The sequence below is a fragment of the Sphaerodactylus townsendi genome, linkage group LG01 (assembly GCF_021028975.2).
Source record: "Sphaerodactylus townsendi isolate TG3544 linkage group LG01, MPM_Stown_v2.3, whole genome shotgun sequence".
NCBI lineage: Eukaryota > Metazoa > Chordata > Lepidosauria > Squamata > Sphaerodactylidae > Sphaerodactylus > Sphaerodactylus townsendi.
In genome coordinates, this window is record NC_059425.1 from 14,468,964 (window position 1) to 14,539,536 (window position 70,573).

General features: G+C 49.1%; 3 protein-coding genes across 3 annotated transcripts in view; 1 reads left to right on the plus strand and 2 right to left on the minus strand.

Moving 5' to 3' along the window:
* Positions 1-6,197: 6,197 nt before the first annotated feature.
* On the minus strand, positions 6,198-28,907 carry YIF1A (Yip1 interacting factor homolog A, membrane trafficking protein). Its single transcript, XM_048519436.1, has 8 exons — positions 28,771-28,907; positions 23,904-24,148; positions 20,193-20,297; positions 15,737-15,815; positions 13,942-13,999; positions 11,373-11,528; positions 10,614-10,707; positions 6,198-7,076 (listed from the first exon to the last, which is right to left on the minus strand). Exons 2-8 carry the CDS (start codon positions 24,003-24,005, stop codon positions 6,927-6,929), a joined length of 744 nt encoding a protein of 247 aa, XP_048375393.1. The 5' UTR covers positions 24,006-24,148; positions 28,771-28,907; the 3' UTR covers positions 6,198-6,926.
* Positions 28,908-45,772: 16,865 nt separating this feature from the next.
* Positions 45,773-55,522, plus strand: TMEM151A (transmembrane protein 151A). The gene is made up of 2 exons (XM_048511566.1): positions 45,773-46,070; positions 52,781-55,522. The coding sequence occupies exons 1-2, from the start codon at positions 45,978-45,980 to the stop codon at positions 54,137-54,139; spliced, it is 1,452 nt and encodes a 483-aa protein (XP_048367523.1). The 5' UTR covers positions 45,773-45,977; the 3' UTR covers positions 54,140-55,522.
* Positions 55,523-69,800: 14,278 nt separating this feature from the next.
* LOC125436670 overlaps positions 69,801-70,573 on the minus strand; it is an 18,778-nt gene continuing 18,005 nt past the window's right edge. The window contains exon 7 of the mRNA XM_048503883.1: positions 69,801-70,573. This exon is cut by the window's right edge and continues 311 nt beyond it. The gene's annotated coding sequence lies outside the window, so the exon portion shown is untranslated.

The window sequence follows — 70,573 nt, forward strand, 5'->3', positions numbered from 1 at the left end:
CGTGAGGTTGTTGTGTATGACCAGCACAAGAACAGTGCGGCAAGAGTATGTAGATCAATGCAAGGGTGGGTGAGGGAATGGGCACAGGCCACAGGCACCTGCAGCCATACTTTTATGCAGGGCTTCACTTGTAAAGAAGAAAACAAATCTGAAGCCTGCTAGAATCTATACTTCATTCATTCAGACTTCAGTTCTCGAAGCTTAAACAGTTTGTTCTTCTGGCTTCATCTTCCCCACACACACATGTTCCCCTCCTTGCCACGAGCAGTTTTCTCCCTTGCCTGTTGCTTTCTGACTCGCCCCACCCCACCCCCGGTTAGCGATGCTGCTAATGCACCATAATTGCCTGGGCAGCCAAGCGGGCTCCCTCAGATATGGCGCACGCTTCCAGGCACCGAGAATCGGCTGTTGCGCTTAATCAAACATGAACCATGGTGGAATTTCTGCTTCAAAGCACCAGAGATGCAGATGCGGGGGGGGGGGGGGGTAGCAGAGGTGGGTCGTGGGAAAGAGCCGAAAGGGGACATTCATCGGAATTTTTGCACTAACAAATTGGCTGCCCCCTGGAAATAGCGGGAGCAGGAAAATGTGGGCCCCCGAAAGCCACGGACTTGGGTAGGGACTGCAGAAAAATATAACCTGATAAATTCACAAAAAATTGGGGGTTGGGAAGAGAACTCTGCCAAACCAGTCTGACGACTGGAAATGCTCCAGAAGAGGCGGATGGAATTTTGAGAGGCATTTAAAAGAAGGAGAAGTATATGCACATAAGAACATATGAGATCAGGTGGAGCCACAGTTCCGCAATGGGAAGTGGAATGAGAAAAATTGGAGGAGTTCCTGGGGGTAGTGGTGGAAAGAAGAATTTGGATTTATATCCCCCCTTTCTCTCCTGTGAGGAGACTCAAAGGGGTTTACAATCTCCTTTCCCTTCCCCCCCCCCCCCATCAACAAACACCCTGAGTGGTAGGTGGGGCTGAGAGAGCTCCGAAGAACTGTGACTCTCCCAAGGTCACCCAGCTGGCGTGTGTTGGAGTACATAGGCTAATCTGAATTCCCCAGATAAGCCTCCACAGCTCAAGCGGCAGAGCGGGGAATCAATAGAATTCCAAAGGGGCAAAGCCCAAACTGGGAAACAGACATTCCCCCTCCTCTCCCCACAATCCCAACTCAAGCTCTGATTACACTCCATTCTAGACTACCTTTCCAGCTTCTTGAACAAACTCCGTTTCATAGGAGCCCAGCTAGACCAGACCACTGAGGGTCCATCTAGCCCAGCATCCTGTCTCAAACATTCACCAACCAGTTCCTTTAGAGCACAGGTGTCAAACTCGCGGCCCTCCAGATGTTATGGACTACAGTTCCCATCATCCCCTGCCAGCATCATGCTGGCAGCGGATGATGGGAACTGTAGTCCATATCTGGAGGGCCACGAGTTTGACACCTGTGCTCTAGAGGACCAACAGGGCACAGAGACCGAGATCTTCCCCTGATGTTGCCTCCTGATTTTCAGAGATTTGGTTCCTCCACACCTGGTGTCCCTTTATTCACCATGTTTAGAAGTCCTTGATGGCTCTTCTACGCATCTGTCTAACCCCTTATAAAACCATCCATATCTACGGACATCACTATTTGCACTGGAAGCAAATCCCCCGATTTAATTGCTTGTGGACTATCAGAAATATTCCCTCTTCTCTGTCCTCTGTCCATGGTCCATCAACTTCAATAGACCCAAAGAGCTTCAATATTAGCCATGCAATATTGTTTGCCGGTGATGGAGTGCCTTGTTTTTGAAAGGACAGCGACGCTTCAGCCACTTCTCCCTTCCTAGAGTGGCCAATCGCTGCCACAGGAGATAATAGCCCCTCCAATCCAGTCAGGCTCATTGAACAAGGGGACTGGTAATTCCATTCTCTTTTTAATTGGCATGCAGGCAACAGCAGGGAAGCCCCAGAGGGAAAGCACGGAAAGTAGCATAGGACAGGGAGTATCGGAGCCACACTGTGCTTGCCACATGCTTTAAATTGAGGTTTGGCGCGGTTACCAAATGAGTGAGAGCAATTTAAGCCCTTCAATCAATTGGAGAGGTATTTCTGATGATGCAGGCAGGTTCGTTTTTAAAGATTTAACAAGGGCTTCCCCAGAACGGCAGGTGACAGGTAGCCTCTAAGAACATAAGAACAAGCCAGCTGGATCAGACCAGAGTCCATCTAGTCCAGCACTCTGCCACTCGCAGTGGCCCACCAGGTGCCTTTGGGAGCTCACATGCAGGAGGTGAAAGAAAGGGCCTTCTGATGTTGCTGCTCCCGAGCACCTGGTCTGCTAAGGCATTTGCAATCTCAGATCAAGGAGGAGGATCAAGATTGGTAGCCATAGATCGACTTCTCCTCCATAAATCTGTCCAAGCCCCTTTTAAAGCTATCCAGGTTAGTGGCCATCACCACCTCCTGTGGCAGCATATTCCAAACACCCATCACACATTGAGTGAAGAAGGGGCATGCCATTGTCTCTGGCCCATGATAGGGGTACCAGTTGGAGAGAAACAAAGTGTGCTTTCCCCCCCTCTCCCTTCAAAACCATCTTGTGCGTATAAAGTATTAACAACCCCAGCAAGGGCCTTTCAAGGCAAGTGGGAAGCAGAGGTGGTTTGCCATGGCCTTCCTCTGCAGAGCCTGCCTTGGTGGTCTCCCTTCCAAGTACCAGCCCTGCTTAGCTTCCAACACATGACTACAGCAAGGGCCTTTCAAGGCAAGAAGAAGAAGAGTTTGGATTTATATTCCCCCCTTTCTCTCCTGCAGGAGTCTCAAAGGGGCTTACAATCTCCTTGCCCTTCCCCCCTCACAACAAACACCCTGTGAGGTGGGTGGAGCTGAGAGAGCTCCGAGAAGCTGTGACTAGCCCAAGGTCACCCAGCTGGCGTGTGTGGGAGTGTACAGGCTAATCTGAATTCCCCAGATAAGCCTCCACAGCTCAGGCAGCAGAGCAGGGAATCAAACCCGGTTGCTCCAGATTAGACACACGAGCTCTTAACCTCCTACGCCACTGCTGCAAGTGAGAAACTGAGATGGTTTTCCCATTGTCTTCCTCTGCGGAGCCTCCCTTGGTGGCCTCCTTTCCAAAAACTGATCCTTCTTAGCTTTCCAACAGATAATGCGCCTTGAAAGCAAAGCGCTTTCAAGGCAAGTAAGAAGCAGAGATGGTTTGCCGTGACCTTCCTCTGCAGAGCCTGCCTTGGTGGTCTCTCCTCCAAGCACCAGCCTTGCTTAGCTGCCAAGGTCAGGCCGTACTGTGCCACCTTCCCTCCCCAGGAACTAATCTACTGGTAAGCAAAATATCTGCAGCTGGACAACCTGATGGACCACTCATGATTAATGGGCCAAGCTTTTCCAACCAAGCAGCTGTCCTAATTTTAATCCCACAACTTTCTCCCCTATCCCTTCCGCGGCTAGGCGGCAAAACCCAATCATTTGCTCCCCCTCTCAACGACAGGCCATCTGCAGTGGAGCACACTGGTTGAAAACTGGCACCTGAGTGTGACCTGGGTGCCCTCCAACCCAGGTAACCCTGGTACCCAACCATCAAGCCAGATGCCATCACAGTCCTGACAAGCCAGTGTCTTTCCCACCACCTGCCCCAGCCTTGTGTGGTTAAGATCTGGCTGATTCTAATCTGGAGAACCAGGTTTGATTCCCCACTCCTCCCACCTGAGTGGCAGAGGCTTGTCTGGTGAACCAGATGTGTTTCCACACTCCTACATTCCTGCTGAGTGACCTTGGGCCAGTCACAGTTCTCTGTGAACTCTCAGCCCCACCTCACAAGGTGTCTGTCGTGGGGAGAGGAGGGAAAGGAGCTTGTAAGCCACTCTGAGTCTAAGGCTCTCGTGGCCGGATTCAACTGGTTGTGGTGGGTTTTCCGGGCTGTGTGGCCGTGTAACACACTTCCCTCTGTGATACACCTCTGAAGATGCCAGCCACAGGTGCAGGCGAAATGTTAAGAACTAGATCCACCAGACCATGGCCACACAGCCCGGAAAACCCACCAGAACCACCCTGAGTCTCCTTACAGGAGAGAAAGGTGGGGTATAAATCCAAATTCCTCCTCCCTCCTCCTCCTTCTAGGAGGCTGAAGCCAGGACATCCCATAAACAAAGCAGATCCTCTACCATGGGATTGTGCCACCCTCTAAAGATGGCTCACACAGTCAGGCCCTCTAGCTCGGTATTGTCTACTCCTAGAAGAAGATGAGTTTGGATTTATATCCCCCCTTTCTCTCCTGCAGGAGACTCAAAGAGGCTTACAATCTCCTTGCCCTTCCCCGCTCACAACAAACACCCTATGAGGTAGGTGGGGCTGAGAGAGCTCTGAGAAGCTGTGACTAGCCCAAGGTCACCCAGCTGGCGTGTGTGGGAGTGTACAGGCTAATCTGAATTCCCCAGATCAGCCTCCACAGCTCAGGCGGCAGAGCGGGGAATCAAACCCGGTTCCTCCAGATTAGATACACGAGCTCTTAACCTCCTACGCCACTGCTGCTCCTAAGTAAACGTCCCTCCAAGGGGGAAAAGGGGGGGCTAGATCTCCTTTTGACTTAGTAGCCAGGAGTTGAACCCTGGGCTAGCAGCTGCCTCGACCCCTTCGCTGGCAAGGAACAGAAGGCGGCAGATGCCACAGAACAAAGGTCATTGCGGAACGCACCCACTGGCGGCAACGAGCGGCGTTAATTGTATGAATGCTCTCTCGCAAGACAGCCACTTAATGCCAGATGTGTCAACGCTTCCAATTATACAACTGCTGCCCCCCCCCCCCGAACACTGCATCCCTAATTGCCCGTGCGTTTTAGGGTTTCCACTATTCATATTTAAATCTGCGCAAAGTGACAGCTGTGAGGGGGAATGGGCCGAGGGCCTCAGCGGGTGTGGCGGCGCAGCGCCCGCCTCAAGTTCGCTTTGCCGTTAAAAACAACAAGCGCCACGTTTTTCACTCCAATAATCCCCCTTCAATCAACCCAGTTCACAGCAGGGAAACGGCTCTGCTTGCCTTCAGAGGGGGTGACTGCCGCTCGGCGTCCAAAGAAAGTAGTGCTCGGAGGCACTTGCTTTGGAGGAGGAAGCGCATATGCGCATGAAGCTGCCTTATACTGGAACAGACTATCGGTCCACCAAGGTCTGTATTGTCTACTCAAGACTGGCAACCGCTCTGAAGGGTTTCCGGCAGAGGTCTTCCATGTCGCCGCCCACCTGATATTTTAAAGTGGAGATCCCGGGGCTTGAACCCAGCACCTTCTGCTTCTAAAGCAGATGCTCTTCCATTGAGCCACAGACAAGGCTGCTCTGTGCCTGTTAAAACAAGACGTCCGGAGTCGCACGTCTTTTGAGAGCAGCCTCGCTAGAGAAAAACCCCAGAGAAGGAAAAGATTTCTCGGAAAGAACACAAACGCACACAAGTCGTCAAGCCTGTTTTCCAGGGCTGGCACAATTTTTATCGCTCGCTTCTCAGAACCAACACTCCCCACCCAACAGGCCAGTGATGGCGAACCTTTTCGAGACCGAGTGCCCAAATTTGCAACCCAAAACCCACTTATTTATCACAAAGTGCCAACATGGCAATTTAACCTGAATACTGAGGTTTTAGTTTAGAAAAAACAGTAGGCTCCGAGGCGTGCGTTACTCAGGAGCAGGCTTGGTGGTAGTCGGTGGCTTTGCTTTGAAGCAACCGTGCAACTCTTCCAATGGGTGAATCACGACCCTAGGAGGGTTTTCTCAGAAGCAAGCCCCATTGACAGCAACCGGGCTTACTCCCAGGTAAAGGATTGTGCTTTAGTTCTTCGCATGAAAATCAGTGGGGTTTAACAGCGCTTAACAGGGTTACCTACACTGCTTCCCCAAAACTGGGTCTTAGGTTTAATGCCAATAATCGAGCCCAGCAGCCCAGGACAGCCTAGATGTGGGGGGGGGGGGGCACTCTGTTTGCACGTGCCCACAGAGAGGGGCTCTGAGTGCCACCTCTGGCACCCGTGCCATAGGTTCGCCACCACTGCAATAGGCAGACAGGAGGAAATGACATCACAGGCTGCTTCCTGAAGGATGTTGACAGCGTGAAATTCTCGGCCCCACGAGCCCCTGAAAAGAGTTTCTAGCTATTGATTGTTTTCCCCATGCTGCCTTGAAATACGGGTGTAGCTTTAAGAAAAAATACAATCAAAACTCTCAATATATTTATAAAGGATAACAAAGGAGGATGGAAGGAGCGCGACAGGCCGCGGCTCTGGAAGTACCGTCCGAGGGTGTACCACCGCGAGGCAAAATGCCACTGAACACTAGTTGCTCTGGGGATGTAGGCCGACACTGCCTTCTAGCTGAGACAGAACACAGGATGTCCAAGTGGAGGAACCGGCGGCTCCAAGGGGGAAAAAGAAAGGGCACTTTGTTCCAGAAGGCAAAAATGCATGAAAACAGCAACTCCCCTCTCAAGCGGTTTGCATAGGAACCGGCTTGCGTGACCGAGATCGAGGGCCGCTCTCCCACCTGCCCCATTCTAGGCCTCGAAAGGAAGAATTAGAAAACTGACCCAGCGGAACGGGCTGCTGGAGGATCCCTCCACCTCGCAGGGCAGCGAGAAGGCAGAATTCTGGACCAGTATTTTCTCTCCGCTTTTGGACGAATCGAGATGGCAGTGGAGCACTGACGGGACGCAGACCTTTCTCAGTTCAGCATCATCCCCGGGAGGGACAGAGCACAGACGCCTGCGCTCGCCCCCCGGTTTGCCCTTAGATGTTGATCCCAGGGCTTCAGGAGTGGTGGGGTGACGGAGCTCAGATCTTCATAGTGTTTCTGGAAACCGGGAAGACAGCAAGAGGCTCTTTGCGGAGAGGATCCTCCGCGCATCCTGCTGTGGTCCGAGCCACTCTCCGCTGCCTCTCCCTCGCCCCACTCAATGCACCAGCTGCACCGTCAGCCAGTATAGCATGAGAGGCTGGAAGGCTGCAGCCGCCAGCGTGATGTACATCTGGGCTCTCCCGCTGGGCCGGCTGAGCCCCTCCTGCACCACCGACGGGAGGATCTTCATCCGTAAGGAGCGGACCTGCGAGAGGGAGGGAGACGCACAAGTCAACGGCTGTGGAGGAACTTGGGCCAGAATAGCAGTTCCGTGATTCGATCCCCTTTGTGCCCAAGCCTAGCAAATCCGTTCTACGCATTCATCGCTACACCACGCTGGAGGCAGGGTATACATCCTGAACTTCCTGCCCTGTGGAATCTTGGGAAGTTGAAGGCCCAAAGCCTTAGAACATAAGAACATAAGAACAAGCCAGCTGGATCAGACCAAAGTCCATCTAGTCCAGCTCTCTGCTACTCGCAGTGGCCCACCAGGTGCCTTTGGGAGCTCACATGTAGGATGTGAACGCAATGGCCTTCTGCGGCTGTTGCTCCCAATCACCTGGTCTGTTAAGGCATTTGCAATCTCAGATCAAAGGGAGGATCGAAGATTGGTAGCCATAAATCGACTTCTCCTCCATACCATAAAATCTGTCCAAGCCCCTTTTAAAGCTATCCAGGTTAGTGGCCATCACCACCTCCTGTGGCAGCATATTCCAAACACCAATCACACGTTGCGTGAAGAAGTGTTTCCTTTTATTAGTCCTTATTCTTCCCCACAGCATTTTCAATGAATGCCCCCTGGTTCTAGTATTGTGAGAAAGAGAGAACAATTTCTCTCTGTCAACATTTTCTACCCCATGCATAATTTTACAGACTTCAATCATATCCCCCCTCAGCCGCCTCCTCTCCAAACTAAAGAGTCCCAAACGCTGCAGCCTCTCCTCATAGGGAAGGTGCTCCAGTCCCTCAATCATCCTTGTTGCCCTTCTCTGCACTTTTTCTATCTCCTCAATATCCTTTTTGAGATGTGGCGACCAGAACTGGACACAGTACTCCCAAGTGCGGTCGCACCACTGCTTTATATAAGGGCATGACAATCTTTGCAGTTTTATTATCAACTCCTTTCCTAATGATCCCCAGCATAGTGTTTGCCTTTTTTACAGCTGCCATGCATTGAGTTGACATTCCCATGGAACTATCAACTAAGACGCCTAAATCCCTTTCCTGGTCTGTGACTGATAGCACTGACCCCTGTAGCGTGTATGTGAAGTTTGGATTTTTTGCCCCTATGTGCATCACTTTACATTTTGCTACATTGAACTGCATTTGCCATTTCTGGGCCCACTCACCTAATTTATCAAGGTCCGCTTGGAGCTCTTCACAATCCTTTGTGGTTCTCACCACCCTACATAATTTGGTATCATCTGCAAACTTGGCCACCACGCTACCCACCCCTACTTCCAGGTCATTTATGAATAGGTTAAAGAGCACTGGTCCCAAAACGGATCCTTGGGGGACACCACTCCCTACATCTCTCCATTGTGAGAACTTCCCATTTACACCCACTCTTTGTTTCCTGTTTCTCAACCAGTTTTTAATCCATAGGAGGACTTCCCCTCTTATTCCTTCATTGCTGAGTTTTTTCTCAACAGTCTCTGGTGAGGAACTTTGTCAAAAGCAACTTTTAACGGAAATCCAAGTTAGACAATGTCCACTGGTTCCCCCTTATCCACATGTCTGTTTACACCCTCAAAAAGAACTTCCTGAAGTAAGTTTGTAAGACAGGATTTGCTCTACCAAAGAAAGCCATGCTTGACTCTTTCTCAGCAGGTCTTGCTTTTCTACATGTTTTTATAATTTTATCTTTTAATGATAGATTCTACTTACCTGAATTTACCAGGAACAGATGTCAAACCTGACTGGCCTGTAATTTCTCGGGTCCCCTAGATCCTTTCTTAAAGATTGGTGTGACATTGGCCATCTTCCAGTCTTCAGGGATGGAGCCTGATTTCGGGGATAAGTTGCATATTAAAGTGAGAAGATCAGCAATTTCATGCTTGAGCTCTTTAAGAACTCTTGGTGTGAATGCAATCTGGGCCAGGGGGGATTAGGTAACATTTAGTTTATCAATGGCTGCGCAGAACTTCTTCCTTGTCTACCACTATCTTACCGCTAGTTCCTCGGGATTAGCTCTCCTAAGAAGCTTGGTTCAGGAGTGCAGGAATGTTCCTCACCTCCTCTTGGGTGAAAGACAGATGCAAAGAATTCATTCAACTTCTCTGCAATCTCCCTGCCATCATTTTAGCACACCCTTTGTTCCTTTGGTATTCATCCTAACGGGCCTACCGCTTCCCTTGCTGGCTTCCTGCTTTTGATGTACTTGAAGAAGCCTGTTTGTTGCTGAAAGTCTTGATGTTACGCAGAGCCATGCGTTCCTCATAATCGCTTTTTTTGGCCTCCCTTACAGCTAACTTGCTTCTCTTTTGCTACACCATTTTGACGTTTCCCTCTCATATTCTTCATCAGCCAAACTGGACTTCCATTTTCTAAAAGACATTTTTCTTTTTTTCTGATAATTTCCTCAACCTCTCTATGTTAACCATGGTGGCTTTCTTTTTGGACTAGGTGCTGCCTTTTTCTAACCTGTGGGAGCACACATTCCAGCTGAGTTTTTATTACTGTGTTTTTAAATAACCTCCAAGCATCCTGGACAGTTTTGACTCTCTTGATTTTCCCTTTCAGCTTCCTGCACACTATCCCCCTCATCTTTGAGAAATTTCCCTTTCTGAAGGCAAATGTAACTACACTAGTAGTTGCCACTTGTTCGCATGCTGAGATACTGAATCTGACAGCATTGTGGTCGCTGTTCCCTATCGGCTCAACAACACTGACTTCCTGCACCAGGTCCTGGGTCCCACATAGAATTAGATCTAGGATCACCTCTCCCCTGGTTGGTTCCACAACCATCTGCTCTAAGCCACAGTCATTTAGCATATCCAGGAATGCTCTCTCCTTACTATGACCTGAACATGCATTTTTCCAGTTTATATGGGGATAGTTAAAATCACCCATTACCACTACATTTTTGTTTTTGTTGGCCTTTCTAATTTCTTTTTCCATCTCAGAATCCTCTTGTGCACTTTGGTCAGGGGGACGATAATATATTCCTAATATTAAACTGTCCTTCACCCCTGGTATTGATATCCAAATTACCCTTTGCCTTTCCAAAGCATATGGCACTTACCATGAAATACATAAGAGCACAGCCTTCCTCCAAAAACATAAGGAAGAAATGAATGGCTAATCTCATGATTAAGAACTCCTAGGAGCTTGATCTTGTTGGTTCATGAAGAAGGAGGAGGAGGAGGAGGAGTTTGGATTTATACCCCACCTTTCTCTCCTGTAAGGAGACTCAAGGTGGCTGACAAGCTCCTTTCCCTTCCTCTCCCCACAACAGACACCTTGTGAGGCAGGTGGGGCTGAGAAAATTTGGAGAGAACCGTGACTAACCCAAGGTCACCTAGCAGGAATGTAGGAGTGCGGAAACGCATCTGGTTCACCAGATAAGCCTCTGCCACTCAGGTGGAGGCGTGGCGAATCAAACCCGGTTCTCCAGATTAGAATCCACCTGCTCTCAACTACTACACCACGCTGGAGGCAGGGTATACATCCTGAACTTCCTGCCCTCTGGAATCTTGGGAAGTTGAAGGCCCAAAGCCTTTCCAAAGCATATGGCACTTACCATGAAATACATAAGAGCACACGAGGCCCATGCCAAGGCGATGTAATAGCCATTGCTTCCAAAGATTAGGCCCCCAACCACAACAAGGATCATCCTGGGGGGAGAGAGAGAAAATTGCAGGTCTTAAGCAGACTCCTTTTTTAAAAAACAAGAATTGTTATACCCCACATTCCTCCCTAACAGGAACCCCCAAAGCAACTTACAATATCTTCCTCCCTCCTTTGTGGCAGCCCTGTGAGGTAAAATAGGCTGAGAAAAGCTAATAGGCTTAAGATCATTCACTGAGCTTCCATGGTAAGAGTGGGGATTCAAACGCAGGTCTCTCAAATCTTCTGACACTCTAACTGAGGGGTGGCCAACCTATGGTGTTCCAGATGTTCTTGGACTACAATTCCCATCAGTCCCTGCCAGCATGGCTGTACGGAACCATGTTATAGTAGGAAGGCAAAACATCAGGAGAAAATGCTACTGGAACACGGCCATACAGCCCGGAAGCCCCACAACACCCTAGTGATTCTGGCCGTGAAAGCCTTTGAAAATACATTGATAAATCCCCTGTCCAACCAACCTGGGACCTTCTGCCTGTCAAACGGAAGCTTTACCATGGAGCTGCAGCCCCTCCCCTCTTTCAAATGCCTGAGCTCTTGACACATTTTCAGCCCCAAGCCCATAGAGCAAAGGGGATTGGATCCTCTGGCCTGTACTGTGGCCCAGGAGGCTCTGAACCCGTGCCGCACAGCGGAAGAGGAGACAACTCACCCGACATATTTGTAGCCGCAGTAAGCAAGCAAGTCGAATGTGCCGAGGTCGCTCTGAACTGTGATGAGGTACAAGCCCAGGAGGAGGGCCAGGACTTCGATAACCACCCACACGAAGGCCGTGCTGGCGCATATGCCCAGGACCTCTGGGGAGAACCTGAGAAGAAGCAATGCAAGAGAGTCCACAAATGACACAGGAGCTTTTTTTCATCTAGCGAAGAAGAAGAAGAAGAAGAAGAAGAAGAAGAAGAAGAAGGAGGCGGAGGAGGAGGAGGAGGAGGAGCAGGAGGAGCAGGAGCAGGAGTTTGGATTTATATCCCCCCTTTCTCTCCCGTAGGAGACTCAAAGGGGCTTACAATCTCCTTGCCCTTCCCCCCTCACAACAAACACCCTGTGAGGTGGGTGGGGCTGAGAGAGCTCCGAGAAGCTGGGACTAGCCCAAGGTCACCCAGCTGGCGTGTGTGGGAGTGTACAGGCTAATCTAATCTGAATTCCCCAGATAAGCCTCCACAGCTCAGGCAGCAGAGTGGAGAATCAAACCCGGTTCCTCCAGATTAGATACACGAGCTCTTAACCTCCTACGCCACTGCTGCATACAGAGGGTGCTGTATGGAACCATGTTATAGTAGGAAGCAGAGGTTGGTGTCCCAAACAATTTACAATCCTCATTTGCACTAGGGGAGGATTTATTATTTTGAAATATTTATTTAAAACACGTATTAGCTGCATTTCTTCCTGATGGACCTCAAGACACCTTGTGTGTGTGTGTGTGTGTGTGTGTGAACTGCTCTCCGTTGCAGCTGACTTTCGGCAACCCAAATAGACTTTTGGCAACAAAGGTAGTTTGCCATTGCTTGCCTCTGTATTGCAGCCCTGGACTTCCTTTGTGGTCTCCCATCCAATTACTAACCAGGGCTAACCCTGCTTAGCTTCTCAGCTCTGACAAGATCAGGGTAGCCTGGAGCTATCCAGGTGAGGGCAAATGGGGCTTTACTGGATACAAAGGCTAGTCCCCTGCCCTGTTCTGCTCGCAGGCCTATTAAAGGGAAAGAGAGGGCGGTATTTGTTATGCACTTTAGCTTAGCTTTGGCAGGGATACAAACAGGGGTTTTGTCCGGGAGCTCTGCTAGAAAGGTGGGTTGGAGGAAAGATTCCAAGGGAGGGGGGGACCACTCAGATGTGCCAACAGGCCCCTCTAGATCAGGGATCTCCAAGCTGCGGCTCTCCAGATGTTCATGGACTACAATTCCCATCAGCCCCTGCCACCATGGCTAATTGGCCATGCTGGCAGGGGCTGATGGGATTTATTTATTTATTGGTTAGGTTTATATACCGCCCTCCCCCAGAGGGCTCAGGGTGGTGAACAACATATAGAATAGAGCACATATGTCAAACTAAAATCCGTTAAATATCAATTAATATAGGCTCTAATAAAATAAACCCCACCCCATTAAAATGCAGTATTATTAAGATCAACATAAAAGATGGCGCCTACTATCAATTCCCTTAAAAACCAGAGGGAAGGGGTGGCAGGATCCACTTGATATTATAAGGAGAGAGGACCCATCAGGATTTGTAGTCCATGAACATCTGGAGAGCCACAGGTTGCAGACCCCTGCTCTAGATGAACACTGGAAGGACCAGAAGACCCGTGGACAGCAGCGGCGTACCGTACCGCCCAGGGGAACATACGGGGTCAAATATCCCCAGGCTGTGGAAACACATCTGGTTCACCGGATAAGCCTCTTGTCACTCAGGTGGAGGAGTGGGAAATCAAACCCGGTTTTCCTGATTAGAATCCACGTGCTCTTAACCACTACACCACGCAGGCACTCAATGTCACGCTTCCACGACTGGGCAAAACTCTGCCATATTAACCAAACGTGGCCAATGCAGTCGACCCCAGGGGCAACAACGGAAGATCAAAAAGAAAGCAGAGGCGTAGGAGGTTAAGAGCTCGTATATCTAATCTGGAGGAACCGGGTTTGATTCCCAGCTCTGCCGCCTGAGCTGTGGAGGCTTATCTGGGGAATTAAGATTAGCTTGTGCACTCCCACATACGCCAGCTGGGTGACCTTGGGCTAGTCACAGCTTCTTGGAGCTCTCTCAGCCCCACCTACCTCACAGGGTCTTTGTTGTGAGGGGGGAAGGGGCAAGGAGATTGTAAGCCCCTTTGGGTCTCCTGCAGGAGAGAAAGGGGGGATATAAATCCAAACTCTTCTTCTTCTTCTTCAAAGGCTACAGTGGCGAAGGCAAGAGATGTGAACCAGGGTGTGTGAGGGAAAAGGCGTCAGGCTACAGACAGAAACAGGCACAATAGCCAAGGTGAGAGAGAGAGAAAGTTTGGAGGAAAAGCTGCAGACTTTCTCTTCAGAAGTTGTGACGGTTCACATGTCAGCAGGAGACAGCTCGAGGCATCAACACATCCGACAGCAAGAACTCCCGCCTCCTTTCCCTCTTCACACCAGTGGTGTCAAGATGTTCCCCGGCATCCGTCTGTGCCCCAGTCTGAGCAAACCATGAAATCCTGTCAGGTTTTTCAAAAGGAGGGAATCCTGCCCTTAACGTACCTTTTTTGCAGGCCGAGAGCCATTCCAGCCAGCAGAATATAGGTAATAAAGGCCATGCCTGGAGAGACAAGAGGAGGCAGGAGAGAAATCAGAAAATCTCTTGAGGGAGTCCTGACCAAAGAGGGTAAGGTTGCCAACCTCCAGGTAAGGCCGGGAGAGCTGGAATTACTACTGATCTCTGAATTTCAGAAGTCCGTTTTCTGGAGAAAATGGCTGCTTTGGAGGGTGGGCAATTCGGAATTGTACCCCATTGAGCCCCCTCTCCTCACTCTTTCCAGGCGCTTGCCACGTAGCCTTGTCCCAGCCACACCCATCCGTAATCTCCACCTTAATCTGTAACAGAGGAATGTGGGCCTACCTTACAAGGTTGTTGGAAAGATTATTAAAACCATTTACACCAGGGGTTTCCAACATGGTGTCTGTGAGCACCTTGGCACCAGCCAACCTCTATCTCAGTGATGGCGAACCTATGGCACGGGTGCCAGAGGTGGCACTCAGAGCCCTCTCTGTGGGCATGCGCACAGAGAGTTAGTCATGTGGGGGGCGGAAAATCACACACACACCCACACACACATCTAGGCTGGCTTGGGCCACTGAGCACGATGTGCGCAGACTGCAGTGAGCAGGGAGGACTTGGCTGGCGGGCCTGGCGCCTGTGTTCCGGGTGGCTGCTGCCCGAGGGTGGGGGTGGGGGGGCACAGAGGAGGCAGAGATGCTAGAGAGGCACAGAGCGATGCGCGCGGGACTTGCTGGAGGCTAGAGCAGGCTGGCCTCTGCTCGAGCAGGTGGGGTGGAGCCAACCGTTTTTTTCTAAACTAAAACCTCAGCATTCAGGTTAAATTGCCGGGTTGGCACTTTGCAATAAATAAGTGGGGTTTGGGGTTGCAATTTGGGCACTCGGTTTCAAAAAGGTTCGCCATCACTGCTCTATCTTGATGCTCACCAACGTGTTTTTTGAAAGTGGGTGGGGCCAAGGGGAGTTTTGCTCGGCAAGGTTCCTGATTGGCTGCACAGATTAAAGTAACACTCTTTTGGTGGTGGCTACCACTACAGAGTTGGTTTTATCCGCTTCTGTATTCCATTATGTAAAAAAAAAATCCTATTGTCCCCTGTACTAGTACTTCTTATGTATGTATGTGTGAATGGCCCCGCCTCACACAGTAGCTATTTTGTGATCGCACCCACCACGTGTTGGAATTCCAAAAGTGCCTATTTATACACCCTACCCTGTTTCCCCTAATATAAATCCCCAAAAAATAAGACATAGTAGAGGTTTTGCTGAAGTGCGGAATATAAGGCATCCCCCGAAAGTAAGACATAGCAAATTTTTTGTTTGGAAGCATGCCCGATGAAAGGAACACAGAAATATAAGACATCCCCTGAAAATAAGACATAGCGCATCTTTGGGAGCAAAAATTAATATAAGACACTGTCTTATATTCGGGGAAACACGGTATTTATACAACGCCCTTTGGATTTTCCCAGACATTACTATTATGTTTTTTCAAAGGATTTCATGGACAGAATCCAGGCTGTGTGGCTGTGATCTGGCAGGTTTTGCTCCTAAAGCTTTCCCCGCATCTCTGGCTAGCATCATCAGAGGCATGTCACAGCAAGAGGTGTTTCTCTCTGTGGCACATCTTCCCATGACATGCCTCTGAAGGTGCCAGCCATAGATGCGGGTGAAATGTTAGGAGCAAAAACTCCCAGACCACGGCCATGCAGCCCAGAAAACCACAACAGCCAGTTATGTATCTGCCAGGAAATACCTTGTTGTATTCAAAGAGAGACTCACTTGGGATGTAGAGGTCCGGGGCGTTCACATCTTGTCGAGGCGGGAGGGGCACGTCTCTGTGGTAGCGGACTTCCCAGTTCTACGAAAGAAAGGTAAAATGTTCTGTGACTGCCTGTCTTTCTGTCACCGCTCAGGATATCAAAAAAAGCACCACTCTACCACGCACAGATCCAGGCCCAGCTAAGAGCCCCACCCCAAGCTTTTGCTTCTTAACAACAACAACAACAACAACAACAAACTGGAATTTATGCAAGAATTACAACATAAGAACAGCTAAGAACTGGTGGGAACATTGTCCAGAGAAAGTAGTGGAAAATGAGAAGGTCAAGATCCTGTGGGACTTTCGAATCCAAATGGACAAAGTGTTGAAACACAATACACCAGACAGCACTGTGATCGAGGACAAGAAAGTGACCATCATCGACATAGGAGTCCCCGGTGACAGCAGGGTCGTTGAAAAAGAACACGAGAAGGTCACTAGATACCACGATTTGAAAATCGAGCTTCAGCGTCTATGGCACAAACCAGCTGAGGTCGTCCCAGTGGTAATCGGCACGCTGGGCGCCATCCCAAAAACACTAGGGCAGCACTTGAAACATCTTCGAATTGACAAAATTAACATTTGTCAAATTCAGAAGGCAGCCCTGATGGGATCCGCACAAATACTACGCCGATACATTACAACTTCCTGCGCCTCTGGGTGAGGCTCGAATTGTAATGAAGGCCAACGGCCAGCTAGAGATCTGGCAGCTGTGGAATCTACAATAATAATAATAAATAACAGCAACAACAACTAAGGGCCCACAAGTTGCATTTGACTCACAACAATGCCTCATGGGGTTTTCAGAGTAACATACAAACAGAGCCAGTTTGTCACTGTTTGCCTCTTCGTAGCAACTATGGACTTCCTTGGTTGTCTCCCATCCAAGTCCTAACCAGGACCGACCCTGCTTAGCTTCTGAGATCTGAGAAGGCTGCTGCTTTAACTTTTTGAGATCTAAGCTGCCTTGCCAGCGCGGGGTGGAAAAGCAGGACTCTCAGGACACATCGTTGCAGCCTTCCCTGCCTGCTGAAAAATCACGGTAACCCCAAAATAAGAACATATTTTTCCTGAAGGCTGCATTCTCCATATTGCCAAAGGAAGTGTGGACTGTGCTTTAAAAACTGGGAAGGGCTAGAGCTTGAGCTAGTTTAGGACGGGGGCTTTCTTCCCCAACTGTAAGGGGGCGGTGGTAACACTACAGACGGGCTGTTTTGTAATCCGCCTTGAGTCTCGGACAGAAAGGTGAGCTCTAAAATAAAGTAAACGCTGAACAAGTTTGGTATTTTTTAATGGTGGAAAAAGCAGAAAAAGAAAAAAAGAAAAAGCAAGAAAAGTAGAAAGAACGCAGAAAAATCAGGAAAGGACGAAAAAGCGGGAAAGGAAAAAACAGCAGGAAAAAAGCAAGAAAATCAAGGGAAAAAAGCAGAGAAAAGCTGGCTTTTACCAGCTTTATATATTTTGATGTCCTTGAGTAGGAATGAAATAAGATTGTCTTCATTAGTTGAAGTGTATTTTCAGCCAATATCGGATCGCAAATAGCCATCCTTTGGACTCAAGTAATTGTTGACCTGTCTCAGCACAAAAGGTCATACAGCTTACACATTTGGGGATGCCTGATATTTGTCTTTAAAAATTGGCTTGTACCCGTTCAATATCCTAATGAAAGGAATTTATCCAAATTGGAGTGCTGTAAAGTAATTGTGAAACAACCTTAGCCTGAAAAATCCGAATGGCAGCCGGCACATGTTGGTTCCCCTTTAGAAAGATTTTTTTTTTTGGATTCCAGCAGCAGTGCATTTTACTTGTGCAATAGCTTTCTTCCTGCGAGTGGTCTATTTGAGACTGGATTGGAAATTTAGTCCCAAGTATTTAAAGGATCTCACCTGTTCTAAATAAGCTATGCCGAGTTTCCATGCATAGGACAATCTGTTTTTGGAGAATCTCATGATTTTGGATTTTTCAAAGTTGACTGAAAGTGTATTTTGTTGGCAATAGGAGTAGAAAGTTTGCAGATATCGGATAAGGCCAATTCTCTTATAGGAAAGAATAGCGGGGTCATCAGCGTATAAGAGAAGCAGAGTTGGGCAATTCCGCAGCATTGGTGGATGACCATTGACTGTATCAATGAAGCTATCACATCTACAAGGGCTCATTTCCTATCCATAATAATGGCTGACAGATCTCACTACGCCTATCATCATCATCATCATCATCTATTCGATTTGATAAACCACCCTACCCCCGAAGGGCTCAGGGCGGTGTACAGCAAACAACAACAAACATAATAAAACAAATCGAATAACCCCAGTTAAAATACAAAACCTTAAAACTATAGCAGCAGCATCCATCAATAAATAGTTAATAATTAATGATAATAAGGGGCGTCTGGCATCACACCCCAGTGATCAAATCCTGGGAGTGGTCAAATTCTGGGAGGGGGCTGGCAGATGGTCAGATACACAGCCAGTGGGCAGGGCAATGAGAGGGGCGGAATCAGCGGCCGGTCCCCCCAAAAGCCCGGTGGAACAGCTCAGTTTTACAGGCCCTGCGGGACTCCGCAAGGTCCCGCAAGGCCCTAACTGCTGGAGAAAGAGCGTTCCACCAGGCAGGGGCCAGGGCAGTAAACGCCCTGGCCCGTGTGGAGGCCAGCCGCATCATAGAGGGACAGGGGACCACCAGCAAGTTTGCCTCCGTTGAGCGGAGGGTGCGACCCGGGACGTATGTCAAGTCGAAGACATAAGACATTCCCTTGCCGTAAACAAACTTTTAATCCGTTTATGATTTCCTTTTATGTGGTTTGCTAATTATTTATAAAATGCCATTAAAGGTTTTGGATTTGATTTGATATATTTTGATGTTTTGAAATGCAAGAGGCCTCCAGAAGGACACCGAAGCAGCAGCTCAGAAATAATCCAATAAATAAATAAACAGAATTAAAAAGGCAACAAGACCACGTGGCTAAAAATGGAGGCAGAACTTGAGGGACTTGTGTGTGTGTGTGGGGGGGGGGGAGTACTGGGGGATGCTCCCTACGGAATCATACAACCCGCTCTGTTCTAAAAGACTGCAGCTCAGTGGCAGAGTACACGAAAAAGCTCTGGGGTCAAATCCTGGCATTTCCAGGGAAGACTGGATCTGGTAGCAGGTGATGGAAAATACTTCAACCTGACACCCAGAGAGCCGCTGGCCCTCTGAGTGGACAGCGCTGACTGGGGTGGACGAAAAGCTTTCATTCACTATAAGGTGGCTTCAAGCATTGAATGAATATCGCACCTACTCCTGGCTACCACTGACCTTGACAGAAAAAAGGAATCAGACAGATGGTGAAACTACAGGAATTATAAGACACCCTTCTCTCAAATCCTCACATTCCACTATTCCTTGAACTGCAGGAAACCCGGGAGACCCTGGTCCCACTAAACATTCTGACAGCCCCACTCCACACAGTTAGAAAACAATAGAAAAAGAAGAAGAGGAAGAAGAGGAAGAAGAAGAAGAGGAGGATGAGTTTGGATCTATACCTCACCTTTCTCTCCTGTCAGGAGACTCAAGGGGGCTGACAAGCTCCTTCCTCTCCGCACAACAGGCACCTTGTGAGGTAGGTGGGGCTGAGAGAGTTCTGAATAACTGTGACTAGCTCAAGGTCACCCAGCAGAAATGCAGGAGTGCGGAAACACATCTGGTTCACCAGATAAGCCTCTGCCACTTAGGTGGAGGAGTGGGGAATCAAACTCAGTTCTCCACAGTGGTGGGATCCAAAAATTTTAGTAACAGGTTCCCATGGTGGTGGGATTCAAACTGTGGCGTAGCGCCAATGGGGCTGGGCGGGGCACAACGGGAGTGTGGGCGGGCATTCCGGGGCAGGGCATTCCTGGGCGGGGCTGTGGCAAGGATGCAGCCGCTGCGCCGGTCCTTGGGTGGGAAACAAATGCACGCAGGCGCAGGCTGCCACGCACGCCGGTGCACCTCCTGCTAGACTGCTTCAAGTTCTGCGCGCTACTGCTGAGAGGAGGGGCGTAACTGAGGCAAAAACCACATGGCAAAATCACCAATCAGTAACCCCCTCTCGGCACACACAAATAATTAGTAACCTACTCTCGGGAACCTGTGAGAACCTGCTGGATCCCACCTCTGGTTCTCCAGATTAGAATCCACCTGCTCTTAACCACTACACCACGCTGGCTCTCAGTAGTAGGGGGTGAATTACTGATGCACAGGATAGAGAAGTTACAGAATCCACCAAGACTGTCACACCCCCCCCCCTCCAACTTTCCTCCTATAATTCAAGGGTTCCTGGGCACACTCCCTTTTCTAACTCCTGCCACTTCCATGTTTTCGTCCAACGTACCATAATCCCATCATTGCCCCGCTCTGCCCCCAAAACATAGCAGAAGGCACCCCTTCCTTCAGTACCTGATGTACGTAAGGAAACACCAGCAACGCCAGCTTCTTCATGACGTAGCTTGTATCCACCGCGAAGAAATACTTCAGCTTGTTAATCGACATGAACCGGTCAATCTGGAGAAAGCAAGGACAGGAGATTTAGCCAGGAGGGAGGAGGAATAGGCCTCCATTTATGGGACGTGCCCTATTACCTGTTGCCAGGCGTCTTCGGGGAGCAGGGATCTCCTGCCGGTGCTCAATCGAACGGCAGAAGGATGACAACAAACAAGGAGAAAAACCCGGAACTGACATGGCTGTGTCACAGAGGACTCTAGAATTTCCTCAAAGCTGTATGGCTTTACCACAATGTTCCAGGGGATTCCTAGAGCAGTGGTGGCGAACCTATGGCACGGGTGCCAGAGGTGGCACTCAGAGTCCTCTCTGTGGGCACGCACAAACAGAGTGCCCCCCCACATCTAGGCTGTCCTGGGCTGCTGGGCTCGATTATTAGCATTAAACCTAAGACCCAGTTTTAGGGAAGCAGTGTAGGTAACCCTGTTAAGCGCTGTTAAACCCCACTGATTTTCATGCGAAGAACTAAAGCGCCATCCTTTACCACCTCCCCATGCCCCACTTATCAGAGCTAGCAGGGAGGTTGGGGGAGGGCGGGGCTCGGATGGGTGCCTTCCAGCAGACTGGCGTCTGCCCTCTCCATAGCCTGCAATATATAATAGCTGCACAGATAATTTAGTAAACGTAAAGTTATCATTTGGAACATTGCTGATTTAAATTGTAATACCTGTGTACCATCCCCGCTATAATTTTTAATTAGAGACATGCCTGTCATTTTCACAAACAGACGTTACTCGATCATCTGAAGATGCCAGCCACAGATGCAGGCAAAATGTCAGGAGAAAACGCTACTAGAACACGGCCATACAGCCCGGAAACCCCACAACACCCCAGACGTTACTCGCATTCAGGACAGCAAGACTGCCCACCCTTCGGCTGGACAACTCAGTATATTTTGATGTTCGATGCCTTCTGCTATTAAGACCACATTATACTTTTACAAGAGACTTTGTCTCCTACTTTAATCCACCTTCAAGGTTATACTGTACACTATATTCCAGCACACAAAAGGGATCCCAGAGAGCGATATCGAGCTGGACTTGCAATATTAATCCAATCATCTTTAGATAGTGAGGTTATGACTCTCCCAGTGTGTGAACATTTGGCTCACGTGGTAAAGTTAACACGGGAAGGCCACAGTCCCATAATAATTAATGTTCACCTTTCTCCTAACTCCATCAAGGAAATGAGGGAATTACAGTGGTTCTCAACCTTCCTAATGCCGCAACCCTTTAACACAGCTCCTCATGTTGTGGTGACCCCCAATCATAAAATTGATATATATAAAATATTAAAAGACCGTTTTCCGATGGTCTCAGGCGACCCCTATGAAAGGGTCGTTCGGCCCCCAGAGGGGTCGCAACTCACAGGTAGAGAACCGCTGATCTAGAGAGTTTACAACTGTTTAATGTACGATGAATGGTTGGTAGCAGGAGACCTTAATGCCAGGGTGGGTAAGGATGAACAATGCCCCCAGAAGTTAGCAGGGCTGGACATGGAGAGCTGTCCATGGTATGTTTCCTTACCCAGAAAATCAAGAGGTCTTTTGACTAACCGGGTGGGGGTTCACTTTGTGAAATTTTGCTCTTAGTTTGACTTAATACATTTAAATGGATTGCAATTTCAGGTGAATATACCTATGTCTCTGTGCACGGTAACTGTATTATAGATTATATATTAGTCTCTCAAGCAAGTTTAGGCACATTCCAATAAATAAGCCTGCTTTGGTAGGGGCTGGAGAAAAAAGGTTTGGTAGCTGGTTTGCCATAGTTAGGAGATAGTAACCGGGTTTAGCAGAGAACCGGAAAACAGAGACAGCGTTGTGTATTGGTAAGAGTGTCAGACTAGGATCTGGGAGGCACAGGGTCGAATCCAAACTCTGCCACAGAACGCTGCTGGGTGGCCTGGAACCAGTCCACAAACTCACTCAGTCTAACCTACATAATGAGAGTTGACGCAAGAATGAAACAGAAAAGGGGAGGACTGTCATGATATATTTAAAAAAGAGAGAGTAAAGGTTCAATAAAAGGTCATCTTCTGAGTTAGCAGAAGTTTGCCAACCCAGAGGCCGGAGACAGTCAGTCTAGGGGCAAAAGTAGTAAAGATTGACCTTTAACATGATTGGTGAATTCAACTGTAATTCTAGACCAATGAGAGGCTGATGCCTGGGTGGGGAGAAAGTATCCTGTTGGATGTATGCATTGTATATGCTATGCTAAGTTCAGAGAGAGAGAGAGAGTTGAGTTCTGTGTGTGTTCAACTTTGTTATTGCTGAAGAGTCCTGTATATATATAGTCTTGTATAGAATAGACTTGTGTAACCTTGCAACTGCAAAAGTAAAAACCTTCCTATGGAAAGAACATCTTGAGTGAAGAGTATTCTTTTCCAAGAGTGGTAGGAGGTTGCAGTGAGTGCAAGAAGACTAAAAACCTTCTCATCTTACCAGAGTGACTCCGCTTTAAATTCTGCTGATAAGAACCATACTGGAATTTGCTTTGAGTCCCCACTGGGGGAAAGAAGTAAGTTATCAACATCTGCACTGACACGGGTGGTCCTGGCAAGATCGACTCCCAACAGCTCTGAGAGCAAGGGTGGCCAACCTACAGTGTGCCAGATGTTCATGGACTACAATTCCCATCAGCCCCTGCCAGCGTGGCCAACTGTATTGTAGATGGGAATTGTAGTCCACGAACATCTGGAGCACCAGAGGCTGGACACCCCTATCTTAGAGGCAAAGCTTGTGCTTGGAGAGGTGACGGCCAAGAAAGTCTAGGCTGGCTATGGAGGGGCAGGCAATGGCAAACCACCTCTGAACATGTCTTGAAAACTCCTTGAGAGGTCTCCATAAGTCAGAGAGGTGGTGGCTCAGTAGACGACCCTCTGCTTTGAATGCAGGAAGCCCCAGGTTCAATCCCGGGCATCTCCAGTGATAAAGGACCAGGCAGTCGTTGACGTGGAAGACTTCCGCACAGACCCAAGTAGACTATACTGCTTCGGACGAATTGATGTTGCCATTCAATATAAGAAGAAGAAGAGTTTGGATTTATATGCCCCCTTTCTCTCCTGCAGGAGTCTCAAAGGGGTTTACAATCTCCTTGCCCTTCCCCCCTCACAACAAACACCCTGTGAGGTAGGTGGGGGAGACTGAGAGGAAGCTCCGAAGAAGCTGCTGACCAGCCCAAAGGTCCACTTGGCTAAAAGGCTAGTGTGTGGGAGTGCACAGGCTAATCACAATTCCCAGATAAGCCTCCCCACAGCTCAAGGCTGACAAATGAGGCAGAATCAAACCAGTTCCTCCAAGATTAGATACACGAGCTCCAACACTCTAAAACCACTGCTGCTCCTTGGTAAGGTAGCTTTGTGTGCATGACGGCCAAACAAATAAATAAAAACGGACATCGACATGAATAAATAAAGGTGTTGTGGAATGGAGAAGATGGGATGAGGAGTCCGTAGCTTTATTTTGGGGGCAAACCAACAACGTTCAGCAACTAGCAGATGATATGTCCTGAAGCTAGAGTTGAATGTTGAAGCTGTGCAAGACCAGGGAAGGGACGCCACAACCCCAAAGACAGCCACCCCACCAAGAAAAGACACACAACCCCTTACCTCCTTGTGCACAATCTCTTTGCCCTGAGATGCAATGCTGGAGCCATAGACCATCGCGGCGTTGGCCACCGGATCGGCAAAAGAGTCTGGTTGAGAACCCATGTACGAGTCCCGGTGAGGACAGGATCAAGCCACTAGCACTGGGGTCCCAGTAGGCCGAAGCTGGTGTCATCGAGAGAGGACTGGGGGGCGCTTGGCCGGTCCTGTGGGGACCATGGGGACCCCTCTGGCCCGGTGCTTGGAGCCTGAGGGAGGGGGGGAAAGAAGAGGGGGGGAACACCCCAAGTGACTATCCGATCCAGCATGGCTAGACTTGTAGTCAGAGATCCTTTCCCCTCCTCAGAACTCCTCCACCACTCCAAATCTAAATTGCGTTTGTAAATTTTCCCTTTTGGGATGCAGGATGATCCCTTTTCACTCCAGTTATTCTGCAAAGCACCGGTGAAGATCAGCAACTTCAATGTGCCAGGAAAAGATTTAGGAGCCAGGAAGGAAATCAGAAACAGTTGGGACATCCCCAAGACACATCTGGACTGTATCCTTATGTTTCCTTATGAGGAGCGGCTGCAGCGTTTGGGACTCTTTAGTTTGGAGAGGAGACGTCTGAGGGGGATATGATTGAAGTCTATAAAATTATGCATGGGGTAGAAAATGTTAACAGAGAGAAATTGTTCTCTCTTTCTCACAATACTAAAACCAGGGGGCATACATTGAAAATGCTGGGGGGAAGAATTAGGACTAATAAAAGGAAACACTTCTTCACACAACGTGTGATTGGTGTTTGGAATATGCTGCCACAGGAGGTGGTGATGGCCACTAACCTGGATAGCTTTAAAAGGGGCTTGGACAGATTTACGGAGGAGAAGTCGACTTATGGCTACCAATCTTGATCCTCTTTGATCTGAGATTGCAAATGCCTTAACAGACCAGGTGCTCGGGAGCAACAGCCGCAGAAGGCCCTTGCTTTCACACCCTGCATGTGAGCTCCCAAAGGCACCTGGTGGGCCACTGCGAGTAGCAGAGAGCTGGACTAGATGGACTCTGGTCTGATCCAGCTGGCTTGTTCTTATCAGAATGCTGTCGAGGAGAGACCGGTTGAGGCTTAATTTTTAAACAAAGAGGTGGAGCAGAGGCGGAGCTACCAGGGGACGCATTGCACTGGGCGTGCACCTGGGGGATGGAAAATCCCACACCCCGTGGCGCCCCCCCCCCCCATTTACCTTCGTGAAACAGTGCAGGCTGGAGAAGCGGCCTGTTCTTCAGGCTGAAAACGGTCTGGTGCGAACTACACTTCCCAGGAGACCTTGCAAGTCCCAAGTCTCATGGGAAGTGTAGTTCCCACCAGACCATTTTCAGCCTGAAGGGAACAGGCTGCTTCTCCAACCTGCACTGTTTCACGAAGGTAAGTGTGTGTATGGGGGGGGCCTGGTAGGGCACCGTCGGGGCAGGGAGGGGAGCGCGGAAAACACAGAGTGTCCACCAGGTGTAGTATGGCCTAGCTACGCCTCTGAGGTGGAGTGGCTCAGGTTGGCATGGGAGTTGTAAGAATAGCTGCGCTGGATCAGACTAAGGGTGCACCCAGCCTACTGTTCCGTCCCCCAACAAACACGGTATAAAAGCCGAGGTCTTTTCCCAAGGTTGCTTCTTTCCCCGTGTCAGGATGAAGCCTGACATTGTAAAATGGGCTTAGGTGCAATGAGGCTTGTTCACATTGATGAATGGGGCTAGTTCACTCCTGACTGTGAAGGAGAGGGGGAATGGCATTTACTTCTGATATTAATGGATCTTCTCCGTTCTTCCCCTTTCCTTTGATGCTTGCAACTGTAGCCAAACTAGAAGCAACCCTGGGACCTTCTCAGCAGGAAGGTGGCTGGACTATCACTGCACTATCCTTGAGAAGTTCCACTCCCAAACATCTTTATTTCTCACATTCCATGGGCACCAAGGAGGGGGTATTAGGGGGGAAATCTACAAGAATAAACGTAACTGGTTTTCCATAGCCCAGCAGAACTGGCTTTGACAAAGCCAGGTACTAGCTGTGTTCAATAAAGACTTCTGATCGACCATCATGAGTTCGTTAATTGACTTCAGACCCAGATCTGACACCCTGGTATTCAGAAGTTGACTGCCTCTGAATGTGGAGTTTCCCTTTAGTCAACACAGTTAGTAGCCACTGATGGATCTTGGCTCCCCTTGGATCTAACTCCCTTTTAAAGCCATCTACACTTGTGGCCGTCACCATGTCGATCGATAGTGAATTCCACAGTTTAATTGGTTGTCGAGTAAAGAGATATTTCCTTTTCTCTGCCTTTAACCTATTTCTCAACAGCATCATTGAGTGCACCCGAGTTCTAATATTAGGGGAGACAGAGAGGAAGATCTCTCTATGTCCGTGGTGGCGAACCTTTGGCACTCCAGATGTTCATGGACTACAATTCCCACCAATTGGCCATGCTGGCAGGGGCTGATGGGAATTGTAGTCCATAACATCTGGAGTGCCAAAAGTTTGCCACCACTGCTCTATGTTTTCCACCCTATGCATAGTTTTATCCACCTCTACCCTGCCCCAGGGAAGAAATCTTGGCTCTCTTGGTCCTCTTTTAAGAGGGATTGGAGAACAGACCTTCTTGTAAGTCGGATAACTTCCAGCTTCTCAGTGGAAAAACAGAGACTGAAAAGAGGGCCCGGGAAAACACACGTTTCAATAAGGCAGTCGGGCAGAAGCGACGCCAAATGTCTGAGCAAGCAGGAAACGGAACAGCAAAGCTTCAGAGCAAATTAGAGGAAAGAAAAGTCGTAAAGATCGTTTCGGGTGGGTAACCATCCTAGGTTGGTCTGCAGTACAAGATTAAAAATTCCAGTCCAGCAACGTCGTAAAGACCAATAAGATTTCAAAGGGTAACCAGGTTGGTTTGCCTCTCCCAACACCACCCCTGGAGAGCATCATGCTCATCTGGAAGTAATCTGCTGGAGGTCCCTGGCCCAAAAAGAGATTTACTGGCCTAAACCAGGACCAGGGCCCTTTCAGCTGTGGCCCCTGCCTGATGGAATTCTCTGCCATCTAAGGTCAGGGCCCTGCGGGATATGGCGTGGTTCCACAGGGCCCGCAGGGCAGAGATGTTCCGCCAAGCCTACAGTCGAAGAAGAGTTTGGATTTATACCCCACCTTTCTCTCCTGTAAGGAGACTCAATGTGGCTTACAAACTCCTTTCCCTTCCTCTCCCCACAACAGACAGGTGGGGCTGAGAGAGTTCTGAAAGAACAATGACTAGCCCAAGGTCACTCAGCAGGAATGTAAGAGTGCGGAAACACATCTGGTTCACCAGATAAGCCTCTGCCACTCAGGTGGAGGAGTGGGGAATCAAACCTGGTTCTCCAGATTAGAATCCACCTACCACCTGGCCTCCACCTCCCCCCTTATCTATTCTTTCCCCTTCATTTCCTCTTTCCTTTTCCCATATTCCCACCTTATCCGTCCCTCTATCTCCTTTCTTTTCCCTCTCTGTTGCTTCCCCCCACTTTTATTGAATAAACTGAAGAATGACAGCTAGATACCTGGTCGTTTATACCAGACAATACCAATTGGAAACGCAGGAAAAATAGAATAATACAGTGCCAAATTTTTGTATTTATGACAGCTGCCTAGTATTTTTGTATTACAACAGTTTCCCAATAGGCTAGAAATTTTTGCAACTTTTAGTTGATTCATACTATTGATTATGTACACTGTATGTTGAATATTCATTTTATCATGTATGTTGTGAGCTATCCTGAGCCCAGCTTCTGGCTGGGGTAGGGCAGGATAAAAGTTGGATTAAAGTGAAGCAAGTAAAGTAAAAGAGCAAGATTTGAATCCAGCAACACGTTAAAGACCAACCAGATTTCTAGGATGGAAGCTTTTGAGAATCAAAGCTCCCTTCTTCAGATACAAGTAGGAATGGAAATCCTTGAGCCTTTATATCATAGCAACAAGGGAGGAGGGGGATATAAGAAGACGAAGAGTTTGGATTTATACCCCACCTTTCTACCCTGGAAGGAGACTCAAGGTGGTTTACAAGCTCCTTTCCCTTCCTCTCCCCCCAACAGACACCTTGGGAGGGAGGGAGAGCTGAGAGAGTCCCAAAGAACTGTGACTTGCCCAAGGTCACCCAGGAGGAATGTAGGAGAGCGGAAACACATCTGGTTCATCAGATAATCCTCTGCCACTCAGGTGGAGGAGTGGGGAATCAAGCCCGGTTCTCCAGATTAGAATCCACCTGCTCTTAACCATTGCACCACGCTGACTTGGGGATCTCCATACCTACTGTATCTGAGGAAGGCAGCTCTGACTCCTGAAACCTTATTCGTCTTTCAGGTGCCGCTGGACCCCAATCTGGCCGGAAGCATAATGAAACTTTGGGGCGAATGTATGCAAACGAGTGGGGTCCGCATCCAACTTCACATCACCTATGTGGCGCCTCCTGTTCTACTTTCCCCAAGCGAATCGAGGGCAAGAGCTTCTGATCCGGCTGGATTTCAGGCCAGGGTCTGACACTGGCGTGATTCCAGCTCTTTGCAACAGGAGCTGCTGAACTTGGGCCTTCCGAACTCGCCGGGCGCGTCTTTCCAGGTCCTTGACGTTGTGGGGCCGCCCTGCAAACCTTTACCCCCACCTGCCTGTTTGCAAAGGCCGTTTTTGAGCGGGGGGGGGAGAAGGGGGGGTCTTTTCGTTGCAAGGCCCGGGGCTCTGCTCCGTCCCCGCCACCACCCGGGATCCGATCAGGCGAGGAAGGGGGCGCCCACCTCCCATCATCATCAGCACCCCCAGAACTTCCAACGAGCAGGCCTCAGTTCCCCTCCAGACAACCTGCCCAGCCGGAGGACTCACCTGGCCCCCCATAGCCGGGGGGATATGCCATGGGATCCCACGCGAGGGCAGCTTTTGCAAAGTCCGACCGAAAAAGTTGCAAGCGGAAAAGGGGGCGCGCGGCGTCGGTTCCAAGCCACGTCCTCAAAGGCTTCGCATTCTAATCCTGAGCTTCTCATTGGCAGCGGCGGGGTCGGCTTTGCGGTGTTCTTGGCGCTGATTGGCTCTCGATGTATCCATTTTCCCCGGGTCGTCGCAGCTGTTCCAAAGGGGCAGAGCTTCTCCATTTCGGGAAGTCGTGTCAACCCGGAGCGCATGCGCATAAGGGGAAAAGACCTATTCTGAGGACCTTGTTTGGGAATGCCGGGGAAGGAATGTCAGGACGGCTGAGGCCGCTCTGGGAAGCCGGCAGAAGCAGGGCATGGAAGCGGCCGTCCTTTCGTGCTGTTTGAGCCTCAGCGGTAGACTGCCTCTGCCGGTGGAGGCTCATGGTTGATTCGAAAGTAACGCATTTGTGTTCTGGTGTAATCTTTCATAAACAATTTGTTCATGAAAGATTATTCCAGGGCACAATTTTTTTCCATGAAAGATTATACAAATGTGTTACTTTTTGATTAGCCACGAGCCTCCACAGGCAGTAGCAGTCTACCTCTAAACAATGAGAGCTGAGGCACAGACTTCAGGAAAGGACTACTGCTCCGTCTTGCTTATGCAGGCTTCCCAAATTGGCATCAGCTGCTCAGCTCCCCCATTGACTTTCTTGGCATTCATTTCCTGGCATTACTAAATAGCTTGCTATTGGGGAAGGGCTGTGTCCACTGGGAAACCCACAACAACCAATTCTTAGCTCAGTTGCCTGAACAAATTGTGTCTATGCTGTGGGGTTCAGAAATGCCACAAAAGTGTATCTATCTGTTGTATTCACGGCCGGAATCACTAGGGTACTGTGCGGTTTCCGGACTGTATGGCCGTGTTCTAGCAGCATTCTCTCCTGATGTTTCGCCTGCACCTGTGGCTGGCATCTTCAGAGGATCTGATAGTAGGAAAGCAAGTAGATTATATATATACCTGTTGGAGTATTCAGGGTGGAGGAAAGAACCATTGTCTGTTAACAAGTAAAGGGTGCAATTAGCAAGCTAGATTTACATGTGTTGAATGGGGTCCACCATTAGCATGTGAGTAACAATGAAGATATGGCTGTGGTGGATCCATATTTCGCGCAACACATGTAAGTCACAAAGCGTGCTAATCCACCCTTTACTTGATCAACAGGCAATGGTTCTTTCTCACCCTGAATACTCAACAAAGTCTCTCTCCACTGCTTTCCCAACATCAGATCCTCTGAAGATTGACAAAATTCCACAGAATCCTATCAGGAGAAGAATGCTAAGCTATTTCGAACCCGGCCATACAACCTGGAAATACCGCTAAGAGCTCCACCTGGCTTAGTCAGCTATCTTTTGTTTTACAAATATTTAGACTGCTTTTATATAAAACAGCATACACAACATGGATTGCAATTTTAAAATAGTTGACAAAACCCAACAAAGACACCCCCAAAAAAGTATTCCAACAATTTTGAACTTGATTAGAATAAAGCAGTGAATAAATATAGTTTCAAATTCCAACAAAATGTCACTAAAAATCTGGTTGAAGAGGAACATCTTTATCCTTCACCCAAAAGACAGGTGAGATGTAGCCAGCAGGGGCCTCATACGCCATTGGGGCCATCACTGGAAATACCACGCCCTAAGGTGGATCAGAACTTCACTGGTAAAACTCAGTGAGTGAGTCAGTATATACCGTAGCTAAGTTTCTAGTCCTCATGTGTGCAAAGAAAGTGACTTCTTAGAAACCCAAAGAGGTTTTTTTTTTTTTTTTACAAAGCCAGCCTTAGATGAAGAAGGAGAAAACATTGTGTGTCACTTTGGACCTCCATTGGGGAGCAAAGTGGGGTATAAATGAAGGAATTCAAATCTTTAAAAAAATAGAAAGGGCAAATTTGGCTGGTATTGGAAGGTAGTTTTGAGATAGTTGAGAGAGAGATGCTTTAATCTCAGCATCTTCCAATTCAACCGAGGTTGTCCTGAAAACAGCATCAAGTTTGTTTGAAACTAGAATCTGACCCCAGGGTCTTTGCCATCCCAGACAAATTTGCAACGTCATGCTTCCACTCTTGTTCCTTCTGCCGTTTAATGAGCGGATGTGTGACAGCACCCTTCAGATCTCTGCCACTGAACCAGAGTTAAATTTAGAAGATCTATATATTTTTCCCTTCATTAATTTTTTTCTCCTCGGTAAACTTTTCGGATGTGCATCGAGAGCTGTCGTCTGGCTGAAATCTGTTCCAGGAGCTGGCCTAAGCCCTCCTCCCTGGCTTAAAGCCAAAATCTTGATTCTGCGCATCTGCGCGTCCACCATACTATTGCTGAAATCGCTGCAGAGGCACAGAAAATTCTTCGGGACGTCTTGAACGTGCGATCGATAGCATATGGCCTGCTAAGCAGCTCCAGGCAAACTGCCTGGTGCCGGCCTTCTGGAAACCAAGTCTGCGTAGGGCTCTTTTGAAGAGGAACGCGAGTCCCAATTTATACATGCAATGTTCTGATATGAGACTCAGGCTGAGGAATCAACGTCGCTCTAGCCCAGGGGTAGGGAACCTGCGGCTCAAGAGCCGCATGCGGCTCTTCTGCCCTTGCACTGCGGCTCCATGAGCCGAGCTGCCAGCCCCACCCTTGCCCGCCCTGCAGGCAAAGCCAGGGCTTACACTCAACTGCCCACGGCCCGGCAGCTGGGCTGCTTGCGCGGAGCTTCCCCTACTTTCGCCCGCCCATTGGGGCGGGGGCCGAGGCACCCCGGCCGGACGGTGAGGCTGGAGCTGCCAGCTTCAAAAATCCTTGCCAGCTTCCTGCAGGCCAGCTAGGAAGCGGAGCACACGCAATACCAGCCAGCGGCACAGCTGGGCCGCACCCGTGCAAGTGGGTTCCCCTCTTCCGCCCGCCCGTTTGGCTGAGGCGGGCGCTAGCAGTCCCGGGTGAGGGGCCAAAGCCGCCCACGGCTTCATCCTGCCTCCCGCCCACCGCAGGCAGCAGAGGCGGAAGCGCCTGTCAATTGTCCGCCCGGCCCGGCTGGAGCGCACTGTGACTTCCCCTCTCGGCTGCCCCATTTGAGCGGGGCGAGCGCTTTCCCGGCAGTTGGCGAGGCCGAGCCACCGGCTACATCCTTGCCCACCCTGCAGGCTGCAGGGCGGGCGCATCCCTGCGCTTCTCAGAATGAGCGGAGTAAAAGGTAAAAAAACCCAATATATACAGTGTTATCTTTATTTTAAATGTCAAAAATTATTTGCGGCTCCAAGTGTTTTCTTTTCCCATGGAAAACGGGTCCAAATGGCTCTTTGAGTGTTAAAGGTTCCCTACCCCTGCTCTAGCCTATACCCACTAATTTCAGTCTACAGTAACTCTGCATACAGTTGCAGTCGGCTTAGTGCTCCAGGCTGGGGTACACCTCATTGAATACTCTTTGGTGTCTAAAATTGATTCATTTTATTGTATTGTATTTGTATTCTGTCCTTTCCTGACCACAGACAATCCCTGTAAGCAGAAAGCTAGTACTTCAGGAGGAGTCTAGCATAGAGTTGCCAGTTCCTAGAGATTTTGGGGTGGAGCCTAGGGAAGGGTGGGGTTTAGGGAGGGGAGGGAACTCAGTGGGGTATAAGGTCCTAGAGTCTGTCTTCCAAAACAGCCATTTTATCCATGGGAACTAACCTTTGCCGTTATAATTCCAGGAGATCTCCAGGGTGACCTAGAGGTTGACATCCTCAAGCACCCTCAAGCACAGCATGGGGCTGGCAGGGGCTGATGGGAATTGTAGTCCATGAACATCAGGAGAGCCATAGTTTGCAGGACTGGAGATAAATCCCCATTTAACCATGACGCTCTTTGCCATACCCCTAGAGACACCCCTCACCTGTTTTCCCCTTTACTTGCGCCCGCCGCCTCAGGCTGGCACCTTATTTAGGAATGGAGTTTGGAATTAGGGACGTTCCTCCCCGATTCAAGGCCAAAGTGGTGGGCAGTTGCCCAAGGCGCCCCCTAGTGGGGGGTGCAAAAACTGCAGGTTCGTTTGTGGGATTTTTTGTATTTTCAGTGTTTTCCCTTTTTTGGCCTACAGAGGGCGCAAAATTTCAGGGATGTTTCACGAGACTCTCCTGATGCTATCACCCAGGTTTGGTGAGCTTTGGTTCAGGGGGTCCAAAGTTATGGACTCCTTAAACCAGTAAATTGTTGTTACCGCTGCTGCTCAGGTAACAACAAGTTATTTCAGCTCAGCAACATCGCAATGAAGTATAAGGGAAATGCGGGCGTTCCTTCAAAAGCAAAAAGGATTTTATTGCCCAAAGTGATGGTGCACAAGCTCAGATCAGGAAATTAAAGCGCGCCCTTGCCCGCAGCGCCAATTACCCAATAGCCTTTTATTCCCAAACTTCAAAGGGGGCAAAGGGGCAGGGAAAAGGGAAGGAGAGGGGGCAAGTCCCTCACCACAAACATGGCAATAGGAGAAAAATACCCAATAGCAATTCAAAAGCAAGATACAGTTACACCTTTTGAATGGGATTACCAAATCCCACTGTCAGCTGTCTTCCTGCGAGGATCCATGGCCTAATGGTGCTGGAGCGAGGAGAGCAGATGAGGCCTATTCCAAGGAAATCCAGAGGTGGAGCTTGCTACGCGCACCCAGCTATTTCCCTTATCAGGCGGCAAATGTTTCCACATTACCAAGTAAATACCCTGAAGGCTCCTGCCTCCGCGTTGTTGCAACAAAGAAAAGTTCAAAATTGTCAATGGTGGTCACCGCCGCTTACGTCCTTCCAACTGCTGGGGACCTTTGGAGTGCTGGCAACAAGGAATTCCCGATTTGCCCGAGTCCATAGCAGGGTACTTTGTCCGAAAGGGTATTAGGCTGAGGCGTTGGTCTAAAGCTGCATTCCAGAATAACTTTCTTGTCCCTTAATATCAAACCTTTCCAGGCCACTGCTTTTGGCCATCCCAGACACAAATTTCAAAAAAATAACATGTTTCTAAACTTAAGCGTTAGGGGAAAGCGCCTTAAAGGGATAAAAAGCACTCGCATACTTTATGGGCGAAGACTTTCCTAAACCTAACAATAACAGGACCTTAAACTAACTGGAGAACCTAGTCAAACTAAAATCCTAAACAGTAAGAAAATCATAAATTCAACTCTAAAGGGGCTTTTATTACATCCTAGAATGGCATACACAAGAGGGAAACCATATATCATTGGCACAAGCATACATAAGCGTTCTCTGTGAGCCTTATGGAGGCTTCTGAACCACACAAGTCTCCGCGTCCGGGCATGGAGCCAGTGTAACCAGGTAACCTGACTCAGGAAAATATTTTGTTTATTTTCCTGTGGCGGTAACATTGTGACCTGTTGCAAACAGAGCAAGAAATGTGAGAAAATGGGCAGTGGATAATAATACCAAACATGCCCCGAAGAAAAGGTTATGCAGCGAATGTTACTTGGGATCACAGTAATCTTGCCATGCGTAGAGCTCCTCACTCTCCCTCTTCACGAACATAAGGACCGTCATATTTTTCTGCTCTTCTCAGCCTTCCCAGGACCTCTGTGTTTCAAAAAGCCCTGGGGGGAGGTCTGGATGAACCCCCTGGTGTTTCTGTTTCCATGTTTGCTTTTTCATTCCAGAAAGTTCTGGGGCGTTTTGAAATCTGATTTGCACCTGCCAGCATGTAATTTCATCGAGTGCAAGCTCAAGAAACATGCTTCATGCGAAGTAAGCCCGACTGTGCTCCAGAAAATGTATTTCTGAGGAAACCGGTTTAGGATTTCCCTGCTTGTTCACAAGGCATCCTGGCCCACATTCTAAGAAAGCTGTAAACTGCGGGTTTTGGGATTCTTCCAGCGTGCTTGGAAATATTTCCCCCTTTCCCACCTACTCCATTTGTATTTAGCACACAGCCAATGCAGAGGTCTGGGGAATTCTAAAACGTATGCTTTGAGATATTTTGGTTGGCCCAAATACGAAGGCATCACACTGCTGTTGTTTGGGGATGGAAAGCATAGTGTTGCAAACAACCTGGAGGGAATATGTCCTGCTCCAGCGTGGTGTAGTGGTTAAGAGCAGGTGGATTCTAATCTGGAGAACTGGGTTTGATTCCCCACTCCTCCACCTGAGTGGCAGAGGCTTATCTGGTGAACCTGGTGTGTTTCTGCACTCCTGCATTCCTGCTGTAACCTCTACCTGTGGGTTCTGTGGGGCAGAACTTGGAATGAGTTTGCAACAACAAATTTAAAAAAACCAAAATGTTTTACTTTCTTAACATATAACATCAAACATCAACATTTAACATCACACTTCAAGGTCCTGTTCAGGTTTCATTTCAAATCCTTCTAGTTACAGTCTTCTGATATTGCCAAGTCCAATTCTTCCTGCAAGTGGGTTGGCTCCTGAAGACTCCAAAGGCTTGGTGAACAGGATTCAACATGATGAAGGTTTCCAGGAGAACTCTCACCCATTACAACCACACAAAAAAACCCCCTGAAACAATAAACTCCAACATTTACAACATAGCAAAAACAAACAACTACCTTCCCACTAGTTCCCAACAACATTGCAGTTACCTCAACAAGGTGTTAAGGGCTTATAGAAATCAAGGTCCGAGTCTGGTAGCCTTGTCTCCTCCAAACTACATGAGCTCTGCAGCCTCTTGCTGCTTTGAGTCTCCACCCCTTTCTGGGTCAACCCATTCTGAGCATGGGGGTTACACTGGGTGATCTTGGGCTAGTTACAGTTCTCTCAGGACTCTCTCAGCCCCACCTACCTCCCAAGGTGTCTGTTGTGAGGAGAGGAAGGGAAAGGAGCTTGTAAACCACCTTAAGTCTCCTTACAGGGTAGAAAGGTGGGGTATAAATCCAAACACTTCTTCTTCTTCTTTAACAGAGGTTTAGTATGTGGAAGAGCCAGCGTGGTGTGGTGGTTAAGAGCTGTGGACTCTCATCTGGAGAACTGGTTTGATTCTCCACCCCTCCACATGAAGCCTGCCTTGTGAACTTGGGCCAGTCACAGTTCTCTCTGAACTCTCTCAGCCCACGCGGAGGCAGGCAATGGCAAACCTCCTCCAAATGTCACTTGCCTGGAAACCTCTACAGGCAATGACAATTGTTATACAGAATATTCAAACTTTCAGAAAAGTAAAATAACGGCTTCTGGCAAACACCGGAAAAGCAGGATCTGGAAGCTATATGGCTTTAAACTGGAACAAGCAAACTGTGGAGCTGTGCGATGTCCGGCCGCCTGGGTAAGTTGCCCCTCCGCTGGTGCATTTGCCTCTTGGGCCAGCCAAAAGGACATTTCCTCTGGGACAGCAGTATGCCAGCCCCCCCCCCCCCGGATTGGGCTATGCATGTTATATTGTTAAACGAAAAGGCTGAGAGAGTTCTGAGAGAACTGTGACTGGTGCAAGGTCGCCCAGCAGGCTTCATGTGGAGGAGCGGGGAATCAAACCCGGTTCTCCAGGTGAGTGTCCACCGCTCTTAACCACTATACTTAGCTGACTTTTTTTCCTTACAGAGCTTACCAACAGAGATAAAACACAGAATAAAATGCGCTCGAAGCACAAAACCAAGACTATAATTTATTTAAAACAATTTCTAGCCTATGCCTTCTGACCTCCCTCCAAACCTCAGAGTAAAACCTCCCCAACCACAGAGCCTGAACTCTGCATGTTCGTTCCCAACAGATGTAAAGACTTAATTCCAATCCTGATTTCAGTACATAACTACATTTCCTTAGGTGCTGTGTGGTTTCCGGGCTGTATGGCCGTGTTCTAGCAGCATTCTCTCCTGACATTTCACCTGCATCTGTGGCTGGCATCTTCAGAGGATCTGATGTTGGGAAAGCAAGTGGAGTATATATATTTGTTGGAGTGTCCAGGGTGGGTGAAGAAACATTGTCTGTGAGTACCAAAGAAGGCAACCAGGTCAATATTTGAGGGCATCTGAATAGAAGTATGAGTAACAATGAAGTCTATAGCATGGGAGTAACAATGGAGATAGCAAGGTCACTGGTGGGAGCATCTGAATAGAAGTATCCTGGCCTTTGTTTCTTTTGTCTATGACAGTGATGGCAAACCTATGGCACGGGTGCCAGAGGTGGCACTCGGAGCCCTCTCTGTGGGCACGCGCACACAGAGTTCATCATGTGGGGGGCAGAAAATCACACACACACATCTAGGCTGGCCTGGGCCACTGAGCATGACGTGCGAGCACTGCGGTGAGCAGGGAGGACTCGGCTGGCGGGCCTGGTACCTGTGCTCCGGGTGGCTGCTGCCGGGGGTGGGTGGGTGCAGAAGAGGCAGAGATGCTAGAGAGGCACAGAGCGGTGTGCGCGGGACTTGCTGGAGGCTAGAGCAGGCTGGCTCCTGCTCGAGCAGGTGGGGCAGAGAAAGAGGGAGCCAACCGTTTTTTCCTAAACTAAAACCTCAGCATTCAGGTTAAAATGCAGGGGTTGGCACTTTGCGATAAATAAGTGGGGTTTGGGGTTGCAATTTGGGCGCTCGGTCTCGAAAAGGTTCGCCATCACTGGTCTATGGTCATCCTGTGTTTGTGTGGAGCTGGTTAGACACTGTCTTGACTCTAGTATTTTTCAACACTGGCAGCCAAGTTCTTTTCATTTTCATAGTTTCTTCCTTTCTGTTAAAATTGTCCATGTGCTTATGGATTTCAATGGCTTCTCTGACGTAGTGGCTTTCAGAGTGGTCCAGAATTTCTGTTTTTTCAAATAATATTCTATGTCCAGGTTGGTTTATCATGTGTTCTGCTATTGCTGATTTTTCTGGCTGAAATAGTCTGCAGTGCCTTTCGTGTTCTTTGACACGTGTCTGCGCGCTGCGTTTGGTGGTTCCTATGTAGACTTGTCATTTCCTATGTAGACATACATTTCCTTAGCCTGTCTTCTTCGCTCTTTCCTTTCCCTTTGTGGGCTGTATCTCCATCAAAATGGACAGCTCCGTGGGGCAGCGGCCACTTAATTGCTTACATTAATCTGCAAAGCACTAAGAATGCTATATAAAATAATAATAATAAATAATAATCCACCAGGCAGACTTCCACCTCTACCCACTTAAATGTTCAGCACAAAATCATGCAATGTGTTACCGTGTTATTTCACAGTTTGAGACCTAATGCCGCTGCCAGTTCCGGGTTGGGAAATTCCTGGTTTTTTGAGGGTGAACCCTGGAGACGATGAAGTACAGAGGAACCTCGGTTTTCGTCGGTAATCTGTCTGAAGCGAATCGATGAAAACTGAAACCAGTGAAAACTGAGGCGAACTTTTCCAGACGAATCAATGTAAATCCAATTAATCCGTTCTAGGCACTCCAAAAAACATACCAAAAACACGTTTTTTGGTGAATAAACATAGCGTTTAATGCTGAAAACAGTAACAAACAATAGCAGTAGGACCAGCTTCAGAGCCAGTGGACCAATGCCGCGCCAGAAAGCTGTCCAAAGAGGTCTGTTTCTGACGCCTCTTTCAGATTTGTCTGAAATGGGGCAAGACATTGTCATTAAACAAGTTGCAGACACGGCCCGCAACAGCTTTGTCCGGGTGATTTTTCTCTACAAACCCCTGCACCTTACTGCAAATCGATGAAAACCGAGGCAAATCGATGAAAACCGAGACAAATTTTTCACTGAAATAACCAATGAAAACCGAAACGGATGAAAACCGAAGGCAATGAAAACCGAGGTTCATCTGTAATGCAAAATAAATAAGTCAGACAGAACCACACAACTGTTAATAATAGAGCCTTTTTTGGCATTGTTGTTGTTTTTTGCCATCAAGTTGCAGTTGACTTCCGGCATTCAGAGGTGGTTTGCCATCGTGTCACCCACCTCTGCATTATACCATACCCCTGGCCTCCCTTGTAGGTCTCCCATCCAAATACTTGCCAGGGTCAAAGCTGTGAGTGGGTGGTTGACCCAAGGTTACCCAATGAATTTCAATGGCATTGTGGGGATTATGAATCTGGGTTTCCCAAATCCTAGTCCAATATCTTAACCACTATACCAGTCTGGAGAACTGGGTTTGATTCCCCGCTCTGCCGCTTGAGCTGTGGAGGCTTATCTGGGGAACCAGATTAGCTTGTGCACTCCAACACACGCCAGCTGAGTGATCTTGGGCTAGTCACAGTTCTTCGGAGCTCTCTCAGCCCCACCTACCTCACAGGGTGCTTGTTGTGGGAGGGGGAGGAAAAGGAGATTGTCAGCCCCTTTGAGTCTCCTTACAGGAGAGAAAGGGGGATTTAAACCCAACTCTTCTTCTTCTTCTACACCACACCGCCTCTCACAGGGTTGCCATAAGTCAGAAATGAACTGATGGCACTTAACACACACACAGGACCCACCAAATGTATTTTAATGTATCATTTTATTAATGTATTTTATTTTCAATCTTGTATTTTATTAATGTATTTTATTTTCAATCTTGTATTTTAATGTAATGTATTTTAATCGTGAATGTAAGTCGCTCTAAGCCCTATGGCATAGAAGTTTGATGAAATAAATAAAGAAAGAACACTTTAAAGTGTGCAAGCTTTTCTGGACTCCAGAATTCTTCTTCAGGCTGTTAGTAAAAACGTTCGTTTACAGGAAGAAGCTTCCAAGACGCCCTGGGATGCCATCCCTGAGGGCCTCCAGACTGTTTTGCAACCCACCAGTGACATCTACTGAACAGTGCTGGAAACACAACTCTAAACAAAGCAGAAAGATGGGAGCCCTGGGGGTTGTAACTCCAGGCAGACGTGGGTCTCTCAAGTGCTTTATCATCATCTTTATGGCTCTTAGCCCTGCGCGGGAGGTCATTAATGCTCCTAATTTACCAACAGGAAGCCAAACTCACAGTTCATTCCAGAGCATCTGGCGCTCTCCCCATTTAGCTAGCATTTGAACACAGGTCTTGAAACAAATCTGGTTCCCCGCTCCTGACATGCCGTTCTGTGCTTAAATGTCTGATTTCCGACCGCAGGGGGGTCTGGCTGCCATCGTCCTGTTTGTGAAGGACTGACACATAGAGGATGGAGTGGAGTTGCTTTCTCTTGCCCCAGAAGGCCAGGCCAGGACCGACGGGTGTCAGGACCCCCCGGACTGTTCAGAGGAAGCACTTCTGTTTTAGCAAAAGTCTTTATTCAGAAACAGCAGTTCAGGTAAAATAGGCCATCAGACGTTTGTTGACAGAACTCCCCCCCCCCCCACCGCCCAGTGGTGCGATCCAAAAATTTTAGTAACAGGTTCCCATGGTGGTGGGATTCAAACTGTTAGAAACGTGGGTCCAAGGACCCTCAAAATAATCTGGACAAAGTTGGTGAAGCAGGTAACAAAGCTTTTATTGGTTTACGGTCTTGCAAGATCGGGTGTCCACCCAGTAGTAGGCACACCCTTCCTTTGTTCTACAACAGTTTATAATACTTTTTCAGGACCACCCAATCCCTCCCTCACTTCTCCATTGGCTAGGAGATGAGGGCCATAGCCTATTACAATTCATCTAGGCATACTATGTCATATACCAGGTGGTATCTTCTCCAATTAATACATCTCTATATGGTCATTTCCTGTAATTAATATTTGGTTCTTAGTTGTCAACCCTTCGTTAGTGTCTTCATGATATATATCCATGCACCTGCCACGTCTTTGGTTCCCTTATCTTTCTGTGAAGACACCATCATATTTTACCCCTTCATCCAAAGGCCTTCTACCTTGGCACAGGATCTTAGCCGCCTATAAGCGGGTACCTCTTGGCACAAGAACCTAGGTCTTCCTGACCCACTCCCCTGCTTTGAAGACACTATCCCAAGCTTGCTAGGGGCCCTCTTATCAGCAGGTGTCTGTTTGGCACAAGAACTCATGTTCTATTACTGTTTATGACTATTGAAACCAGGCTTCAGAAGCATCTTAGAAAAAGAGCTAGAGGCCTTAAGAAGCTTCTGAATGGAGTTTCTGCTTAATAGCACCTACTGATTAGGATCTAGAGAAGCAAGCTGTTTTAGCTATTTTACACTTTAAACTGAGAGAATAACATTTATAGCAGGATTCATTACACATGAAGCATTAAGATACATATATTGAACATGAGTGATTAACATATTCTTTAAGTTTCATTATTTAGCTACAATATAAAAGCATTCAAATATACAAACATGATTATAAACTACTACATAACCACATCACCTATTATTCCCCTCTAACCCTTGACCTTTTTTCTTCTGCTAGCTCATTATTTTAAAGCAGGTGTGCTTTTAATTGGGATATGATAAGAAATACACAGGTCAAATGGAATATACTAAGCATCATACTCCCATCTCTCTTTGAATTCCATCCAACTTAACAGGCTTTATTCAAGAGTAGATACTATACGTGGACTTTATATTCAGAGTCAACCTACTAAATCTTGTGATTCTGTGAAGGGTATATTCTTTGTGACTTCTAAATCCCATATATTGTGCACTAAAATATGTGTATGTGTAGATAACTCAATATAATCTTACACCTTATGAAAACACCTAAAGCTACCTTCTTTTATAACTTATAAGGCAATCATTGTCATTGTCCCGTGTATACTTTATAAAAGTAACACCTCTTTGGCATATGTAAAAGCAACATTTTCATCTATCACAAAACTGAGGCGTAGCGCCAATGGGGCTGGGCGGGGCACAACAGGGGCGTGGCCGGGCATTCTGGGGGCGGGGCATTCCTGGGGGGGGCTGTGGCAAGGACGCAGCCGCTGAGCCGGTCCTTGGGTGGGAAATGAATGCATGCAGGCGCAGGCTGCCACGCACGCTGGTGCACCTCCTGCTAGACTGCTTCAAGTTCTGCGCGCTACTGCTGAGAGGAGGGGCGTAACTAAGGCAAAAAATCACGTGGCAAAATCACCAATTAGTAACCCCCTCTCGGCACACACAAATAATTAGTAACCTACTCTCGGGAACCTGTGAGAACCTGCTGGATCCCACCTCTGCCCTCGCACCTGCCAAAACTCCTGTACAAATATCGAAAGCAAATGATTAACCGCCCCACTCTAGACCACACACCCCTTTGCCAGAGAAAGAAGGAGAAGAAGAAGAGTTTGGATTGATATCCCCCCTTTCTCTCCTGCAGGAGACTCAAAGGGGCTTACAATCTCCTTGCCCTTCCCCCCTCACAACAAACACCCTGTGAGGTGGGTGGGGCTGAGAGAGCTCCGAGAAGCTATGACTAGCCCAAGGTCACCCAGTTGGCGTGTGTGGGAATGCACAGGCTAATCTGAATTCCCCAGATAAGCCTCCACAGCTCAGGCGGCAGAACGGGGAATCAAACCCGGTTCCTCCAGATTAGATACACGCGCTCTAAACCTGCTACGCCACCGAACTCTTCTCTCTCAGCTAGCAAGGAATGCGGCGGATATTAAATCAGAAGAGTTTGTGGTTGAACAACAGGAAGAACTTCCTCGGTGGAACACACTTCCTTGGAAAGTGGCATCTTCAGAGGATCTGATGGTATATATACAGGTATATATACTCCACTTTCTTTCCTACCATCAGATCCTCTGAAGATGCCAGCCACAGATGCAGGCGAAAAGTCAGGAGAGAATGCTGTTAGAACACGGCCACACAGCCCGGAAACCACACAGCACCCCCAAACAATTTTTTTATTATAAGGTGTACACAAATGGGCAAATGGAAAACCTGTCAGATCTGGAATACAAGCTGTTTTCTTTACTAAAGCTGGAACAATCCACCATGCATACTTGATGCAAGTTTCCAGTGACTAACACCATCAGCGTTTCAGCCTCAAAGGCCTTCCTCAGCAGTCAAAAGTCAACTGTTTTCCACCACATAGGTACAGAAAATAATGTATTTTAGTCATAGTGAGTTGTTGCTGCAGCAACTGCTATGGTTATATTGCACTGTTTTTTGTACGTGGGTGTAGTTGACTTTTGACCACTGCTGGCCAGTGAGCGAGACCTTTGAGGCTGAAGCACATATATTATAACCAGAGGTGGGATCCAGCAGGTTCTCACAGGTTCCCAAGAGTAGGTTACTCATTATTTGTGTGTGCCGAGAGGGGGTTACTAATTGGTGATTTTGCCATGCGATTTTTGCCTTAGTTACGCCCCTCCTCTCAGCAGTAGCGCGCAGAACTTGAAGCAATCTAGCAGGAGGTGAACTGGCGTGTGTGGCAGCCTGCGCCTGCGTGCATTGGTTTCCCGCCCAAGGACCGGCGCAGCGGCTGCGTCCTTGCCACAGCCCCGCCCAGGAACGCCCGGCCACGCCCACGTCGTGCCCTGCCCAGCCCCATTGGTGCTACGCCACAGTTTGAATCCCACCACCATGGGAACCTGTTACTAAAATTTTTGGATCCCACCACTGGTGGCCTCCCATCAAAATTCTGACCCTGCTTAGCTGCCAACATATAACTTCCCAGCAAGGGGCTCTGAAGGCGAGTGAGAAGCACAGGTGGTTTGCCATGGCCTTCCTTTGCAGCCTTCCTTAGTGGTTTCCCATCCAAGTATCAACCAGCTTAGTTGCTAACAGCTGCGAAGATCAGGCGATCCGATGCTGCCTTCCCTCAAAACCTCTGTTGATGGGATTTGTTTCTCCAGGCTTGTTGGCAACCCTCTAAGGACATGGTGTATATATTTGGGTCACAGAGTGCTGACCAAAGACAAGTCAGAAAAAAAAGGTGTAAATGCTGTTAAGGTTATAGATTTGGTTATAGATTTGTAAATTGTTTTAAATTACCTTAGTTTTATGTGTAAAATGTTGTTTTTAGCCTGCTGTGTTTAAGGTTATTATGTATTGTTGTTGCAGGCCTGCTGTACGCTGCCCAGAGCCCTTCGAGGATGGGCGGTTTAAAATCTAACAGATAGATAGATAGACAGGCAGTGCCATCTGGGATCATATCCAGCCTGTGTTGCACCAGCTGCATTGGCTCCCAGTGGAGTTCCGAATCATCTTCAAGGTGTTGGTGTTGACCTTTAAGGCCTTACGCGGCCTGGGACCCTCGTACCTTCAGGACCGCATTACCCCATATGTCCCGAGTCGACCTCTGCGCTCAGCAGAGGCCAATTTACTGGAGATCCCTGGCCCCTCAATGATGTGGCTGGCCTCCACTCGAGCCAGGGCCTTTATGACTCTGGCCCCTGCCTGGTGGAACACTCTACCACCAGCTGTCTGGGCTCTGCAGGACCTTGGAGAGTTCCGTAGGGCCTGCAAGACCGAATTGTTCCACCGGGCCTACGGAGAGACCAGCCGCCGAGGGTGCCCTGCTTTCATCCTCCCCCCTGCTGTATAGGGTCCCTAACATCATCGGGACCCATCACTCTTCTTGGGAGGGTTGCATATGGGTTCGTGGGATACTGTTTTAGAATGAAAATTTTAAACTTTTATATATTTATGTTTATATATGCTTTTATATTGTTCACCGCCCTGAGCCCTTTGGGGATAGGGCGGTATACGAAATCAAATAATAAATAAAAAATAAAATAAATAGATAGATCGATAGATCGATAGATAGATAGATAGATAGATAGATAGATAGATAGATAGATAGATAGATAGATAGGTAGGTAGGTAGGTAGGTAGGTAGGTAGGTAGGTAGGTAGGTAGGTAGGTAACTGGAGAGTCAAACATGTCAGATGCCATCTTTCCCCCTCTATTATAGAAGTCGGCGTTTGTACAGTATTCTGTCCATGCTTTAAATAGTTGCACCTTTGAATCTGTGAGATTTCACAGATGCTGGATTATGATACATGTCGTTTTTTCCTCTTCGGGTGCAACAGGATAGGAAAACATTCCATCCTTTGTATTTGATTCGTGATGGGCAATTCATTATCTGTTCTTGGTGCTGCACTAACTGCAAGGATCATGTGTATGGAGGGTTGCCAGCTTTGGTGTGAGAAATACCTGGAGATTTTGGGGGTGGAGCCTGTGAAGGGCGGGAGTTGTGGAGAGCAGGGACCCCAGCAAGTTATAATACCACGCACTTCAGTTTGCAAAATTTTCTCCAGGAAAACTGATCTCTTTTGCCTGGAAACCTCTTGCAATTCCAGGCCATCTCCAGCTACCACCTGGAGGTTGGAAACCCCAATATCCTTCTTGAATGGCAGTGCCCAGAACTGCACACAACGTTCCAGGTCAGGTCTAACTAAGGCAGAATAGAGAGGCACAGTTACATCCCTCGATCTAGACATTATACTCCTATTGATATAATCCAGAATCGCATTGGCTTTCTTGGCCGCCACATCACAGTACTGGCTACTGAAGCCTGCTGGGTGACCCAGGGCTAGTCACAGTTCTCTCAGAACTCTATCAGCCTCACCTACCTCACAAACTGTCTGATGTGGGGAGAGGAAGGGAAAGGAGCTTGTAGGCCACCTTGAGTCTCCTTAGAGGAAAGGTGGGATGTAAATCCAAACTCTCCTTCTTAACTGCTACACCACGCTGGGGTCCAGTGGCTCATTTAGAAGAGAAGAGTTTGGATTTATATCCCCTCCTTTCCCTCCTGTAGGAGACTCAAAGGGACTGACAATCTCCTTTCTCTTCTCCCCCCACAGCAAACACCCTGGTGGGGTGGGGTTGAGAGAGCTCCGAAGAGCTGTGACCAGTGCAAGGAGTGCCCAAGCTAATGTGGCTCACCAGATAAGGCTCCACAGCTCATCGGCAGAGCAGGGACCCAAACCCGGTCCCCCAGATCAGAGTGCACCTGCTCTTAACCACTACACCACGCTGGCTCTCATTTACACGTGCAAATTGCAGCCGGGGGAAGGAAGGCACGTCTGAATGAGCCAGTCATTAAAGAAAGAAAGAGAAAAGCGGGGTGAAACATAGGTGTGGGGGGTGTGGGGCGGCCTCCGGGCCCCGACCGGGCCCTGAGCCGGCGAGGTGGCCCTGAGGAGGGAAGGCGGCGGCGGGCTGCTGCGGGCTGCCTTCCAGGCGGAGGGCGGAGCCGGCGCGGAGCGGAGCGGCCGGGCGGCGAGGCGAGCGGCGGGTCCGGGGCGGGCGGGCGGGCGCGGCGCAGCAGCAGCCAGGCAGGCACGGCGGGGCCGCCCCGATGCGGCGCTGCGGGGCGCGGGGGAGCGGGCGCCGGTGCGAGGCGCCCCCGGCCCACCCTTAACATGCGGCCGGGGCGCCTGCTGGCGGCGCCACGCGTACACCATGCCCGGCGTGGGGGAAGACGACGGGGCGCAGCAGCCGGGGGCGGGCGAGCTGCCCACGCTCACCCCGGCCGGGGGACCCCCAAGGGAGGAGGTGAGGCCGGCCCCGATCGGGGGGGGGGCGCTGGAGGGGGGTGGGTGGGGAGGCGCCTTTGCGCTGCGCCCTGGGCGGAGACGAGGCCCCCTCCGCCCTCTCCAAACTCCTGGAGCAGCTTGACAAAACAAAACAACACAGTGGCTTGGGGTGGGGGGCAGAGGGTCAGATCTGGGGCGGGGGGGGGAGGCCCGGGATCTTCCTCCCCCCCTTTCCCCCTCGTACCCCACCCCTCGGTGGGCGAGGCGGGCGGGCGGGGGAGAGCCGGGAGGTGGCGGCGATTCTGCTGCAGAGCACACGTGCCTCTCTTTGTACATTATTAATAGCCCCGCTGGGGTTAAAAATAAACCCGGGTTTCTGGCCAAGGGTGAGGAGGGGGGGCAGATGGGGCTGCTTCTGCCCCCCTCCCGTGAGAAGGAGCCTGCCCACAGCCCCCCCCCCCCCCGGATCTTGCATTGACTTGGAATTGATTGTGTGCGCGGACTTAAGCGGGGGCCGGTGCGTGAAAACGCCGAGAACCCCGTTGCAGAGCTGCCTGGTGGTGGGGGGGGGTGGGGGGAGCTCGGTGGGGGCCGGTGCTGGGGGGGCGGTCTGCAGGAAAGGGGGGGCATCCTGGGTCCGTGTTGTGTTTTTGCAACCGGCGCGTATTGGGGAGGGGGGGGGGGAGGGAACCGTCCGCGCCAAGTTCTGCATTGCACCACCGCGTCCTTCTCGCCTCTCCGGCGGGTGGCAGCGACTCCTGATGGGGGCTTGGAGCGGGTGGCGGGGAAAGGGAGGCAAACCCGAGGCTTTTTTGGGGGAGGGGGGGGAGGAAGAGGAGAGACAAAGGCAGGGGGAGAAGAGGGGGGGAATCCTGCCACACTGGCCGATCCCCCCCGCCCTACACCCAGGTTGGAAAAAAAGAGAAGGAAAGAAAAGGATTTGCTCAGCCCAGGCTCACCAACCACCCCCCCCCCCCCCGCAATTGCCAACCTGCAGTGAGCTTCTCCCTCTCCCCCCCCCCCTTCTAGTTTGGGAATGGAGGACTGCTTGCTCCAGAATAGAGGAAACAGCCTTCTCCCTGCCCCACACCTTCCATCTTTGGGAATGATGCATTTCCAGGAGGCGCTTGTCTTGAGATTATGAGCGGGTCTGGAAAAGACTTGCTGTTTCCTCCCTCGAAGGGACCTTGCTTTGGATCTTCTGGGGACCTTAAGGGAAATCCTTCTCTGGGCTTTGGGTAGAGGCCCCGATCTTCTCGGTCTGTTTCGGGCCTCGATTGCTCCACTGTACCCAGGGCTGAGGCCGGGCATTTTAAGACTGGCGCCTGGCAAAACTGGAACAACCAAAGCTTCAAGAAGGTTTCTTTGAACTTAAAATGCTCTGCAGGTAACACATTTGTCACCTGCAGAGTGTTTTAAGGTCAAAGAAACCGTCTCGAAGCTTTGGTTCTTCCGGTTGTCTCCCTTTTGGGAGTTCAGGACAACATGCATGATCCTTCTCGCGTCTTCCATTTTATCCTCATAACAGCCCTGCAAGGTAGGGCTATTGAGAATAAGGCTCAGTGGGTTTTTCATAGCAATTGGGTTTGGATCTGGATTTCCCCAGGCCTAATCCAAACCTACCTTGGCTCTTACTTGTAGTCCTGAGGCTTACGGACAGAGGCGTTCCTCACATTGGGCAAAGTGGGCAGTTGTTTGTAGCCCCTGTAGGGGCTTAAAACTGCAGGTCTGCCAGGGATTTTTTGTATTTTTTAGTGTATTTCTGTTTTGGCCTGCAGAGGGTGCGGTTTTTAGGCTAGCAGCACCAAAATTTCAGGGATTTTTCAGGAGACTCTCCTGATGATATCACCCAGGTTTGGTGAGCTTTGGTTTAGGGAGTCCAAAGTTATGGACTCCAAAAGAAAGTGCCCCATTCCCCATTGTTTCCAATGGGAGCTAATAGGAGATGGGGGCTACACCTTTGAGAGTCCATAACTTTGGACCCCCAGAACCAAACTTCACCAAACCTGGGTGCTATCATCAGTAGGGTTTCACGAAGATACCCTGAAATTTTGGTGCTGCTATCTTAATAATTGCATCCCTGACAGCAGGCATCCCCTAAATTTCCCCAGATTTTCCTTTTAAATCCACCCCCTTTCTGCCAATGCTTGTTTTCTTTCTTTCTTTTATTCTCTCAATGTCTAATAAATTGGCATGGATTTAACGGGAGAGTCTGAGGTCCCCAGTTTAAACATTGAAAGTGATGCTGTTTCAGGGTGGGGGAGAATCAACCCCAAAACAAAGATGCTTAATACAGCTTGAACTGGGGACCCCAGATTCTCCCTTTAAGGTGGATTTAAAAGGAGAATCTGGGCTCGTTAGTTGAACACCATTGAAAATGATGCTGTTTGGGGGTGGATTCCAGCATCACTTGTTTAGACTACGGAGCCCAGATTCTCCTTTTAAATCCACCTTAAAGGGAGAATCTGGGGTCCCCAGTTTAAATAACATTGAAAGTAATGCTGTTTCCCCCAATTGGGGGGACTGGATACAACACCATAAAATGTTTTCATACAGTAGCAGTATTAAAACATTTTGAAAGCATTTTGAAATTGTTTTCAAAAAAATTATTTCTGCTGTGTGCCATGGCCCATTGCTGTGTTCAGATTTGTGAGTTGGGGCATGTTCTATAATGTGATGGTGACTTTGAAACGACCTGGTGGAAAAAATCATTGTTTGGTCACGGTGTGGGAGGGTGGCCGCCCATGGCGGCGCGGGGGGGGGGGATCAAACTCAGGTTTTGCCCAGCGCTCCAGTTTGCCTAGGTACGCCACTGCCAGCGGACCATCTGTCTAGTTCCAGAGGAGAAACTCGGTATAAATCCTAGCTGTGTTCTGTGACACACTGACTTGTGTGGTTTCTCAGAGCTGAGTTCAGGTGTTGGTGTGGTGGTCAACATTTTCTGCCATGACATTCCTGTCTCAGTGCTGGGGAAAACACATTTGTCATCTGGTCACCCATGCCCTTAAATAACGTCATGCTGCTGTCTCGATTAGAATTTGATTCTGAGTTGGTGTCTGGAACAGCAATGCCGGATGATTCCATTAACTGCTGCATTTATTTATTTGCTGTATTTATGCTCTGCTTTCTTCCTCAATAGGGCAGTCGGGGTGGCCAACCTATGGGGCTCCAGAAGTTCATGGACTACAATTCCCATCAGCCCCTACCAGCATGGCCAATCAGCAGGGGCTGATGGGAATTGTAGTCCATGAACATCTGGAGCCCCATAAGTTGGCCACCCCTGGTACAGCATTCTCCCCTTCTTCGTTTTATCCTTACAACAGCCCTGCGGGGAAAGTTAGGCTGAGTATACTTGACCACGGTCATCTAGCGAGCTTCTGTGGCAGAGTGCCAGTTCAAACACAGGCCTCCCAGATCCTGTTTTGACATGACCCGCTACACCATGCTGACTCTCAGCGATTTAGTAATTAGGAATATGTTTTTCCTGCCTTTTCCCTCCTCCCCTACTTTCCATTTCCTACATCCTTTGCTCTTTTTAGTGACCCAGCGAAGTAACTCAGGTGAGAAGATGGTGCTAAGTTTTAAAACAGAAGTGTTGACTACTTTTGTCGAGGGCTTTCATGGCTGGAATCAACAGGCTGTTGTGGGTTTTCTGGGCTGTGTGGCCATGGCCTCGTAATTTTTGCTCCTAATTTAACCCACATCTAAGGCTGGCGTCTTCAGGGCCATGTCGACAGCTAGCTGACTTAATTTTGTTGTTCTTTGTTTGCATTAGGGCCACCCCAATGTTCAAGGCAAGAGACAAGCAGAGGTGGTTTGCCGTGGCTTGCCTGTGTAGCCACCGTATGCTTCCTTAGTGGTCTCCCATCCAAGTACTAACCGGGGCTGACCCTGCTTAGCTTCCCAGATCAGAAGAGTCCGGGCTAGCCTGGACCATGGAGATCAGGGCTTCTTGATACAGTCAGCAAACTCAACAGTAAAACTATTCCTGGCCCTTGCTGCGTCTGACTGTGGTAGAAGGGGGTATAAGTTTGAATGCTTTCCCCCTCCCTGCATGTAGAAAATTAGCAGTCCACTTTGATCTTTCCCCTGATATGCTAGTTGTTTTAAGTGCAGGGAGTTTTTAATGTATCGCTCTCTGTTTTGGAGTGTAGGAGGCAATCAGATCAGAGGTCCCAAAGGCTGTTTTGCTTGTCCAGCTTGGCGTTTGAAAGTGATATGATCCGTGGAGGGTAATAGAGGGCATCAGTGCTTGAAAATGAATAGGAAGTGAAATCCTGGCTGTGGGTGTGTGCATTCACTTTGGGAAGCATCATAATTTCTTAGTTGGGGGATGGTGAAGTCATGTGAGCTTTGACTCCTGAGTTTGATTGCTGACAGCAAGGTTATTGATTAGCGCCAAGGGCTTCGGAGCCAGGATTCGCACTTGGTCTTTGATTTAGGAGAGGGAAGAGATAGTTTTTCTAGAGCAGGGGTTAACATCCGATGGAAACGTTACTGGGGTTGAAAGAAACCCGAGGCCATTTCAGCCTCTTATATCCTCTGCTCCTTGTAACCCAAAAGACCTGCAGTTACTCAAGAACAGCAGGAAAACATGCAGTCTCGTTCATTCTTTCATTCTACTCCATATGCTTTGGGGATGCTTGTATTTCAAAAGGAGAGAGGTCTAAGGGGAAGAGCCAGGGTGGTGTAGTGGTTAAGAGCAGGTGCACTCTAATCTGGAGAACCGGGTTTGATTCCCCACTCTGCCACTGGAGCTGTGGAGGCTTATCTGATGAACCAGATTAGCTTGTGCACTCCCAACACATGCCAGCTGGGTGAAGGGAAAGGAACTTGTAAGCCTCCTCCTCCTCCTCCTCCTCCTCCTGCTTCTTCTTCTTTTTCTTCTTCCTCTTCTGGTTAGAGGGGATAAGCACGATTCCTGGGCCCAGACACCGTCTCTGGGAAGGAGACAGTTCACAGTAGGGGTCAAAGTTCCTGACTTCTCCCCACCCATCTCTGGTTATTGGAGTAAACTTAACATCCAGGGCTTTCCCTTCTACCCTGAATCCATTTCTGATGTTTTTCTTCTTTGGTCCTGTAACGCCCCATTCCGCGAATGCATTAGTGCAAATGGAAGGTTTGCGTGAGCTCCACCCTGCCACCCTCTGCGGGGGCATTCCTAAAAGCTCTTTGCTGTTGGCACTTTTCCCAGAGGCTTCAGCCAAGCTTTTATAGCCAGGGATGGCCGGGGCAGGGCAGGGGGATTTGAAAGAGAGAGGACTGGTTTAAAGTGGAAGAAACTCCCCTTGGCCCCTGCTAATGGACACGGCACACCATCCTCTAGGAACTCGTCCTTTGCACACCTTGTTAAGTAATCCGTTCGCAAGGAGCGTGGCTAGATCTTGGCCGGAACAAACAGTTCGTGTCGGCGAGTGACCTGGGTGTTGCTGTGCCCAGAAATTTTGCGGCGGTAAAGCAGTTTGCAAGTTCCCCATCGGCTTTACGGTCCACGTGCGAGCCATCTAATTTGTTCAAAATCAAGCTATTTAATTTATCAGACAGTTTTAAGCGAATTAAATCCCGAGTGCCAACTGGCCGTTGGGCATTGGGGCTCCTTTGTGCTTGTTGGCTGGGTCCCCTGAAAGCTCCAACAGGGTATCTCTTTATTTGAACCCTGGAGAGCCAGCGTGGTGTAGTGGAATGCAGCAATGGACCAAGACCCTGGGTGACTTGGGTTTGAATCCCCCTTTTCTATCATAGGTGCTCGCTGCGTGACCTTGGTCCCATCACAAACTTTCAGCCTGGCCTTCCTCATAGAGCTGTTGTTGTGGGGAAAATGGAGAAGGGGAGAACAATGCTCTAAAAGCTGCTTTTGAGTCTCAGTGGGAGAGAAAAATAGGATTAAAAAAAATGTGCATGCATTTAGAGGCGAAGCAAAGAGGAAAAGCGCCCAGCGTGTCCTCCGCCCCCCCCCCAGAATGCCCTCGCCCCGGAATGTCCCCGGAACACTCTCACCACGCCCCCACAGGGGCGCGCCCCCGGTGCATCGTGTCCCCATCCCCTTAGAGCTACGCCTCCGCATGCCTGTACAATTGGGTAGGAGGCAGCCAGTTTCGTTAATTTATCTATTGGTAATGAAGAGGGCTAAAAACTTGAATCCTTTCTTTTTTAAAAAAAATTATTTTATTGAACCATAATGAACTTTAATACAATAATATGATTTTTAAAACCATGATTGTTACAAAGAATAAAAGACAAAATAAACCGTATTGAGTATTAAGTGTCAAATCAGAAGGCATTTAATGAAATATGAGAAATAAGGAAGAAAATGAAAAAGAAGAGAGGATATAAGGAAGGTATCTAATGAAGTATGAGAAATAAAGATGAAAATGAAAAAGAAGAGAGGATATAAGAAAGGTATCTAATGAAATATGAGAAATAAAGATGAAAATGAAGAAGAGAGGATATTAGAAAGAATCAGAGAAGGCTGTAGGTTATATTAAGCTAAACTCATAAAAATAGTGTAAAGAAGAAAAAATAGGCAAGAAGATAAAGGAAAAGGAGAAAAAGAGATAGAAGAGTTCCTAATGGAGCATTGAACATGGGGGGAAGGGACTGGGAATATTCCCAAAGAGTCTTGATCCTGAGCATAGCTCTGTAGCATGTCGTCATTCTTCTCTTCCTTTTTCTCTTCCTTTTCCTCTCTCTTCCCCTTCCCTCCCAACCCACTTTCCCCGGGATGAGCAGCAACGACCCCTGAAGCAGTCTTTGAGCAGTTCTCTTTGCCGGGAGTCCCACTGGAAATGCCTCGTCCTCACCTTGCTGATGTACGGCTGCTTTGGCGTCATGACCTGGTGCCGCCTCTCAACGGTGACCCGCAGGAACTATGACAACTACCGGGGTGCTGCCATCACCTACCATGACAGTCCGTGCTCCAACGGCTATATCTATATCCCACTGGCGTTCTTAGGGATGTTGTACGTAGTCTACCTGGTGGAGTGTTGGCACCGATTCGCCAAGGGGCAGATGCAGTACCGTGTGGACACGGCCAGCGTGTACGAGAAGGTGCAGCGCATGCAACAGGCCACGCCATGTATCTGGTGGAAGGCCATTAGCTATCACTATATCCGCCGCACCCGGCAGGTGACCCGCTACCGCAACGGGGATGCATACACCACCACCCAGGTCTACCACGAGCGAGTCAATACGCACGTGTCTGAAACGGAGTTTGACTACTCTGGGCACGGCGTGAAGGATGTGTCCAAGGAGCTGCTGGGACTCTCAGATTACCCTGTCACCAAGTTGCGGTTCACCAAGTGTTTCAGCTTCGCCACTGGGGAGGCGGAGGCGGCTTACTTGACCCAGCGGGCCCGCTTCTTTGGTGAGAACGAGGGTTTGGATGACTACATGGAAGCTCGTGAAGGGATGCATCTCAAGAACGTGGACTTTAAGGAGAACATGCTGGTCTTCCCCGATCCAGGGCGCCCCCCATGGTACACCCGGCGCTGGGTCTTCTGGCTGGCCTCTTTCCTGCTTCTCTCCTGGCCGTTGCGAGTCCTGTCCGAATACCGCACGGCCAACGTGCACTACCATGTGGAGAAACTCTTTGGGGCAGATGACGGGCCCAGCCCACTGGATGCCACCGGGGGTTACGGGCGCCGCATCTCGCGCGTCAACACCGTGGACATGACCGAGCTGGAGTGGCACATCTGTTCCAATCAGCAGCTGGTGCCTAGCTACTCGGAAGCCATGCTCATGGACTCCACCGTGGTTGCGGGCGCGGCCTACCTGCGCAGCTGCCAGCGCTGCCGCCGGACTGTGAGCAGCAACTCCCTGCCTTCGAGGAACACCCGCGCGCTCTACGCCCGCCTCCCTTTCAGCTGCAGCCGCTTCTCGCTGGGCGGGGCACGGCGGTGCGGGGGGGTCCTCCGCAGCTTGAGTGGGAGCCACGTGGGGAGCAGCATCGAGACCGAGCCGCTGGAGAGCCCCCCCTGCTATCAAGATGCTTTGTATTTCCCCGTGCTGATCGTGCATGGCGGGGAGGGGTGTCACCGCAACGGACATAGGCCAGGCCCCGCAGGGAGGTCGTCAGGGACTCCACTGTGACCTTAGAGTCGAGGACAGTTGAGGCAAAGCCCCCTTCGGTCCCCAAGAATGGGAAGGAAGAAACAGAGAAACCCCTTAGCCCCTTCCCCTCCCCTCAGAGAGCCTGTAAACCAGGCAATGGGGGCTTTTTTGGGCCAAACCCCTTTTCTTGACATTCTGCTCCGAGGATAAAGAAACACTTTTTGTTTGTTCATTTGCAAAGAAAGCCAATGTTCGCTTGTTTTGCACAATTCCTGGGTTTGTGAAAGAGGAGCATGGAGTTTTCTCGGAGAGTGGAAAGTGGGTGTCTGAATGGGGATAGGACCATTTAGGACCAATGAGATAGTAGCTTGGGGAGGAAGTATAAGGAGCCAAGTGCGGCGTAGAAGCTGTAGTTTCTGATCATGGGGAGTGCTCCCCTGCTAACAGAGGGCATCTTTCTGAGACTTTTGCCTGGCGCTGCCTGCTCCTCCTCTGTCATGAGGTCTAGAATGTGCCAGGGACTGGCATTTGTATTTGCATCATGGGTATAGAAAAGATCTCCCCCTCCCCTTAGATTCAGGCGGGGGAATTCACCCACAGGATGTGTGGGCAGGACAAAAAACTTACCCCGTTTCTTATGGGTCTGTTCTTTGTGGCAGGGAATAAATTAAATTCAAAACAAAGGCTTCTTTTCCCGCCAACTTGCTCCCGAATTTTGTCTGTTGTAAACGTTAGAGCGTGGCCTCGTGGAAGATAAATCCGTCTGTGGCTATTAGCTGTTGTGGTAGACAAATGGACCTCTTTGTTTAGGGGAAGGGGATCTGTGAACGCCAGATGGTGGTGGGAAAGTACAGAAGGAGTCTTCATGGCTTCTCATGGACTTCCCAGAAGTATCTGACTTATCCGTGTTAGAGACAGGTTATGGGTCCAGGCGGTCCCCTTGTCTGCTGCTGTTGGGCTTACAGTGGCTTAGTGGAACATGCCTACACACGGGCAGTAAGTTTCTGAATGGCAGGTGCTGGTTCAGACAATATGAGTGGTCTCCAGTACCGTGGCCTGCTTTTACGTTGGCCACAGCAAGGAACAGCATTCTGAATTTGGCGACCCTTCAGGTCTAATCTAGCAAGGAAATGTTTGGAGATCCCCTGTTTTATTGTTCTGCAGTAGAAGAATTTGTCCAGTAGCCCTTTACAGAGCAAACGATTTCCAGGGTATGAGCTTTCAAGAATCAATTCTCCTTTCATTATATACAAGTAGAAATGAAGATACCGGAGCCCTTATTTCTCCCTCTTTATTCCTCCCAGGGTGGTTTAGTGGTTAAGAGCAGGTAGATTCCAATCTGGAGAACTGGGTTCGATTCCCCACTCCTCCATGTGAGCGGCAGAGTTTTATCTGGCGAACCGGATTTGTTTCCTGCTCCTCCACATGAAGCCTGCTGGGTGACCTTGGGCTAGTCACAGTTCTCTCCGAACTCTCTCAGTCCCACCTACCTCACATGTTGTCAGTTGTGGGGAGAGGAAAGGAAGGAGTTTGAAAGACCCCTTGAGACTCCTTACATGAGTAAAAACAGGGTATAAAGCCAAACTCCTCTTCCCTTCCTCCTCTACCTTCCGACTGGGATATAAGGGCTCAGAGATTTCCTTTCCAGCTTGTAGCTGAAGAAGGGAGTTTTAACTCTCAAAAGTGTACACTCTGGAAACTTTGTTGATCTTTAAAGTGCTGTTGGCTTCAAATGTAGATTTTAACTGCGTATTCACTTACTGCAGGATCGGTGGACCATGAGGCAGCATTGGGCTGGGCAGGGAATCCTCTAGAGCAGAATTTAGACGTGTCAGGTAGACAGACAAGGCCAGGCTTACGGCCCGTGTTGTCTGCAATTCAGAGCCATTGCTGGAGCTGGGATAAAGGACCAAACTGAAAATTATAGGGCATTGAGGGGGAATCGTGCAAAATTAAGAATGTTTCAGGTGTACCCCGCCTACAAGACATGTTCTCCATGGTTTTGTTTTCGTCTGACTCTGGCTCAGTTGTTTGTAGGCTGGCAATTTATATTTTATAGATTTTGAAGCAAGTTAACAGCCATTTCCCTCTAGTCAGCAAATTTTAGGACTCGTGGATCTGCCAGTGGGTAGTGGGAATAGGAATCTGTTTGGGAATTCTGTGCAGCATTACCAGACTACACTTCCCAGCATTCTTTGGGGAGGAGAAAACCGCCATTTTGTTTGGCTGTATCCACTGTTGCTGCGCTATAACACTCATCCACAATTGGCCAAGATGTGAGTGATCGCTATGACACCATGATAGCACCAGATCCAGTGGTGTGTTGATGCGGTCTTGAAGTGTTCCATAACTGGTTTTGAATGTAGCCACATCCCCAAGTCTGGGAGGGTTTAAGTGAATTCATTCATTTCCCTGCCCCTTCAACTAAAGAGGGTCCCAAAAGGAAGTCCTTTTCTGGACCGTAGCTCTCTTGATCTGGCCTCCCTCGCAAAGTGGGTGGGGCTTATTTCAGGATCCCAATTTGGGGGTGGGGCTTATCTCCCCCCGGATTCCTCTCCTACAGCACACAGGCAAAGACACTGCCTTGTCATTCCTGGGAAAACGGTGTGGTTGAAAGGGATGGAAACTTTTCTGGGTTCACAGCCTTCCCATCCTATTCTAGCTGCAGAGTGCGTGCATATGAAGGACCCCGGCGTTCCGAGTGTGCTCTGCATCTGCGCATGGGCTCCAACTCAGATCAAGGCCTTGATTTTTTTTTCTGTTCTTTCTGGGCAAGAAATCCATCCTAGCAACCATGCGCGACCCTCCACCCTCTCTCTCGGGAATGAACCGATTCCTATTTAAAAGAGACTCAGTTGCGAAACGGGAACTGGAGAAGGGTGGGGGAAGATAACCCGAAAGGGTGCAGGGTGGGGGTGGTGACCGCGGGAGGTTGGACCATGACACAGAAATAAAATAACTTTGGAATCCTTTCCTCACTGGGCAATAAAGCTCTTTCAAGGTGGATAGGTGTGTCCGTTTGTGTTTTTGTCCGGGGAAGGGGCTATGACAGTGGTGGCGAACCTATGGCATGGGTGCCAGAGGTGGCACTCAGAGCCCTCTCCGTGGGCACGCGCCCCTGCCCCACATCTAGGCTGGCCTAGGCTGCTGGGCTCAATTATTAGCATTAAACCTAAGACCTAGTTTTGGGGAAGCAGTGTAGGTAACCCTGTTAAGTGCTATTAAACCCCACTGATTTTCATGCAAAGAAGTAAAGCGCGATCCTTTACCTGGGAGTAAGCTCGGTTGCTGGCAATGAGGCTTGCTTCTGAGTAAATCCTCCTAGGGTCGTGATTCACCAATCGAAGTGTTGCACGGTTGCTTCAAAGCAAAGCAACTGACTACCACCAAGCTTACTCCCGAGTAACACACGCCTTGGAGCCAACCGTTTTTCCTAAACTAAAACCTCAGTATTCAGGTTAAATTGCCGTGTTGGCACTTTGCGATAAATAAGTGGGTTTTGGGTTGCAGTTTGGGCACTCGGTCTCGAAAAGGTTAATCATCGCTGGGCTATGAGCTATAGCCGGTTCCACACTGGGACCTTTTTGCATTGCTTGGTTAGCCATGAAGCTGCCTGATACTGAGTCCATCCAGGTCAGAATTGCTTTCTCAGGCTGGCAGTCGCTCCCCCCACTGTCACAGGTAGTGGTGTTTCACCTCACCCACTACCTGGTGATGCCAGAAATTGAAACTGGGAAATCCGAAGCTGTGCCACTGGGCCGCAGCTCCTCCCGTGGTTATTCCTTTTCTGCATGTTTAAGTATCTGTACAGCTTAATCCTCTTAAGACATAGTCCCCTGCGCAGTAGTAAACACTACCGCCAAAGTACAGCCACTTAAGACATAGTCCCCTGCACAGTAGTAAACACTACCGCCAAAGTACAGTACCACACAAAGTACAGCTGTTTCACATCAAAGAGTTTGTTTTGTGTAAACCAACATAGAACATCTAGGGTATAAAGCAACCCCAGAAATGTATTGTCGAAGGCTTTCATGGCCGGAATCACTTGGGTGCTGTGTGGTTTCCGGGCTGTATGGCCGTGTTCTAGCAGCATTCTCTCCTGACGTTTCGCCTGCATCTGTGGCTGGCATCTTCAGAGGATCCTCTGAAGATGCCAGCCACAGATGGGCGTAGCATCGAGGAAAATACTGCTAGAACACTGACACACAACTTCGAAACCACAACATAACCCCAGAAATCTTTTTTTTAATAATTTTTTTATTGTATAGAATATTATTATATTTGTTACATTCAATATGTTCCAACTATACATTTTCCTTTTTCACCCCCCTCCCCCCTCTTTTCCATTGATTATTTCAAGCAAGCAGCAGAGGGTTCATTCTTCTTATTCTCTTATTCCATAGTTCTTCGTTAAATCTGGCTTCTTTCATCCATTTTTCATACAATGTCCATAGCTTCATAATATCTTCTAGTTTCTCTTGCCATAGTGTATTTTTTGCCAGTCTCTCAAAAGTCTCTAACTGAATTTGTTCCCAAATATATTCCAACCATTTTGAGACTGTCCATTTCTTGTTATCTTTCCAGTCCAACGCCAACACTGTGTGTGCTGCTCTAATCATTATTTTATACATTGGTTCCAAATTTCTGTTCACTCTTATATCACCTACTATCCCCACAATTAATACATCATTGTTTACATCAATGTTTACTTTTACTAACTGTTCTACATATTTAAAAATATTCTCCCAAAACTTTTTTACCAATCCCAGAAATCTTTGTCACGGAATTCTTCTTTTTGCCCCAAACTTGTTTAACTTTTGGGAATAAAAAAGTGCCTCATGAATTCATTAAGGAAATGCCGATTCAGGGAACCATTTTTAAATGAACTAGAGATAACCAGATGAGTTTTCCTAGCCACCTATAGTACATTTTCCTAGCAACCTATAGTACATTTACTGCATCAGAGAGAATTCAGCTTTTGGGGTAGAAAAATATCCCATGATCCAGAACCATTAGAAATTCCACTTTTTTTCTTTGGAAAGCCTTGAAAGTTTGTTACTTTTCTAATATTGTAGTTTCAAAACATAGGTCTTATTGTTTTGATTTGTTTTTTTTTAAATTATAGTTTGCGAAGGAACTGTGCTGGTGTGAAATATTCAGCATGCAAAAGAAACTTCTTGTGCTTTCAAGATCTTGATGTTTTAATACTGTGAAACACAATGACCTACGGCACTTCTCATCAAAATGTCTTTTGTGGGAACTTTTCTACCTAAAGATAGTTCAAGAATTTGACTTGGGGTAGAAATATACCCAATGTAATATTTGTAAATTTTTATAAAGATTTGTTAATATGGCACTAGATTCTCTGTAGAAATCCAACAATGTCTATTTCCACAGCTCAGCTTCTAAGTTTTTCCCCAGCAAGTTTTAATTCTTTTGGTTCTGGTGGGTTTTCCAGGCTGCGTGGCCGTGGTCTGGTGGATCTTGTTCCTAACGTTTTGCCTGCATCTGTGGCTGGCATCTTCAGAGGTGTATCACAGAGGGAAGTCTGCTACACACTGTGTCCAGAGAGAAGGAAATATATTGTCCATGTCCCAGGGTGGGGAACCAATCAGTAAGTGTTTGGGTGGAACTTGTTATGCAGAGATGTGGTTGATAGTATTGTGGGTGGGGCTTATCAGTCCAGGGAGTGATTCACATTTTTATTCCCTGCAGCAGCAGCAGTAAGAACATAGGAACATAAGAACAAGCCAGCTGGATCAGACCAGAGTCCATCCAGTCCAGCTCTCTGCTACTCGCGGTGGCCCACCAGGTGCCTTTGGGAGCTCACATGCAGGATGTGAACGCAATGGTCTTCTGCGGCTGTTGCTCCCGAGCACCTGGACTGTTAAGGCATTTGCAATCTGTGATCAAAGAGGATCAAGATTGGTAGCCATAAATCGACTTCTCCTCCATAAATCTGTCCAAGCCCCTTTTAAAGCTATCCAGGTGAGTGGCCATCACCACCTCCTGTGGCAGCATATTCCAAACACCCATCACACATTGAGTGAAGAAATGTTTCCTTTTATTAGTCCTAATTCTTCCCCCCAGCATTTTCAATGTATGCCCCCTGGTTCTAGTATTGTGAGAAAGAGAGTAGTATCAGTTGGCCACACCATCCGTGAACCAATTCTAATTGAGGCGACGGCAGGATTAAGTATTGCTTTTCGCTTTGTGGGCGAAACCATTTCTCCTTTTCAAATTTTGTTGTTGGTGGTGGTGGTGGTAATCATGATTTTAAAACTGCATTTGTAAGATGTAGCTAATGGCCTGTTATGCAGTTGTGAGCTGTTTCACGTCAAGCATCCGTCCCCTTTGAATTGGATTCTCGGTTACCTGCTCATTTTAGCTTATTCAGAACTCACTGTGGCTCAGATCAAAGAACTCTCTGCGGCTTCGAAAGCTCAACTCCACCCTCCCCTGAAAGAGAAGGGAAGGAGCATGCATTTTGCTTGCCCCTCCCCTCCCCTCCCCGCCTCCCCTCCCCTCCCCGCCTAACCCACCTGATAGCAGTTCCAACCAGCAGAGGGGCTGGGAGGGTTTCTTCATAACAGTAGCTCATTCTGATCTGGATCCTCAAAGTTTTTCTCTGACTCAGAATGTACTTCCTGTGTTGAATGTATCTTCCTTCCAACATGCTCGTAGTGGCAAATGTTGTCCTCTATTTTTCCCCTCACAACAACCCTGCAAGGTTTGAATCCAGGTGAAATACTCTTGTGTGTGTGTTAAGTGATGTCAGGTCACTTGTGGTTCATGGTGGTCCTATGAATCCGTAGCCGTTTACACCCTTTTGGCCTCCTTTGCATTGAACATACATTCCCGTCAGGTTGGATTCTCAGTTACGCTCATGTTTCCCTCTCTTTCAAAATCACTGTGCTGTCAGATCAGAGAATCCCTGCAGTTTCTGAAAGCTCTTAAAGTGTGACTTTCCTCCTTCCTTTTGCAGGGAAAGCAAAGGGAATCAGCATGCATTTAGCTTCCTTTGGCGTAGGTGGTTAAGGGCTTGTGTATCTAATCGGGTTTGATTCCCAGCTCTGCCACCTGAGCTGTGGAAGCTTATCTGGGGAATTCAGATTAGCCTGTACACTCCCACACATGCCAGCTGGGTGACCTTGGGCTAGTCACAGCTTCTCGGTGCTTTCTTAGCCCCACCTACCTCACAGGGTGTTTGTTGTGAGGGGGGAAAGGCAAGGAGATTGTAAGCCCCTTTGAGTCTCCTGCAGGAGAGAAAGGGGGGATATAAATCCAAACTCCTCCTCCTCCTCTTCCTCCTCCTCCTCCTCCTCCTCCTCCTCCTCCTCCTCTTCTTCTTCTTCTTGTTCTTCTTGTTCTTCTTGTTCTTCTTGTTCTTCTTCTTGTTCTTCTTCTTGTTCTTCTTCTTGTTCTTCTTGTTCTTGTTCTTGTTCTTCTTCTTCTTCTTCTTCTTCTTCGGGTTTACTTGCCCCTTCCCTCTCCACATCCCCCACCCACACAACAGCAGTTTCTCCCATTTTTCCGGCCACTACAAGGATTGAAAAGGCTGGTGTTTTTTCTATGCTGGAAACTTATATAGTAGGGAATTAACCCTAGACCAGAGACGGTAACCCCCTCCAAAAAATGGCGGCTGGCAACCTCCACAGATGGTGGTTGCAATGGAAGTACAAGGAAGCAGTGGGTGGGCAAAATAGTGGCTTGACACGGCACATTTTGCAGCAAGAGAATCCCTGTGGAAGTGGGAAAAAAGTGGCAAAAACTCGCTGTGAAATAAACATCTGTGAGGTAAGTAGTGTTGCACAAATGTCCATTGTGCTCCCAAAATGTCCTCTTGTTGTCTGTCTTGCTCGGGTCTTGCAAACTGAGGATCGTGGCTTTAAATACTCCTGCAGGTAGGCTAATGTTAAACAGGGTTTTGTACATATATTTGTGCAGGAACCCCCCAACGGAACTTTTTATAGGCCCACAGGTAGAAGTTCTGTAATATTAAGACCTTAATAAAACTCTACGGTAGTGAAATCTTTAAAACGGGCCTGCCATTTGCCAAATGATGCCATGAGCTTGATTTAGGCCAAACAACAGCCCTCAGGAGGCAGGGCTATGTGGGAATGCCATGACCTTTTGCACTGAAGAGATTTTCAGTGCATGGATCCATGCACGGATGTGAGCAGAGAGTTCTCGGGAAACGGATGAGTTTGTTTCCAGCCTTTACCAAAAACTCTCGTAAAATCTGAGCTGACTTGGAATCCAACTTTGCTTATCCCCAGTCACAGCCTGTCCCCAGTTAGTTACTTAAAACATTTGGTACATGGCTTGCACAAGGAGGAGGAGGAGGAGTTTGGATTTATACCCCACCTTTCTCTCCTGTAAGGAGAGTCAAGGTGGCTGACAAGCTCCTTTCCCTTCCTTTCCCCTCAACAGACACCTTGTGAGGCAGGCGGGGCTGAGAGAATCCCGAAGAACTGTGACTAGCCCAAGGTCGCCCAAAAGGAATGTAGGAGTGCGGAAACACATCCGGTTCAGCAGATAAGCCTCCGCCACTCAGGTGGGGAACCAAACCCAGATTAAAATCCACCTGCTCCAGCTTCTCCAGATTAAATCTAGCTTCTCCAGATTAAAATCCACCTGCTCTTAACCACGACACCACACTGGCTCTCATTGCTTCAGTTATCATTTAGTTAAAAAAAACACAATAGAAGAAGAGTTTGGATTTATATCCCCCCTTTCTCCCCTGTAGGAGGCTCAAAGGGGCTTACAATCTCCTTGCCCTTCCCCCCTCACAACAAACACCCTGTGAGGTAGGTGGGGCTGAGAGAGCTCCGAGAAGCTATGACTAGCCCAAGGTCACCCAGCTGGCATGCGTGGGAGTGCACAGGCTAATCTGAATTCCCCAGATAAGCCTCCACAGCTCAGGCGGCAGAGCGGAGAATCAAACCCGGTTCCTCCAGATTAGATACACGAGCTCTTAACCTCCTACGCCATTGTTACAATATAACAACCATTTCAATTTTACATAGTTCCACAACAGAGTCATTCCTCAGTCCAGTGGTATCATTAGAAGGGTTGCCAATCGCCTGCAGGTGTGAACATTGGCCTTCCCGAGCTCCTTGGCTTTTGACTTCTTGTATACCTCAGGACACAAGAAGTCAAAAGCCAAGGAGCTCGGGAAGGCCAATGTTCACACCTGCAGGGGTAGTGGTTAAGGGTGCTGGACTAGCATCCGGAAGAGCTAAATTCACATCCTGCCGTCGTTTGGGCCAGTCACACCCTTTCAGTCTAAACTACCTCACAGGGTTGTGGGGAGGATAAAATGGAGGCGAGGAGAGTCCCTGTTGTGCAGAAAGGTAGGGTACACATTCATTCAATAAAAGGTGACATGGCTGTTTCCAGGGCTCAGGGAGCCCAAGAAAATATCTGTGAACGGGAAACATCATTCCCTGCCGAAGAGTATATCTCATTCGAACGCCAACGAAGCACAGATTCAGGGGCTTGGGTTTGGATGGCACTCGTCGGCGTAGCATCCCTCCTTGGTTCTGCAGTGGCAACTGCAAGCAAGCAGAGAGAGATGCCGCCGTGGCAGGGAGCAGATGGAGTCAATTGGTCGGAAATAAGTCACTTCCCTGCGGGTGGTGGCTGTGAGGGACCCTGCCACCCGGTCCGCACACGCTCTTCCTCGGAGCATCCTCAGCCATCCAAGGTCGCCATGGAGATGGTTGCTGAGTGACAACGAGACAGAGATGGAAGGCATCCCTAGATTCCCTTGCAATCCAGCCCCGGCTTTAAAAAAAATCTCAGGCCTTCTGCAGTTCTGGCTGTGCCCCATTGCCCCCTACGTCCCCCCCCACCCCACACATCACCTGCTTCTCATTGGAACCACCCGAGGCTGACCGACGACGTCACCGCACATAGTTCCATTCAAGACACCTCGTGGCTTTGGGAGGCGGGAGGAATACAGATGAGAAACAACGCCAAACGGGGAAGAAATAAAACAAGGGAGGAAAGCAAATGGAATTACAAAATTAGCGATGCAAAGAAGGACATGAATTTAGGGGATGAGTCGGTGCCGTGCATAAGCCTATTAGCTGGTTGTGAAAGCCTGCGACAAAACCTATTAGAGGCTGTTTTTCCAGAATGGCTGAATAGAAACTTGGGGTTCAGAGGCAGTCTACCCCGAATGACATACGCGGAAGGCATGCAATTGGGGGGAGGGTTGTCTCCCATTTGTGGGGCCTTCCTCGTGTCATCTGGGAGGCCCTTTGGGGGAAAAGGGTCCTGGACCGAATGGGCTTCCGGCCTGATCCAGTAGAGCTCCCGGTCTATCCATCTTTGTTCACCTAGTAATTGTATCTCTCTATTCAGCACTGGTTAGACCTCACCTGGAATATTGTGTACAGTTCTGGGCACCACGGTACTGACAAGCTGGAACAGGTCCAGAGGAGGGCAACCAAAATGGTAAAAGGTCTAGAATCCATGCCCTATGAGGAGAGACTTAGGGAGCTGGGTATGTTTAGTCTAGAGAAGGGAAGGTTAAGGGGAGACCTGATAGCCATGTTTAGATATTTGAAGGGATATCATGGTGAGGGAGCAAGCTTGTTTTCTGCTGCTCCAGAGACTAGGACCAAGAGTCATGGGTTCAAGGTGAAGGAAAAGAGATTCCACCTGAACATCAGGGGTCTTTCCCCACTTACCTTAAGCCCCGTGCTACTCTCCTCAAGTAATGCGGGGCCCCCGGCACTCCCCACTACAGGGGCGGCGACAGCGCAGCCACCCCAACACTGCCACTCTCGCGCCCCCTCAGTGCGCGGCATCCCTGGTGCTTCTCGAAATGGCGCCTTTTGATGACCCCGGGCGCGCGCCAGAGATGCCGCACGCTGAGAGTAGCGCGCAGCAAAGGCAAGTGGGGCAACGCCCAGGAAAAACTTCCTGATGGTAAGGGCTGTTCGACAGAGGAATGCACTACCTCGGGGTGTGGTGGAGTCTCCTTCTTTGGAGGTTTTTAAAGAGAGGCTGGATGGCCATCTGACAGGAGTTGCTTTGATTGTGTGTTCCTGCATTGCAGGGGGTTGGACTTGATGGCCCTTGGGGTCTCTTCCAACTCTATGATTCTAGTTGTGTAGGAGAGCTACCACTTCTGATCCTGATGGTAACTTTGAGGATGACTGCCCAGTCTACCCCAATCTTGTCAGATCTCAGAAATTAAGCAGGGTCGGCCCCGGTTAGTTCTGGGATGGGAGACCACCAAGGAATACGAGGGTTTCTACAGAGGCAGGCAATGGCAAACCGCCTTCTAAAAACCTCATGAGGGGCTGTCACATGTCAGCTACAACTTGAGTGCTTCCCACCACTAAGACTTGCCTTGCTTCTTGGCATCACAGTCCAGTTGACCCAGTAGTTATCAGTTCAGGGAGTGCAAATGCAACCCAATAAATGACTGTCATAAATAATAATAAATACCAAAGAAAGAAGAAGAAGAGTTTGGATTTATGTCCCCCCTTTCTCTCCTGCAGGAGACTCAAAGGGGCTTACAGTCTCCTTGCCCTTCCCCCCTCACAACAAACACCCTGTGAGGTGGGTGGGCTCCGAGAGAGCTCCGAGAAGCTGTGACTAGCCCAAGGTCACCCAGCTGGTGTGTGTGGGAGTGCACAGGCTAATCTGAATTCCCCAGATAAGCCTCCACAGCTCAGGTGACAGAGCTGGGAATCAAACCTGGTTCCTCCAGATTAGATACACGAGCTCTTAACCTCCTACGCCACTGCTGCTGAAGGGAAAAGATACCATGGATTCATTCCATAAATGTGGCCTCCTTCCTCTGATGCGAGGACCCTTCTTTCTATATGCGCAGGAGGATAGCTTTTCTCTGCTGTTAAGAAGCAGACTTGTGTGTCCACTGGATGAACGGGAGAAGGGCCGTTTAGGACAACTCGATGAAATTGTCATTAGGGCGTCTGGCAGGAATGACGAAGAGGTGACAGGGAAACAGGCCGCAGCAAACCATTCATGAACGTCTCTTGCCTTGAAAACCCTCTCGGGTTACGGTGACTTGATGGGACATTCCTACGTGAATTAATGGCCTCCGAAATGTCCTGTTGTTAACAGCCTTGCTCAGGCCTTGCAAACTGAAGGCCACAATTTCCTTCTTTGAATCAATCCACCTCATGGCCGGGCGTCCTCTTTTCCCGCTGCTTTTTCTAGCGACTCTTGTCCTCCCCAGGATGTGACCAAATTACGACAGCTTCAATTTAGTCGTTTTAGCTTCTAGGGAGAACTGATTCGATCTGGAAGCCACTTATTAGTCTTTTCGGTGGCCTGCGGCATCCATAAAACTCCCCTCCGATCCCAGATTATGTGCGTGTGCGTTTGCTGTCAAGTCACAGCTGATTTATAGCCACCCCGTAGGGTTTCCGAGGGAAGAGATTATATATGTGCCCCAGATAATCATATCAAGAAGGAAAAAGGAACTTTTATTCGTGTAGTGTCATCCATAAACATAAGCAATTTTTTACAGAGCATCAGCGTAACAGTTGCAAAGATCCTTGTCCCAAAGGACTTGGTCCCAAATAACAAAGGGTGCATGTTTTACCCTGGACAGGGCGGGATAAAAATGCGAAAAATAAAAACATCCAGCGGGAGGGGGCTTTGTTTCCATTGAGTGGGGGGTAGTAGTATGGACTAAAAGGAGACTTCATGGGAAAGCTGGGCCCTTTATATATGCCCTTCTTACCTTGATTTAGTTTGCCCTGCAGTTGGGTCTACTGTGTTCCTCTGTTCACATGCGAGGAGACACCACTGATCGCTCCACGGCCAGCTTCCGGGTTGCTCCTAGGTCAGTTGGTTGAATGCTGGCTTTTTCCCCAGTCGATTTTATCTTGAGGAGAGGGGACATCAGTGTAGCTTTTTTTAAAAGGCCCCTTGCTCCCCTGAAAATGCCTGCCGAGGAGAGGGCAGAACTTCAGCTTTAAAAGGGGCTTGGACAGATTTATGGAGGAGAAGTCGATTTATGGCTACCAATCTTGATCCTCTTTGATCTGAGATTGCAAATGCCTTAGCAGACCAGGTGCTCAGGAGCAGCAGCCGCAGAAGGCCACTGCTTTCACATCCTGCAGGTGAGCTCCCAAAGGCACCTGGTGGGCCACTGCGAGTAGCAGAGAGCTGAACTAGATGGACTCTGGTCTGATCCAGCTGGCTTGTTCTTATGTTCTTAACTGTTCCTGCATGGGCGGAGAAGGCAGAGAGGAGCAGAAAACCTGAGGCTGGGTGAAAGGACGCTGCTCTGCTTTGCATCCCCTGCATGGGAAAGGGCAGGGAATCATACTTCCCTGTTTTCTGAAACCACAGGGATTATTGCGTCTGTGGCGCGGGGAGTTCGGGAGGGGCGGAAACCTGTGCCACAGAAAATCTACCCCGAAGGGAACGAATGCTCATCGTGGGGCAGACAAGTGCATAACAAGTGCCCGGCCTGGTGGAACACTCCCTCTGGCTGTCCGGGCCCTGTGGGATCTCGGTGAGTTCCGCAGAGCCTGTAAGACCGAGTTGTTCTGCCGGGCCTTTGGAGCAACCAGCCGCTGAGTATGGCGCCCCTGTTTGATTCCATCAAGATTATCCTCCTATGGAGGAGTCCGACTGCTCCCAAGGGGAGGGTTTTAAAGGAAAGGATTCTCCGGGTGCCTTTATTATGAAATCACCGCTGTTTTAATGAAATTCGGTATGTTTTAATGTTGGAGTTTTATGGGCTGCTGTTGTTTTATTTGTACGGTTTGCCCCTAACTTATTTGTATCAATTTTGTTGGACACCGCCCGGAGCCCCTCGGGGATAGGGCGGTATAAAAATCGAAATAATAAGTAAATAAATAAATAATAGGCCATAATTTTGCCTGACCATAAGAAGGGCCGCACATCAAAAGGGCACTGCAGAGAACTTCCGGCTGTTTGCATTCATTTGACAGGGTACACGCTATTTGCCTGGTCAGAGGGAGAGGCCCAGATTCCGTCCTGCCCTCCCTTCACCTTCCCAAAGGTGATTGGTGCTGTCAGCGTCAAGCTGCTTTTGCAAATAGTATTCTGGCAGGACCATGATGGGATTTAACGTGGAATTAGAGGACCCTTCTGGAATTGAATCCTGGTAGGGCTCCTAGGTCCTCTCTGGTCACTGGTGGTGGAGGAGGGCGGGGGTAGGGTTGTCAACTCCAGGTTGGAAAATCCCTGAAGATTTGGGGATGGAGCCTGGGGAGGAAGGGGTCAATACCATAAAGTCCATCCTCCAAAACGGCCAATTTCTCCAGGGAAACTGATTTCGGCAGTCTGGAGATGAGCTGTAACTCATCAGGAATCTGGCATCCCTAAATCCCGCACATAATTTAAAAGACTAACCACCCTGTCTTAACAGAGGTGGATTGCCCTGCCCTTCCTTTTACATATTTAGGCTCATAGAGTTGGAAGAGACCCCAGGGGCCATCAAGTCCGACCCCCTGCAATGCAGGAACACACAATTTATACGGTGCTTTCCCACTTGATGTCTTTCTGCAGTCAGCAGAATCTGGCCTCAGCCCTGTCGGCCCACCAAGCACAATGGTCTGCTCCAGTGGTGGGATCCAAATATTTTAGTAACAGGTTCCCATGGTGGTGGGATTCAAACTGTGGCGTAGCGCCAATGGGGCTGGGCGGGGCACGACAGGGGCGGTCAGGCATTCCGGGGGTGGGGCTGTGGCAAGGACGCAGCTGCTGCGCCGGTCCTTGGGCGGGAAACGAATGCACGCAGGCGCAGGCAGCCACGCACACCGGTGCACCTCCTGCTAGACTGCTTCAAGTTCTGCGCGCTACTGCTGAGAGGAGGGGCGTAACTAAGGCAAAAATCACGTGGCAAAATCACCAGTTAGTAACCCCCTCTCAGCACACACAAATCATTAGTAACCTACTCTCGGGAACCTGTGGGAACCTGCTGGATCCCACCTCTGGTCTGCTCTCTCGGTAGTAGGCCTCCAAACCAGCCTGCCTGAGAAGCCAGTGGCGCGCCTGACCCAACAGAAGAAACAAGGGGGGGGGGGGACCAGAGTTGCCAGTTCTGAGCTGGGAAAAACCTGGAGATGTTGGGGGTGGCGCCTCAGGAGGGCGGGATTTGGGGAGGGGAATGACCTCAGCAGAGGCTGATGCCACAGCAGCCATTCGCTTCAGGGGTAACTGATCTCTGTAGTCTGGAGATCAATTGTAATAGCGGGAGATCACCGGGTGCTTCTTGGAGGCTGGCAACCTAGAACAGCCATCCTGTGAAGTATTCCTGAGCCAGTGGCGTAGTGTCCACAGGGAAAGGGGGGTGCAATGCCCTGGGTGGAACCACGGAGGAGGAAGGGGCGTGGCAGGGGCGTGGCAGGGGCGTTCTGGAGCGGGGATGGGCTGTGCCCCAGGGTGCAGTTTCCCCTCGCACTGCCCCCTCCCTGAGCCTTCATTTACCACTCCCAGCTGTCTGGGGGCGGGGCTAGGTAGGACAGCTATTTAAAGAGCCAGTGTGGTGTCGTGGTTAAGAGCAGGTGGGTTCTAATCTGGAGAACCAGGTTTGATTCCCCACTCCTCCGCCTGAGCGGCAGAGGCTTATCCGGTGAACCAGATGTGATCCCGCACTCCTACATTCCTGCTGGGGGAACTTAGGCTAGTCACAGTTCTCTCCGAACTCTCACAGCCCCACCTGCCTCACAAGGTGTCTGTTGTGGGGAAAGGAAAGGAGCTTGTCGGCCACCTTGAGTCTCCTTACAGGAGAGAAAGGTGGGGTATAAATCCAAACTCTTCTTCTTCTTAAGGAGGTAGATGCCAACCTGGCCCAAGAGGGTGGGCCAACCCTCAGGGAGGTCGGAAGAGGAAGTGGTGGGCATACTGTTGGAGTCTCCTTCATAAAGGCCAGGGATTGGGGACAGGGAGGGTGGGTTCCCAGGAGATCTCCACCCATCCCCTGGCTGTGGGCAACCCTGCAGCCAAGCCTGATGGTGCACCCCCCCGCCCCATGGATTACCCTCAGCCGCTCGTCTTTGAGCACAAATTCTCCTCCTAAACATGTATGCACACGCTCACAAGCTCTCTCTTTCTCTCTCGCTTGTCCCTCGCAACAGTCTCAATGTTTTCCGGCTGTCTCGCTAAATGAAATGCCCTGTTAACCTGGCTGACTCCCACGGCTGTCTGAAGGGATTTTCTCAAAATCACAGATGGGTCTGCAGAGGGGAATTGCGGGGTGGGGGAGTGGAACTTTGCTCTCTCTGTCTCAGAAACTGCAAAGAGGCACCAGAGAAGCTACGTCCTAGCCTGTGTCCAAAACTCGCCTCTGCTTGCATTTGATTTCTCTTGTTTCTCGCAAGTCAATGGTTTGTTGTTGTTTTTAGCTGGGGTACCACAATGTTTGTCTCTTCCACATCGGGAACTTTGCAAAGCTTTCTCCGCTGCAGAGAAATGCCAGAATCCAGAAGGGAACTCATCTCTTCT

Bases quoted from the DNA above. Each gene is read 5' to 3' on its own strand.
- TMEM151A (XM_048511566.1), top strand. From the start codon at position 45,978: ATGCCCGGCGTGGGGGAAGACGACGGGGCGCAGCAGCCGGGGGCGGGC. The intron at 46,071-52,780 runs GTGAGGCCGGCC...CGGGATGAGCAG, and splicing joins GGGGACCCCCAAGGGAGGAG to CAACGACCCCTGAAGCAGTC.
- YIF1A (XM_048519436.1), bottom strand. From the start codon at position 24,005: ATGGGTTCTCAACCAGACTCTTTTGCCGATCCGGTGGCCAACGCCGCG. The intron at 15,816-20,192 runs GTACTGAAGGAA...TTTCTTTCGTAG, and splicing joins TGTTTCCTTACGTACATCAG to AACTGGGAAGTCCGCTACCA. The intron at 14,000-15,736 runs GTGAGTCTCTCT...TTGTCTCTCCAG, and splicing joins CCCGGACCTCTACATCCCAA to GCATGGCCTTTATTACCTAT.